Source organism: Amblyomma maculatum, chromosome 6, assembly GCF_055883805.1.
Source record: "Amblyomma maculatum isolate TAMU_Amacu chromosome 6, ASM5588380v1, whole genome shotgun sequence".
NCBI classification, from domain to species: domain Eukaryota; kingdom Metazoa; phylum Arthropoda; class Arachnida; order Ixodida; family Ixodidae; genus Amblyomma; species Amblyomma maculatum.
Genome location: NC_139349.1, coordinates 53,418,537 through 53,490,625, shown reverse-complemented (window position 1 = coordinate 53,490,625; position 72,089 = coordinate 53,418,537). Strand labels below are relative to the sequence as shown.

The following is a 72,089-nucleotide window of genomic DNA, read 5'->3' as shown; positions in this document are numbered from 1 at the left end:
GTATCTCATTTCTATTTCTCTGGAATTCTTCATCTTTCAGTTTATTTTACAACTGTGGCAAAAAGTCAGTGCAAGTTTCTATTACGCTTGGGAAGCCCCTGAGGAAAAAAAAAAGATAATGTGCGCTAGTACACGACGGTTAATAACGTTATATGCATTAAAGGAGGCTCATGGCTTACCAATATATTGTATTCGGACGTATGTTGACGGAGTTGTTAAGCAAGGCACACCTGAGAACTCACACGAAATATTTGAAAGGCTCCAAATTTCGTATGCGAACATTACAGGCGCACTAAATTAGCAAATTATTCAAAGCAGTGCAAAAGTAGATAAACATTTTGTTTTGAAAGCAAATGCATTGCACAGCCTTGCAGTGCTTTACATGCCAAGAATTTGTGGACAGCCCTTTTGCTAAGCTTGACGTCTGTTCATTTACTCTAGTTGCTTGGTTCTTCGATCTTCTTTACAATGATGCTTGTTCTGTGAGCACAGACGCGGCGGTGCACCACGAATCAAATTAACGCCAATGCTGACAAGGTACAGTGTTTTCGTATTGGGTTCGGAAGGCAATAATGTCTGCCTCTCGAATGGATGGCAAGCGAATAGCATTCTTTTTGATGCCCAAAAATCATAACCTCCCTTGTTTGCTTTTGCCCGAATATCTTTTCTTCGATCGTTGCCGTCCATCTTTGAATCTACTCTTTGCCTTTCTAATTTGATTTGTTATACTTTAGAATACACTTGATAGTGAGAAACCATTTAGTTTTGTTTACAGGTTGCTAGCTGTTTATTAAGCAGGATGTTTCAATTTTTTTGAATGACACCTACCGGCTAGCCTTTCAGTATATTTGTTTTTCTAACATCACTCAATTATCCTACGCGTGCCCTCGTGTTAGCCCTCGTCTGCAGTCATACTTGTAATATTTTTTTGCTTACTTACTTTTATTTTTAAGTCATTTTGCGAGTATTTCACGACCCATTAATTCATTTTGATTCGTTTACGCTTGAGGGCATAGCCATGCTTGTGAGGCGTTACATCGCATGTATTTGTTATGACGTCTATTCTTATAATTAACATGACAGAAATCAAAATGAGAAGAAGAGGCATTAATAATGAACCTTATTTACTTGCGGTTGCAGTCATTGACAGCTTTCCTGAGTTCATTGCTTCCTTACATAATTTGTTCGAAAATGCTTATACATTTTTGAAATTCTAACCATGAAAGGTTAAAAAAAGCCACCTTGGCAATGTCCCACGCATTTTCTAAACAGCAGTGCAAACTATGCCCCCCCCCCCCCCCCCCCACACACACACACACACACAACACACATTCTGCCATCCTCCGAGTATAACGGGTTTTCTCTTTCCTTACTTCGGGCGAAAAATCGACTGGGAGCGTTATTATTTTGTGCGTGCACTTGGATTAAAAATTGTTCTCATCTTGGCAAGCTTATATACAGGTGCTTATAGCTGGCTACATCTATGGTGCATCTGCTTTTGTACAAAAGCTCTTGAAATTATGGGGACGGCAAGGTAACGATCGAAGAGGAATGAGGGCCTCAGGCCGTGCTTTTTGGATTGCCTTGCAGCATACGGATATCCTGACAGCCACTGTTACATTCACACTGGCAGCTCATGTAGTACGAAGACTTTGCAACCGAGTGAGCAGCTAACTATCAGCTATCCTCACGTCTTCAGCCAGTGTGCATTGCTTTCTACGCAGTACAAATTGACGCCAGTGTTCTGCTTCGACTGAGGAATTGTGCCACGCAAGACGTTTATTTATATTTCTGCTATACACAAGACAAATACACAAAAAAGTGGGTTTCTTTTTGCGTTTGTTTTGTGCAGCGCCGAATTGAACGCAATAAATGTGCCAACTACTGTAGTACTAAGTTTTAATCGTGGCTGTTTTCATTCTGCTTTTAAAAGCCTGCGGCGTGACTGACTCTAGTGTGGCCAGCCGCATCCTCAGACGGTTACCAATAATGAGAGGCGAGCTCTCCTGGAACGTGGTCCTTTGGCAACTGCTGCCAGGAGGACGCATCGGCGAACAGTTCTGCAGCGGTACGCTTTTGGGTGACGAATGGGTGTTAACAACAGCAAACTGTGCTAACAGGTGAGGAATCTGAATTCCGACTACTCGACCACGGCAAATTTTGGTTAACTATCCAAGCTTTAAGCAGCGTATCTTATTTTCCCTTTCATTGTAAAACTACCAAGAAAGACATAAACGCCTAATATAAATCTGAGAAAAAGCACGCGCCAACCCAAAGGTCATTGCAGGTCAATGAAATTTAATTAGCAAAATGATGACCACTTAGAATATTTTTTTTTTTTCAATCGAGAAGCCGCTTAACTGCCTCTTTTCTGCAAACATACCCCGCGAGAGTGGGCAAGTGGTTAAGGCGCTCGACCACTGTGCCCAAGGATGCGGGATCGAATCCTGGCCTCGCCAGCCACTTTTCGGTGGAGGCGAAAAGCAAGGCGTCCGTGTGCTGCGCGATCTCAGTGCACGTTAAAGAACCCCAGGTGGGGGGTCAAAATTGTCGCAGTCGTCCACTACGGCGTCTCTCATAGCCTGAGTGGCTTTGAGACGTTAAACCCCACAAACCAAATCAAACCTTTTCTGCAAACAATTACAGACACCAAGTGTGCCATCCTGAAATTTGCTCGGGGCGGCGTTCCCCTCCCAAAGCGAAGCTTCTTAGCTCATATAAGCACTCACCCCGCCCAATACAGATCTTATGGGTTACGGCGTATACTCTCTCCCGGGGAACGAGGCGCCCACCAGCATGTGTGGAGGATTGGTCGACCGGGCGGCGGGCCTGTATCCTTCAGGGGTTGCAAGGGATCATATCGTATAAGACATTACCGCCAAAGCAAAAGATTGTTTCGTTCGGGACATAAATCCTTTTCTATACTTCAAGAAATCGCTTGGAAGCAACTTCAAACCAGACGAGCAACTCAGAGCTATCGCTCGAGGCCTGGAAGTCGCCGAAGGCCAATGTCTCTTGGCCACTGGAACGTGCCGGTCGATACCCCACACTTGGACTCTTTTCCTTATATACTGACCTCAAATGAAGGTTTTTATCCTCCTCCTATCTTTACCAGACGTCATCGTTCATTAGAGAGCTTGAGCATAGCGCAAGCACTGAGCCTGACCAGAAAACAGAACAAGCAGAACGCAGTCAGGTGAAAGGTATTTTGTTAAAGTGCTGTTCTGCAGGACCTCATTTGCGCTGTCCAGGGAAACTAGTCTGTCCATGTCAAAATTGTGCAAAGAATTTTGCCTTGAAGGCTCTTAGAAGGTAGCGACAACAGTTCTGGAAAGGAGATCAAGGAAAATTCCAACCATTCATTGCTACCAGTAAAAACAGATCATGAGTCTTTGTTCGTTTGCTGGCGTTTTTCCAGTAACAGAAGACAAGCGGTTTATCGGTTTCAAAAGTAGATTATATATTTTGGAGGGCACTTGAGGTCAGCCTCAGGTTTGGTTTGGGTTATAGGGGTTAACGCCCCACAGAACTCATAGTGCAGGACTTTGGAAATTTCGACCACCTGAAATTCCTTAACGTACACTGACATTGCGCAGTGCATGGGAGCCAAGTTTGTTGCCTTTATCGAAAAGCGAGTGCCGTGAGCAGGGTCCGATCCCGCGACCTTGGGTTCAGCAATGTAGCGCAGTAAACATAGCCACCACGGCGGGGCGCCTCCGCCACCGCATTAATGGCTCCCGTTTGTGACTCCCCTTGTGTAGCCTCCCTTGCGTAAAAGCCCTTTTTTACTCGCTTGATCGCTAGCCCATAAATTTGTGCCCTTGCTATACCACGCACACACATTAACATACAGCCGTAAGCCGCCACATTATATCAAATGCTACCCGAGGTCGATATAAAGCGGCTTGGCTGCCCCTGCCGACTCAGCCACGTGACGCGATCTGCTGACGTCATGCAACCCGCCGACCAATCATTGCCCTGCCATGTTGCCTGCCAAGTACCACGTGCCAGAGGCGTCCTAGTAATTTTTTGCTCCCAACGTTGATACCGCATAGTCTGGAAAACCGCTCCTTTGTCGTTGTCAGTTGAAAATATATTCATACTCCCGGTCAATTCCAACTCTGGGTGTGGTTAACGAAAAGGACTGCATGGTTTCCACTATTTTCCCGTGAACGGCGGCCAAGCGTTAGCTTTAGACCCGCGAGATCAGTGTCGATACGTCATATTTATTTGCCAAGTCGGTCAGTGGCAACCATGCCTCTATTCATGCCTTACACGACAACGTAAAGGCTCTCTGTCGCAGAAAAGCTGGCGTTGGTGTTGCGGTCGCAATGCGAAAATAAACTCATACAGGTACGTGCTTTCGTATAAAAAATGTGACGCAATCGTTCATAGTGAAGCATTCAGGGTGGTTCAGGGTGGTTCAGGGTATCCTCCATCTGCTAGCCGAGTTGGAAGATAGTTAGCCACAGGGATTTGAACGAGCAATATATGTACCTCCATTTGTAAGTTTTTAATACTAAATACATATAGGCTCTACCGACAAGTGAGACAGATACTGCCCCTTTCTTTCCCCAAAAGCAAGAATATAAAGATAATGACTCGTGGAATTAAAAGGTGGTTCTAAAGGCGCTACCACATCTACACTGAAGGCGGAGCTTTAGCGCCATTCTATTTTCTCGTTTTTCTTGCTTATAAAGTCTCAAACTTTACTCAGAGTGCTTTTATTTTTGTTTGGAACGGGGGTTATACCTTATTGACGGCGGCAAACTTATGCGTGTCCTCAGTTCTGGAAAGCATCTGCTATCGTCCGTGGATAACTTAGGACGCTAGGCGTGGTAGACACATTTCGGTCTCCTGCGTGTCGTCCGTGTTGGCGATGAACGTCACTGGCATTTTAAAACTCGGAAACACACACACACACACGCGCACAGACACAAAATGTGAACCTTAGACCGAATGTCTTAAGTGAGGTATGCCTTAATTAGGATAGTCTTCTGCATGCTTCGTGACTGTTACGAAATTTTCACATGTGCTAAAGCAGTGGTTTTAGGGTAGATGTTTTACAAGAGGGGAAAAAGAGAATAGAAAGGATGGACCCAAGAATTTCACAAACGTGAGAGTTTGTGAGGTGCTGAACGCAATGTTGCATCTTAAACGCAATGTTGCATCTTTTCTTTTTTCCTGTACCGTTACGCTCTTTGACCATCATGACTTAATCATCATCAGATGATCCAACGTGATCATCTCGTTGTTATTGCGAAAGCAATACTACTCGCACTTTCAAGCCTACGCGTGACCCGGCCGCAGTTACGTCTTAGACACGCGACGCTGTGACGTCACACCCCATGTGACACACGGGCTGGCAGGAGCTGCCAACTTGGGTCTCTCGTTTCACATGGGACGGTTATATCAGAACCAGCCTGCTAGGACCCTGGCATTCACGTTGCCCCTATAGGCCACTAAGGTACATTCATATGAGTTAGTTAAAGCGGGGCTTTATATGTGGGCTGAGGAAGAAGAAAAAGACAGGAAGAAGAACGCTCGGTCACCCGCAGCTAATGCTTTCGCTCAATTTTTGGTTCAGCAGCGTTGAACCCTTGTAATTTTTTTAGTTGGGTTGAACATTTGTAACATGGATTGATAACTAACACCAGATAAATTTAGTAGTTCAAAGCAGTCGCTTTATCCCGTTAATTTTCTTGCCTTCGCGTCATCACGAGTTTATCGCTTTACCTTTCCGTGGTATTTCAGAGTCTCCAGGCCGGGAGAAATCCTCATTAGTCCCCAGAGCTACCAACCGAGCCACATGGAGTCTGAAGAAAAATTACTCGGCGTAGACAGCGTAAGTTCCGCTGGATAAATTCTCTACCTACTTTCCTTCCGATAGAAGTAGGTCTTGTGGAGGCATATTCTGCGCCACCATTTCTGATAATCTCCTTGTTTGATACGCAATTTTTTTTTTTCAAGACAAATGTACAGAGTCTTCCACTTCTAGCTATAACACGGTCACTGCTTTCAAAGCAACATTGTGCCCGACGTAGGCATATATCCATGTAAAGCGATGCAAGCACAGAAAGACCTGGGCGTGTTGCTTCATATGGCCTGCCACTAAGCTCTATTGCGTGGCCGGGTTGGACGCAATCACGCTTTGAAAGAAGTGACCGTGTTATAGCTAGAAGTGGACGAGGCTGTACATTGTCGGTGTTTCTTTTAATTCAGGGAGCAAACAAGTTGGCCGCAGAGCAGACGAGCTCCGAATAAGTAGCAGGAGTACAATGGAGAAAAACAAGAAAAGTAACGGGCCTCTACAATAAACAGTTCTTTTTTCGACTTTCTTGACACCCCAGGTGGCCGTGACGCGACAGTATAACGCAGTTCAGTTGAAACTCCACTGTATTCCCCTCACAGTGCACAGGAAAGCCGTAAAGATGGAGATTATTTGTTACTGCATACAGCTCCCATGGCCAGAAATACAAGGAAAGCGCACTTTTCAACTTGAAGCTGTTTATGATTACAATTTTCCGCGTATCCTAAATTTCGGTTATAACGGTCATATCCGTAGATCTCCCCTTGTGATATACCAAGGTTTTTGCCGTCGTTAAAAAGCTCTCGTTCAAAACGTTCCTTAACTACTACTACTTAACTACTAGATGCCAGCAGTGAGCCACCTTTAGAAAAAAAAAAAGACATTGCTGTGCTTTGGAAGGGTGAACAATTCCGTTTAGTGTTTCCCAAACAGCATCTTAAAATGTTGCACAGCTGATTTACATTAAAAGTGGTGTTCACAAAAGCTGGGCTTGTGATAGAGAGAGCCGTAATAGGAGACGGAAGACTCAAAGTAAATAGCCGGCTAAATTTAATACGTCCCTGGTGAGGCAATCCAATCCACCCCTACTTTATGAATCAAAGTTTTACGAGAAAATAATTCAGGAACAATCATAAATCATTGTTCTTTTGTGCACTGCTTCATTGTTTTTTACAAATGACTAACATGTCCATTTAAAAATTCTGACAGTTCCCGAGAGCGCGATGAAAAAGTTATTTTCGGGACGCATAAGGAGACCCCAACGGAAATACTGCAACAAAACTGAGAATAGTTTTAAAGGAATAGAAACTGAGCGAGATACAGCAACAATCGAATATCAAACCCCATTTCTGCGTTCCTTTCTTTGTGCTGCAGGTGTCCTACCATTTTTTCTATGGAACGGCATTGGACATAGCGCTTTTGCACATCGAGCAGCACACGGATGGTGCCAGAATACAGTTTCCGGCAAACCCACTGTGCTTGCCTCCTCCGGATGTACATTTCGTCGGGGCGCTGTGCGTAATTACCGGGTGGGAAATATGGAGTAAGGATGCCGAATATTAGTTCATGTTCAATTTTTCTTTTTGTCATGCTGCGGTGCAAGAGCTCGAACGCGTTGAAAGCCTGAATGCGTAAATGCGTAGTTTTACTTTGTGACTAATGATTAAAGGGCAACTCCGGAGGTTTTTTGACATAATATTCTAATAAAAATTTTACCGTATATTCTCCTCTCCGTCCTGACGCATTCTACAAAATTTGGGCGCCGTACAATAATCCGCTCGCGCGCAACACGACTTTAAAATATGCTGTTTTCATGGCTTAAGTTGAGACTATTTCTGCCGGCAACACTGAGTTTCTGACGTCACAAACAGTATGCCGGTGTTACTGTCCACTTCCCGCATGATTATGAAATTGTGAGGCTTATATTGAATTACCTCGGACATTTTATGCAATGCTTCACGATTTCCATACGTTATTGTCATCATCCAATGCACGTACGGGTGTTTTTCTAATACTGAGTGTGACGTCACCATTTCGTCACCTGCGACGTCTTTTCTGGCTGTGAAAGCAGTTTCGGTTTCGATTTGCTGTTTTTCTTTTTAAAAAATACTTCTAACTGGAATTTCGAAAAACGGTTTTTTTGTGTTGGAGTCAGGACGTGCCGAGGAATGTAATTCAATGAAAAACAGAAAATGATGGAAAAACCACCGGAGTTGACCTTTAAGCATCTAGGTACATTCTTTATATGTCTATGAATTATTCGCAATCTTCAACCTATTATTGCACCCCCTAAAGCTTAAACTATAAGAAGTAGGTTTAGGAGCAAAGTAAAGGCACCATTTGAGGAGGCATATCTTACGCGCGACCGCAGAGCATCACATCTATATAGTTAGTGCTTCTTCTAAACACTATTCTGCGGCACTGATCTCTGCGACTCATTGCAAGATTGAAGGCACTTAGAAACTTGTAGCCAACAGAGCTACCTATTTCATCTAGCATAGCTACCCAAAACACGTCGTGTGTTACATAGATTTGTGGTTTTCTTTGCGGGGTAATATTCATTAGTTGATCTTTCCTTATAATCAAATATTCAAGTGGTGTCTTAGATGCATTGATTTAATCAATGTTTGCTCAGATGCAAATGTTGTTCGCAATTAATTCTACCTGGATTATCAGTAAATCATTATCCTTTCCTAATATTTCCTTTCAGTCCTTCATCGTTATATTCATTAACATCGCGCAGTGTGGACGACAAAGCTGCTAAAATTGTAACCGAAACGTAACATGTTAACATGTCACACTGTTCCTTCCCTTTGATGTTTGCAAATCTCTTGCATAAAATGCGGGTTGTAATACGTTTATTGGTTAATCTCGCCGTGCATCAGCGTCAGCAGAATCATACTTTAAAATTTGTAATGCTTCTTCACGTGATTAAGACGTTGCGCCTATGATGCTTGAAAACATCACACTCAATAGGTGAGTACTTCAGTGCCACCTGCGTGCGCTGCGTATATTAATTACGCAGAAAACACATCCACGCAATCAAGTGACTGAAAATTCAATGCGTAAAACATGCGCAGATAAGGGCCGTATTTAACAACTCTGATAACATGCCAGTTTTACGTTTTCATTCGCTGAAAATACGAAATCCTTCTTATGTTTCGACTCCACTTAATGTAATAGCATCAGCTATGGTACTCACATATGGAATAAGAAAAGGCTCAACTTGAATTAAGCGTAACGCGGCCATCTGTGGAAACGAAAATGATAAATGCAGAGTTAAAAGGCTAAATAATAAGAGAATATAAGCCAAGGAGCAGGGAGCAAATACTAGCTAAAGAATTCTTAGTCAGACACAAAAAGAAGAGCACCGCCGTCATGGTGCTGTGGTTAAGGCGCTTGACTACTGTGCCGAAGGATGCAAAATTGAATCCCGGCCACGGCGGTCGCTTTTCGATGGAGGCGAAAAGCAAGGCGCCCGTGTGCTGTGCGATGTCAGTGCACGTTAAAGAACCCCAGGTGGTCAAAATTTTCGGAGATGTGCACTACACGTCTACGTAGCCTTAGTTGCTTTGCGACGTTAAGCCACGAACCAAACCACACAAAAAGAAGAAATGGGCATACGCATGTCACGGGCTTGTGAAGGCAGGATAACAGCAGATTGGTTTTAAGGGTAACGGACAAGATCCAAGAGAAGGCGCAGCAGGCGACGGCAGAAAGTTAGGTCAGCAGATAAGACTAGGAATTTTGCGGCGACCAAACGGATGCAGTTGGCACAGCTAGGACCAGGTTAAGAGCGGAATGTAGACATTTGCCTTAGAGTAGGCGTAGACAGGATACTTCTGCTGGTGGTCTAACGAAAAGCAAACAGCACTACGCGATGAATTACTCTGGGACAGGGCTGGCAACCTGCACTTTACCCCAACTCCGAATCGAGTTCTGCTTTAAAAACATTTCCCGCCCACCTCCTCCTGCTTTCTGCGGACAAAACTTAAAAGCCCTTCTCCTGCTATCGTTGAAATCTGCGCCAGAGTGAAATGTTGAATATTTCGGCTGCGCGAAGTCTTGACTGAAAGTGAGATACGAAGCAAACTAATAGCAGGCGTTAGATTGCTGTATGTCTTGGCAGTATGCTAATATAGAAATAGATGTATGCGACGAGGCAAAATGTAAAGCTTGACAACCACGCGAGGTCATGAAAGTTGCAGCTCATGTCAAAAGTTCTTCAAAGACTTGGTCACGCTTATATTCTTGCTGTTTTAGGTGACGTCATCCAAACAAGGGCGTTGAGGCTTCTGCCCCAGAAAGTTTTGGCTCCAGAAGTGTGCGCACAGTTAATCGGAGAGCAAGCTGTCAGAGAAGGTGTCATTTGCGCTGGCCATCCGGCAAGTAAGCGGGCTGCCTGCATGGTGAGTATTGCATTACGCGCTCAGTGTATCTGCTATCAGAAACCCTGTAGACACTCCACAGCAGAGATCGGGTATGCAATGTTAAGTGGCAGGGTGACTCCGACCTTTTCAAAAAGACGTGCCGTTCGAGAGAGAGAGAAAGAGAGAGAGAGAGAGTACGCCACTATTCGGCTATTCAAAAAAAGCTGATGGTTTTTACTACCAACGAAATAATGCAATGCAGTACTAGAGAAACCGAGATACCGAGATACTTCAAACGATGTATTCAGCGTACTAGGCAAACATGTGAGGTGGATAGCCAACCATTATTCCTTTCGACAAGTAAGAAAAACTAGAAGTATAGTGCCAGGCCTTGGAGCCAAAGTTTTGCCTGGTTTGCTTTAACTTTGTGATAAAATGCCTTCCCCGGACCAGAATTACAATATTTAAAGAGTGCAAATTAAAATGGGAACATCTATCGATGATGACCAGGAAACATTATTGAGTCGATATGATTCTGGCCTGTAAAGCTCGTCAATGAGGAAGTCTTCGATTTAGTCATACCTTTCATGCTCTGCAATCTTGGTAAACGTTTTTTTTTTTTTTTTTTCACGTTTTTCCAGCACAAAAATGTCCGTCGCCATGACCTTTAATCGATTCATTGGACCTGGTTTATGGGGTCTAACGTCCCAAAGCGATTCAGGATACGAGAGATGCTCGATTCCTTGGACATATGCTTTGCACAGAAATCATCATTTTTCTGTGTAAAGCATTTATAAATTAAATAGGATTGCTGACGACGCATGTGGCTCGCACTTTATAGCGCTGGAATTAAGGCACTACCAGTGAAGTGACACAACAAGCAATTCTTCTTTGTGCCGAACGCTCAAATTAGGCCATTCTGTTCAATTAACTACCATTTTCTAAATTACTTTAGAGGAATTTCAGAAAGAAAGAACCGCTTGGTGGCTCAGTGGTTACGGCGCTCCAGTGCGGGTTCAAATGCTGGCCACTTTGCAATGTAGGCGAAAAGCATGGCGCCCGTGTACTGTGAGATGTCAGTGCATGTTAAAGAGCTCCATATATATAATCAAAATTTCCGAAGCCCCCCGTGCACTACGACGTTGCTCATAGCCTGTGACGTACGCTAGACCCTACAAACCAAACCAAACCCAAAAGAAAGGCTACAAGTAGGCGCAATTGCGACACGCCGCTAGTCGAAGAAATCATTTCGCTAGCTTACACTTGTGTGCAGGGTGACCTGGGAGGACCACTGCAGTGCACCTTCGATCACCAACAGTGGCTTCTGGCCGGTATTGTTTTCCACGATGAGTGCTACAGGACGAAGCAGCTTCCTCTTCTCGTGGCAGGTATCCAGAGTCTCATTCCATGGATACTCTCAGTCACAGGGGCTGAGCTCAGAGGACCGGTGGCTAGGAGCCTCAAGCTGGACGACAGCGCATCTGCGCGGCTCAATGCGACCAAACAAGCCTCTTAGAAGTGGAGGCGCAGTTTCATTTTTTGCCCTGTCATGCATATTGTTCTGAAAAAGCGCTGTACACGGACTAGGTTTGTTTACTGATAACATTCAAACTGTGCTTTAACTGGAACGTACAGTTGTGCAACACAAACTGCTTTGTTTGGACCTAGCTGATTAAATGTGTAGTCATTATCACCATTTTCGTTAAGCATAGAGTGCTGGCCGATAAAATTCCACATGTCGCTTTGAACAGTGAGAAGAAGAAAGTGAAGGTGACCTGTTCGCTACAATGAAGCGCATCGTGTAAGTGGAGTATTATAGCAAACCATGGCCTGGATCACGTTTTGTTATAATGCATAATGCTTAACTCACCCGAAGCGCTTCATTGGGGCGTTTCGAGAACAGGCACCTTAAGAGATCTGATATTGAGAGTGGGAAACTTCGCCCCGGAAAGCAAGCTCTACTTGTTTTTTTGTGCAGCACGGCTATCGACTAACGATTGAAATTATAGGCATGCGTATGATATGGTGACGAATATTTGGATCCCTGTTTCATTTACATTGTTCAATCCATATTCTTCCATCCCTATCGCAAGAAGTGTTTAGCCGCTGGAAGTAGTAACTTCAGAAAATAGTAACACATGTCGGGATAACTATGCACATCACTGCCACTATAAAGCATCACAATATTTTGCACCCAATGGCACACAGCTCCAGCATGAGTAGTCAAGAAGAGGACGTTGTCACTCTATGTCACCATAATGCGGTTGAACACTTTGAAATTTCGTCACAGGAAGTACCACAGTGTTTGTTCCATTGGCTGTCAGAGCGAACTATCAGCATTCCTGGAAGGCACTTCGAACTTGTGACTGGATACGAATGAAGCATGTAGAATTTCACTTTGTTAATCCCCATATGAAAGACGCAGAATATAAAACCATGTCACTCTTATTTACTGCATGATGCTGTTTCTCTCAATGAAAAAAAAAAATAAAGAATTTAAGAGAAGTGTGGTGGCTGAGTGTTAGTATGCCCTTTTACAGGGACGGCTTACTAGCCCTATTACGCCAAAGTGCATCTCTCTTCTTTGTGAACACTCTATGGCGTATTCAAGCAGACTGCCGGCACAGCAGAAGTAGAGCGGGGGTGGGTGGGGGTGGGGGGGGGGGGGGGTGAAAGCTCAGGAGAGGGGTGATTGTTGGTGAAAGGGTGCCTCGATGGATCCTAGATGGTAATAGATCTAAGTGCCTCGATGCGGAAAGGGCGCAGAGGGGGGGGGGGGGGGGGGGGGGGGGGAGGGCAAAGTGGCTTATGTAGGCGAACGAGTTGCTAGTGTAGGAGGGAGGCGGTTGTTGGCGAGTTCGCACAACTCATATGCCATGTCAGTCTTCTGCAGATCGTTATGCGTGCGCGATGGACAGTGAACCTTCCACAAGCAAACCTCTGGAGTCAGGCCTTGCAAATGCTTAAGACCAATGCATACTAGCCTTGTTTACATAAACACAACAGAACCGCAGAGGGTCGAGTTGGGGGATTTAGTTGAGATGAGTGGACTCGACTTTACCGGGTTTACATGAACCCGACCCGACGACCGTAGAACTGGCTCTGGACGGATGGATGGTTGGAATATGGGAGCGTCCCCTCTGAAACGGGGTGGTAGCAGTAGCTATCATGCTCATTTTTCTCCCTATATCTTAATTATTGATTTAGAATGGTTAACTAAACCATCATTCTATTTATTAAATTTTTGTTCCTACATTACTAACATTATGCCACTTCTCTGCTTTTAAGCCACCAATCTTCCAGTCGTTTTTTGCTAGTTTCCACCGCCGGTTTATTCACCCGGCCACTGTTATCTCTAAACCCCAGAGCTTCAGGAACAGTGATTGCGCCTGCATCAACTTCCGGATGGATACCATTACATTCGAGTATAATATGGTCAATTGTTTCACTGGAGTTTCCACATACAGCACATGCGTCATTTCCATTGTTAAATTTCTTTTTGTAGCTGCGTGTTCTAAGGCACCCTGATCTAGCTTCAAAAAGTAGGGCACTGCCTCTTGAGTTATCAAAGAAATCTTCCTTCCTGATCTGCATTTTCCACTTTCGGTATAATTCCACACTCTGTTTCTTTTCCATTGAATTTATCCAATTTTTACCTTCTGTGTTTTTCACCCGTTGCTTAATGCTCTTTATTTCTCCGTCCTTGTGACTAGCATACTTACTAGTTAGTTTCCTTGTTCTTTTCCTCCATTGTGAGTCAACGTTTTTTATGTACAGGTATTTAAATACTTTAGCTGCCCAGCAGCGACGAGCTGGACGAGCAGCGATTACGGCGGCATCTCGCGTCGAGGCGAAGAACTAGAAGACGGCATCAGATTACGGTTTTTCCTCCGCACACCTCTAGCGCTTTCCGTACTGTTCTCCTCTCCCACTGTGCCCCGACTCAACCTGAGAGCGTTTATATGCTCCCTGCAGCGGGATCGAGTCCAGTCAATCCACCCCTTGCGCCTATGTTGACTCGACTCCTCGACCCAACTTGACAGCGTTTACATGAACCCTGTAACCAATTTTCGACCCAATAACTCAACTCGATCGCCTCCTGTCAGGTCCATGTAAACGCCGCTCTTTGCGAGTCGCGAAGGGCGTGCGACCGGCTGTCTTAAGCGACCAGGGAGCCGCTAAGCTTTACCGTTGTTTCACACTTGCGAAGACGACCCGCAGGTCGCTTTCTCGAATTGGTCTCCTTCGAAACGGGATTTGTCCATCTTGACTGTTCACCAGTAACTACAGGCCGGGTGTAAAACTAACTTCCATTCCCTTCAACTGAGCCGCTGATCGGTTACCGGTTTGCGACCAGTGGTTGCAAGGATGGAAAACCGAGCAAAGCTAGATCGGCCTGCGACTGTCGCTTATCGACCAATGCGACTATCTGCGACAGCCATTTTCTGACCAAAAACGGTCGCACAATCGAGTCGCAAGTGTGAACGGGTCTTTACACTGCGAACAGGTACAGCGACGGCGTCGAGAAGCACAAGACCGCAAGAATGCAGCCAGAGGTGCGAAGAGAGCTGCGCTCGCTGATCACAAAGCGTGGTCTCTAATCGAACGGCGTGCTTGACGTGGTCAACAGGTGGGCGAGGGAATGCGCTAAAAGTGAGCCCGTGTCTTTATCGCTTTTTATTTCCAATGAAACCAGGGCAGCTTGCCGTACCTTTCCCCAATATTGTACATGTGAATGAAGAAGAAGAAATCAGCTACGATATCAGCACGGCGCTTCAGTCTGATGTTCGTCGGTGCTTTTAAGTTAATAGCGTTTCGGCCGAATCCACGAGCGCGTAAAACACCACGATGGCTTCGGAAGTCTCACGTGAGTGCGCACAATTCCTGTCAGCAGTGTAGGGGCTGTTTGTTCTATCCCTACTGGTATGGCATACTTGCCTGACAATGACAGAGACATGCTCGCCTAACAGCAGCACAGAAGTGGTCTCAGTGACTGAGGTTTTCATCCCGCAACAGAAGTGCGGCTGAAAACTCCATGCCTTTCGCGGAATGAACAAATGAAAGGCTAGGTATACATTCAATGTAATAATTAGCGTCTCACGAAAGGCATGGCGGACATCGCTGTATGCTCACGGCTAAAGTCACTCCCAACGCATATCAATCTTTCGTCTTAGTATGCGCGCTGTCCCCACTTTCCCCCGATCGTGTATGGTAGTTACACATAAAGTCTTTGTCAAAAGTGTAGACTCCAGGGGGTCTGCTTCAGAGCCACTTCGTGCAGCTTGCAATGCATTGCCAGTGCTCCGAATCCCTTGACGGTAAGAACATTGTCCTACCTTCTCTAATAAAAAGGGCGTCCACTAATGCTAAATCAGCGCCAGTACACGGCTCAGAAGCAGACCTCCCGGGCTCTACACTTTTGACAAAGGCTGTACATTCGGGACTTTCGAGATGCTGCAAAGAGAACATCGCCTGTGCTTACATTTCCGCAGTACACCAAATAACACGGGGTTAGCGTCATGAGTCCCAGTTGCACGGACAAGCCCTCAGTATTCCAAGCGTATTGCATGCAAGCGATATGAGCAAGCCTGCGCTTCACACAACGGCCTCTTTTTAATTTAGCCAGTTAAGATACTGCTAGTGTTCGCGCTGCTTGCAATTCTCCACTGACATCTGAAGCACATGTACAAGTATCAGGGATTGAGCACCTTCGGTATCCGACATAACGCCGTTAACACGCGTCTCATGTGCAGACTATACCCTTCATGTTATGGTGGCTTTATCCTTTACCAGCAAACAGAGCAAACGGAACGTTCATCATTAAAATTTTTAAATTCTACCTCACAGCCATGCAAAATGTATGTAGAATCTATTTGAGACTTATGCTGGCGGTTACGGCTTCAGCCTTTAGTTACGAAAACCAGCTCCACCGCAATAATCCACCAATGAGTAACCGGAAAGCTTGAAGCCTAAACGATTTGCGCTTTCGCCTGACTTTGTTTGGGGAAGGCCAGGCCAGTGCCCTGATTGCAGTTTTGCCTTCTCACGAAATATTTTACACATGGAGTCTAAACCCCCGCGTGCTCGACGTCAGTGCGAGCCATGTAGTCTCCGCTCAGCCGCCGTCACAAGTGAGCATTCAGAGATGACGCGCGCATTATGCTTCGACTGAGAACACAGCTCGACGCAAGGAAAGTCTGTAGGTTCATAGGGCGCACTGCACGACATTGCAGATAAAAAAAGAAACACATGCACCTCATGTTTGCATAGAAATAGGCAGAAGTAATTCTGCAGCTCGCATGGCTCTACCCATAGTACTTGCTACGCACGCAGGGGGCAGGTAGCACAATCGATTTTCTCGCACCGGACGCCAGTCACTCCATTTCAGACACCTGACTTATTTCAAGGGTACAAGGTTGAAAAAAGGGGTAGGCTACCGCATGTATGAAATCTTGTCAACCGTCGTACTTTTGATCCGGAGCCTAAGAGAAAATTTCATGACTTAAGCCGGACTGAAAAATACGATCTACCCGACGTATGCTTAAAGAAGAAAAAAAAAAAAAAAAAAAAAAAAGGTCCGGGACCGTCCGGCTTTTTCCGTCAACCGCAGATATACGAACATTAAAGCTGGTCAACGTTGTTAAGTGAGATGCTTAATAATTCATCACCGACGTTCAGAAAACTGCCAGGGCTTCTTTTATGCAACGTCGACGAGTAAATGTGCTACTTAAGCCTAAGAGTCACGTCGTTAAGTACAAAACTTAATCCTGTAGAGGAGAATGACCTGGTTCTCGAGCAGCAAGCACTAAGCGCCTAACTTAGCGTACCCACTTCTCAGACTGCAAATCTTGTGGTGCGTTGTTATAAACAACATTAGTGATTCCTAATGTTGGCATCATAAGATGGCAGCGGATGAAATGCTTGTGGCAGTTGATCTATGGACAAACGGGTGACAGACACGCTCTAGTGCTGTCGCAGCACGTGCCTCTGTCCTGTGAAATTTGGGGCATCAGCTATACAGACACTCCTTCTTCATCAATGTAGCACTGCTCGCTGCCACAGCCTACATGACACCTTATTATTATCTGTATTATTATGGTGCAACGCCTTTTAAAATATAATTTATGATTCCATTTTACTGTGGGCTTACTTTGAAACTTAATTAGTCACGGGAGATGGTTTTGATGCCGCTAGGAATAATGTGGCTCCAAAATGGGCACTGATGACAAGGTTACTAACACTGCTCCGATTGGCACAGATGATTTGAATTACGCTGGAGGACATAGATCACCTTCATTTAATGGGTAACTTTAAAAAATACCTAGCATTTCATTAGGCAGTGGTTCGCAATACAAAGAATCAGCCTTCCTGTGTACTATGCAATCGCTTCGCCGCGGCTCACGCCTGCACTGAGGCGAAAGCAAACATACCACAAGGCTCTTGGAAATGGGCAGGTGGCGCCACCGCGTGGTGACGCTCTGTACTATTACTCGAGCAACATCAAGATATTCCGTTTTAATACATATTTACAATAAACGCGTATAAACTTTATGAAATAAAACTGTTCCTTTCTTTACGTAAAATTTCCGGAATCGATAATACTGCCGCTATTGCGCACATGAATATTGAATTTATTAAGTTGGAAACAGCTTCCGTAATCGCTCAGTAAATCCCAGTAAATCTACGCATTGTTCATAATACTACGAAACATGACCCCCAATTGCAAACAGGCGAAATTGAATAAGAGCTCTTCAGCCTCATCTTCGCAGCATGCATCGATTTATTGTAACACCTATAAAATGGTTGTAAAAATCTCGGAAGGTAACTGAACTAATATTCCCGAGCGTAATTATTTGAGACATTTGGAGAAACCTAGCTCATTAACTAATAAGTTCAATTTATACTTCGGGCTACACAGAAATTCTAAGTGCTGATTTAAATACAGTTCTGCAGGTAAGTAAGTGTTGAATGTTGTTAGTGTCTCAATACGTAAAAATCAAAACACGTAGCAGCTAATGGAAAGCTTTTTCTGCTAATGCAGAGGAACCGGCTCCAGCGGAACTACCTGCAGAAAACGAGTGAGCGAATCAAGCGAGCAGAGTTTTCGCAACAATTCTTTGTTAATGTTGATAATTAGATCTGTATGAAGCTACGTTGGTGCAGCACCTGTGGCATCATTTCAGTATGTTGGCAGGACACGTAAATTGAGTTTATTTATATCAGGTAAACGTGTTCTGCAAAATAAACACAAGGCTCGGGAAATAAACTATCTATGGGAAGGATTTGAGCCCTGAAACATGTCGCGAAGTTCCAAGGCTAGGGTTTTGGTCCTTAATTGGCTTAGATCAAAACTAGACACACATAAGCACAGCGAGTAGTGAAAAAAGGACAAGGAAGAAGATTGGTATCTCGGGAGCACTTAAGGTAAAAGAACATTCAGTGAAGACAGTCGAAATCGCAGAGGCAGACGCTACTAATGCGAGAGGCAGTTTCGTGAATGAAGTGATTCGAAATTTTAAAAAATTGCTCTAGGAACAAAGTAGACGACTGAAATGGGTAAACTTGTAATTGATAAAAATCTGAAGTGGAAAGAACATGAAAAATAAGCGGCTCAAAGCAACCACATCACTGCAAAAGAATGAAAACGAGCAACATAATGTAAGATGGAGTCCAAAGCCAGACTCCGCCCGCGCCACTAACAGCAAAACTGCTGATTCCACCTTTTTAAAGAGCGACCAGACGTTTGTAGACAACTTGTCCGCCTGTCTCGTGGCGTCTACCTCTCGCCCCATACTGCTCTGCATTCCCACGTAAGATTTTGTTTGAGTATGACTGGAGATATAAAAGCCTGAAGAAAAAAAAGCAGAAATGTTGGCACAATACTTTTTTGCAACATTTTTTTTTTTTTCAGTAGAGGAACAAAAGCGAGAAATAGATTAAACATTTCCTGGTGCGATTTGAAGGCTATATCAAAGCTTGCTTTCAATTTTAGTGCAATATTTATTTGACAGCGTGACAGGACGAACCGCTAGAGAGCAACAGCCATCACCTGTTCTTATGTTTTTAGGCTTTTATGGGATTTAACGTTCCAGACTGACTAAGGCTATGAATGACGTCGTAGTGGAATGATACGACTTATTTCGACCGCATGGAGTTCTTTAAAGTGCCTCTCCGCGGTGACTCATAAGTTAGGGCGCTCGACTGGTGAGCCCAAGGACGCGAGATTAAATCCCATTCAGGGCAGCCGCTTTTCGGTGGAGGCGAAAAGCAAGACACCCGCATACTGGGCGACGTTAGTACGCGTTAAAGAACACCGCGTAGTAGCAATTTCTGGAGTCCTGCACTGCGGCGTCTCTAGTAGCCTAAGGTGCCTTGGGACGTTAACCCCTATAAACCAACCTTTAACGATCATTCACCCGGCAGATGATGACAATCCGCTTATCGGTATCGCTCAATAAGAAAATATATAGCGTTGCATCTTACCGATACTCACTTATATGGGGCTGAAAAACGTGGAGGTTAACGAAAAAGGTTCTAGTTAAGTTTAGGACAATGCAAAGAGCTATGGAACAGAAAATAATAGGTGTAACGTTAAGGGATAGGAAGCGTGCTGAGTGGGTCCGCGGAATAACTCGGGTTAACGGCATTGCAGTAGAAATGAATAAGAAGAAATTGGCATGGGCAGGACATGTAATGCGAAGAGAGGATAATCGATGGTAGCTAAGGGTAACGAATTGGATTCAAGGGGAAGGAAAACTTAGCAGCGGATTACATGAAATTAGATGGGGGCATGAGTTTAGGAAGTTTACAGGGGTCCATTGGATACAGCTAGCACATGACCGGGGTAATTGGAGGAATATGAGGCAGTCCTTCACCCTGCGGGGAGTGAAGTCTCGGCTGATGATACTGACCTAGCACACTAGATGGGCGTCTTCAGTCACGCCTTTATTGAAATGCGGCTGCAGTGCTCAGCATCGAGTTATGTTTCGAAGCCGCTCTCCACGCTGTCACCCGCCGTGCTCGTCCAGAGGGCGACGGTCTGTTCAGCTGCTGGCATTCGAAAGGGTTCTCCTCTCACCCGCCGTGCTCGGTTGCGCTGACCGGCGGTCTGTTGAGTTGTACCTGCTGGGCACCTTGGAGTACTACCCGGAGTCGAACCAGGTTTACAACATCTTTATTGTACTGGTCTCTCCTCTTCTGAAATTACCCCTAACAGCTTGTTAAATAGACTCCCTAAACAAAGCCCCTATCATTGCGCCAATAGGGACGCAGTAAACTCTCTGGGCGGGGCCAATAGGCTGCAGCACAGTTCCTCCTCGCTCCCGTCACCCTGTACGCACAACATCACGCGTGCACATTCCAGAGTTGAAATCCGCCGCCGTGGTCACGTACGTCCTTGCCGGACAGCCCGAGTCCCGTGGGAATGAGCTTCCTGGCCTCCGCGGGTCCTTTACACAAGAGCCCAGCGCTCGCACACACACAAACACACACCTCCACACACCGTGGATGATCTGTGGTTCGGAATAGTGCTGCTCGCCTTGCCGACGCGGGACATCCGGAGTCGTCTTGCAGGCGGGGTTGCGTCGGCGACTTGAAATCCGCGCCAGCCAGGCGATCCGCGATCCAGGGTCACGGGAAAATGAACGAAAAGTCACGCACCGCGCTCCGGCCCTCAAGTGCACGCCCCGCAGCTGCGCTCGCGACGAGCAGGCGCCAGTCCAGAAGCCGACGGTGTAGTATGTCGCGTTGATGAGCACAACACCTCCCCACCAAGTGTGCTGCATAAGTCTTTATAATGCAGCCACACACAACACACAAGCGAACAACGCGACGCGGCTGGCGTCAGGTTCAATACCCCCCGCCATCCGCTCCCACACGCAATGACAAAGCCCAAAATATTCCTAGGCCATTTACCTTTCCCTCGATGCGCTAAGCTCCATTTAGTTGACCGCCACCAGCCTTGACATAGCATCGGCGTTGGCATTTTGCGTGCCCCTTTTATGTTCGATCGTAAGATTGAACCTTTGGAGAGCGAGAGCCCAGCGAGTTAACTTGGCACTATGCGGGCTGGTAAGCGTAAGGCACTTAAGGGGGTTGTGGTCCGTTACCACACGCACCTGTGCACCAAATAGCCAAGCCTCGAGCTTACTCAGTGCCCATATGATCGCGTAGGCTTCCTTCTCGATTGTGGCCCACCGAGTCTGGGTCGGACTGAGCTTCTTGCTTAGAAATGCGATCGGGCGTTCGTTCCCCTCCTCGTCGCACTGTGCGAGACATGCTCCTACGGCGTAGTCGGAGGCATCGGTGGATAGTATAAACTCCTTACTAGGATCTGGTGCATACAGCGATGTCGCGCGCCCTAAACACTCTTTAATGCTCTCGAACGCATTCTGTGCCTCGCTGTCCCAAGGTAGCCGATGAGGGGTCCTCCTCTTCGTCAGGTTAGTCAACGGGAGAACAATACGCGAGTAGTCAGGGACATACTGTCTATAGTAGTTTGCCAACCCGAGAAAACTCCTCAGCTGCCGCTTCGTCTGTGGCGGGGGAATCTCCTGGATAGCGCTGACCTTTGCAGGATTCACGCTTTGCTTACCCGATCCTACTATGTGACCAAGAAACTCTACCTCCCCTCTTGCGAATCGGCATTTAGCTGCATTCACAGTGAATCCCGCAGCTGCTACGGAACTTAGAACATTGTCGATGTGCCTCAGATGATCCTCCCACGTCTCGGAAAATATGGCGAGATCATCAATGTAAGCGCAGGAATACTCTCTGGGTGGTGCTAATACCTCGTTAATGATTCGCTGGAACGTGGAGCTAGCGTTCCGAAGCCCGAAAGGCATCACTTTCCAAGCGTATTGCCCGACCGGCGTTACGAACGCCGTCAATGCTTGAGACTGCTCATCTAAAGGTATTTGCCAATATCCCCTCAGCATGTCAATGAGGGTGATGTAACGCGCCTTTGCCACCAGAAACAAAAGCTCCGAAGGTATACTCATGGGGAATGCGTCCGGTTCCGTAACGCTGTTGAGCCTGCGAAAGTCGCAGCAGAGCCTTATGCCGCCGTCCTTCTTAGATACACAAACTATGGGATGGGCATGGGCGCTCTCTACCGGAAAAATCAGACCCCACTCACACAGTTCGTTAATCTGCCTTTCCACTTCCTTCCGAAACACCATTGGTACCTTGTACGCATGTCCGGCTACCACTTCAGATCCTGCCTTCAGCCTTATTCTGTGCATGCCAGCGGTGCACTTGCCCGGTTTACTACCAAACACTTGTCCGTGCTTAGCGAGCGCCGTGGTCAGCTCCTCCCGTTGCGATTGGGTAAGGTGGCTCAAAGCTTCGCCCGACACGCTACTTCCTTCGTCAGACGGTGTTGGGAATGTGGGCACGTCGCCGAAGTCACTGTCCCCTTCGAAAACTGTGCCTACAACATTAACGCGTGCGTGGTAAGCTCGGAGTTTGTTGGCGTGCACAGCCCGACGTGTGCCGCCTTCCAACTCGATTAGGTAACTGTAGGGCCGCAACCTTTGTACAACTTTGACCGGTCCTATCCACCTTCCCATCAATTTGCCTTGGCCTTCCTTCTCCAGCCACAACACTTCGTCCCCTTCCGCGAACTGTTTATCCGTCGCGCGGAGATTGTAGCGATTCGCATACTTTCTCTGAGCATCGGTGCAATTACTTTCAGCTGTCGCATGTGCCTCAGCTAACCGTTTGCGCAGCTCCGAAAGATATTCCTCAGCTGGGATTGTTAGAGAGTCCGGGACGGACCAGTCCCCACTCCACGACTTCTGCAAGATGGAAAGAGGCCCCACTGGCACCCTCCCGTACATCAGCTCAAACGGAGAGCGGCCCGTCGTTTCGTTAGGTACCTCTCTGTATGCCCACAGCAGAAATGGAACAAATTTGTCCCAGTCCCTGCCGTGCTCCTCCACAATACGGAATAACATGGATTTGAAGGTACCGTTCCAGCGCTCTACCAGTCCATTGCTCTGCGGGTGGTCGGGCGTGGAGAACCTTGGGCATGTTCCAAGCCTGGACAGCATCTCTCTAGTTAACTGAGCCGTGAAATTTGTGCCTTGATCACAGCACACCGTTTCCGGTATACTCATGCGTGCAAATATCTGTAGCAACGCCTCGCACGTAGCCTTTGCTGTCAGCGCGCGCAAGCATACGACCTCTGGCCACCGAGTGTTAACATCAACAACGCACAACGCGTAACGGTGCCCTCGCGCAGACGGTGGTTCAATTGGCCCTATGCAATCAACGTTGATGACTTGAAACGGGCTGTCTGGTCTAGAGAGGGGTGTGATCGGCACACGATCGAGAGTGCGCGCAGGGGCCTTTACCTGGCATGAAGCGCACACAACACTCCTCGTTCGGACGGGTTGAACGACACTAGGGGAGCACCCTCCGTTGCCTTTAATGACACGTAAGCCAGCTCGGCGACTACCTCACTCCCAAACGCTCCTCTCAGCTTCAATGTTGACCCCGCGCCTTCATACTCGCGGCAAAGTGACTTACGAAGGACAGTTACATCGGCACCCGAATCAACCAAAGCTCTGAGCTGCTGACCCGTGCTCTCTATTGTGACAATACGTTTGTCGCCTGCCTCGTTCTGTCGCCTTTCACTCCCTGTCGCCATCTCCTCGCTAACTGGAATTTCCACTCGAGCAACAACCTGCCTTTCGCCTCTGCGACTGCTACTTCCATCTTTTGTTGAGGCCGTTTCTTTTCTCGGGCATTCTCTTGCAAAGTGACCTCTCTCGTGACATTTATAGCACTGTCGGCCGGGGCGCCTCTCAGCCGTGCTGCCTCCCAATTGAGATGACGTAGCGGTTCGCTTCTCGGCATGGTGGTTTGCCGTTGCTGACGCAGCTAGTCCTACCGCTGATCTACACCTCCGACTCTCTTCGAAGTTCTCTGCGAGCTCTACGAGGTCACTAGGTTTGAGAAAACCTTCTTTCTCACTCAAGGCAACGTGTGCTCTTGCATCGGCGCTTAAGCATTCCTTCATTCGGTCTGTCACCGCCAGCTGTTTGAACTCCTCAATGGTGCGCACTTTACAGCTGTCTAGGTAGTAGTCGAGATAATTCTCTAGTCGTACGGAGAACTGTTCCCAGGTTTCTCCTGCCTCTTTGCTGCTTGACGAGAATAATCTCTTGTATTCTGCGGCTGACAGTCGCAGTCCGCGAAGAATTTTGTCTTTCAAAGAAGCGAAGTTTTTCCTCTCGTCTGCTGATAACCGTACGAGGAGCCCTCGCGCCCTTTCGCTCAGCCTCGGTAAAACCAGTCCGGCCCACCACTCGGTCGGGACGTCGTACGAGCATAAGGTCGCCTCCACCTCCTCAAACCATCCAGGCACTAATTGCTCTTGATTCGGCATTGGTGCCAGGACGCCTTTCAATAGGCTCGCGTATTTTAGCCTTCTATCTTCATCTGTTCCAGCATTCGCCGCGACGGTGCTGCCGCTATCGCTAAGCTCCACGCTCTGTCCATAGCGCAATCGCTCTGTTTCTAGAATCAATTTTTGATTCTCTTTCTGGGCCTCTACAATTTTTAGTTGCAATTGCAGTAGTGCCAACTGCTCTGTCGTAGCCTCCAGTGTGGAGTTTACCTCAGCTTCGCCTGCCTTGCCGGCGGCTGCCAACTCTTCACTCTGATCCCCCTCTGCCATTTTTCCTCCTTCCTTAGCGCATTCGCTCCTCAAAACCCAGGGCTTTGACATAGCATGCGCCCGCAGATGCCAAAGGGGTACTCGCCTGACTGCCGCTGGTGTCCCTTGGGGTGGGTCCCCTTGCGCCGGATTCAAGAAGCTGGGAGCGTCTTCACGAATTGGCTTTCCAAGCGGTTGTCACGGTCAGGCGTCGTCGTTGACGAGGCTCGTGGTGTCGCCGTCGTCGTTCCCGTAGACTCCAGTTCAGCCACAGCAGATCCTGTCGACTGCGCCAGTTATGTTTCGAAGCCGCTCTCCACGCTGTCACCCGCCGTGCTCGTCCAGAGGGCGACGGTCTGTTCAGCTGCTGGCATTCGAAAGGGTTCTCCTCTCACCCGCCGTGCTCGGTTGCGCTGACCGGCGGTCTGTTGAGTTGTACCTGCTGGGCACCTTGGAGTACTACCCGGAGTCGAACCAGGTTTACAACATCTTTATTGTACTGGTCTCTCCTCTTCTGAAATTACCCCTAACAGCTTGTTAAATAGACTCCCTAAACAAAGCCCCTATCATTGCGCCAATAGGGACGCAGTAAACTCTCTGGGCGGGGCCAATAGGCTGCAGCACAGTTCCTCCTCGCTCCCGTCACCCTGTACGCACAACATCACGCGTGCACATTCCAGAGTTGAAATCCGCCGCCGTGGTCACGTACGTCCTTGCCGGACAGCCCGAGTCCCGTGGGAATGAGCTTCCTGGCCTCCGCGGGTCCTTTACACAAGAGCCCAGCGCTCGCACACACACAAACACACACCTCCACACACCGTGGATGATCTGTGGTTCGGAATAGTGCTGCTCGCCTTGCCGACGCGGGACATCCGGAGTCGTCTTGCAGGCGGGGTTGCGTCGGCGACTTGAAATCCGCGCCAGCCAGGCGATCCGCGATCCAGGGTCACGGGAAAATGAACGAAAAGTCACGCACCGCGCTCCGGCCCTCAAGTGCACGCCCCGCAGCTGCGCTCGCGACGAGCAGGCGCCAGTCCAGAAGCCGACGGTGTAGTATGTCGCGTTGATGAGCACAACAATCGAACATATAGTTCGTCCGGCCATTACTAGAACAAGGTGTCTGAGCAGCTTCCACGCGATGCACACGGCACAAAATTACAAAAGCGCCTGTTCATGTAAGGTGCCTTCTTCGAATGCAAGCCTTCTTTATGCGTGCTAATAGTTGCTGGATAGGACCCTTTCGGAAAGCCTGTACAATAAATATGTGCGAGATCGGCTCGCGAAGTCTTCTAAAGAACTTCAGGCGAAAGTTTGCAAAATCTTCCACTGATACGGCATTGTGGTCATGTTTAGTCTGCCAAGGCAAGCACAAGAGAGTGAGTACCCATAGTGCATGAGTGTTGGATAGCGTGGTAGATTATTAAGAAGAGTGAAATATTTCGCATTTGTTTTGATGTATGTGTAATGTAACACTGTTTTAAACAATGTTTTCTTTGCAATCTTCAGTATGTCACCAGAGCCTCGGAGATGACTATGGTAGCCACCACACGACAACACGAGAAGGCGGTTCAAAGCTTCACTAACAAAGAGAAGCAGGCGAACGCCGTGATAAACAGGTTACCTTGACGCGCGGGATGTATAAATCTGGCTACTCTAGGCGACAAAACAATCTCCCTTCTTACGAATTATTCTTCCTTTGTGCTGAAAGACTTTGCAGTCAAGAAACCCCACTCCCATGATTGATATTCTTCGCAGCAATACGAGCAACATGCTGAGATATTTGGCGGAAGCAACATGAGATGTAGAGCTTAGGGATGGTAGGGACGTGCGAATATTCGAAAGCACCGAATCGAATATCCTCATATTTGATTTTTTTTTAACGAATATAACAGTGCACGCTCTAAACTACTGTACATGAATCGAATACATTCTCAAGTTTCCGAATACGTTTTTAAAAATTGGCATGAATTTAGAATAAGCCAGCATTAATTTATTCGAGTAAGTGCTCCAGAACTACACAGACAGGGCATACTAATCTGCTTCACATATGAAGCAGATTGGTGGTCTCTTTCGTGATCCTTAGGAAATAACCATTTCCTCTGTTTACTATATGAAGGTGGCTATAATATAATTATTGCACTGACTTTGTTCTGCGACCCAATTATCAAATTGAGTTATAAGCTATAACACTGAACGTAATAAATCCCTACTGAATCTTCACTCTGTTTCGCTGTTTCGAGCGACTGCCAGGCTTTGATGAATATTCAAACAAGTAGCGAATATTCGTACAAGTAATCAATCGATTTGATTCTATCATTATTGAAACCATTTTGGATTCGGCTTTAGTAGCATACATTATTCGTATTTGGTTCGGCGGCATATCTACACTTTTCCTACTCGATTCTGTTTGAAAAAAGTAGTGTTCGTAAGCCCTTATGGTAGAGCGTCATCAGCGATGAAGCAAAATCGATCGCTCCTTTCATATTGCCCATTTGTGTGTTTCTCCGATCGCGCATTGTACTTCATGAAGTCAATCGTGTTTTGTTTGTTCCTTCCCTACGAGTAAACACGTTTCGCTCATCGGTTTTACGGGTCCCTGGGCTGCGGACACTTAATGGTGGTGAAACCGCCTGTCTGATGCTCACAGAAGTGATAATCTAAGAGCAGCACTGGTCGGCCTGTATGCCCAATTATTCAATGGTGACACACCTACTGCACGTAGCTCCACCTACCTCTTTCATCGCTTCTCTGTGTGGGTGCCCCGCTCCTGCACGTCATACTGCCCAATAGTCACATAACTCGCGTGGCACAAAAATATATATGGCTTAATGTGCTCAGCTCTGCATCATGGACACCGAATGTAACACCTACTATCGGTTCCTACAGTATTAATACTGGAACAAACAGGATGACCAACCAGCACAGTCTCTAGATTTTGGTGTGCAGTCACTATGAAAGACGGCGAGCTTAAACCCGACGGGGAACATTTTTCGAGGCGCACTTATTCTGAGAAGGGAAGAGGAGGCAGAATCTTGATAGTCGAAGCTGTAGGAAAGGGAAGTCTGTTTGTTGATTACGCTGCTTGCTTCTCATTTAAGGTAGGGTTATGTAGCATATACATTTACAACTATGCCTGTGTCATATATACGCCCTCGGTGGTTTGTGGTTTTTCAACGCTATGAAAAGAGTTCGATTATGCTGAAAACATGGAAATTATAAGAGGGATGAACCAAAAGCCCTCATCATATCCACAGTGGCTTTCTTCGCTGTCAAATGGAAAAGAAGTACGAACCACGTATATAGGAAATGATACGGTTCGCTTATCATTCGCGCACTGCGTGGTTGGCGTAGAGCCAAATGCTATGAGAGGATCAGTAACCAACTGGTTCTTATGAAATTCAAACGAACTTGGCTTAAAACAAATAGGGCGCTTCGTGGACCTTGCATAGCTGCTGTGTGGAAATGGTTTGTGGCGTTTAACGTCGCAAAGCGCCTCATGCTACCAGAGAAGCTGTGTCGAAAATACAGTTCGTGGAATGCGCGTGGGGAACATGTAAGAATACATAAGCCAAGACAGCCAGCCTTGAAGCACGTTACTGTAAGTCTAGCAAGCATAGCGAATTCCGAATGTTTCTGTGAGTACTGACGGCGGCTTTTGGTAGAAAGTTTACGACGGGAAGAGTGCTTCGTTGGAGCTGAGTAATATCATGCGTTTAGCATCATACCGTAATGAATATTCAGTTTTCGCATATTCAAACCCAGCCGAAAACATGCGATCCCCATCTCTGAAAGCCAGCGTAGACCAGCAAAGAAGCCTGTGCCGTAGCCTCGATTTGGAAGGGAAGGAAATTATATAGGGACCACTTAAATTTGCTCAACTGATCTCTTAAAGTGTTTAGTTTACTGTGATTATGAAACTGTAGGGAAAAATATGTCTTAGTAATTTCTACATCGATTCTCTATTTACGAAAAAAATCTGTGTTTATCTCAATTACCTTGCTTGAATAGTTTATTCCTTGGTGTATTTTATTCCAGTCTGGCGACGTGCTCAGCCCTCATCAGCTCAGTTCGGTCTCTGAGATATCAAGTCATACTCCTCGCTGTAACTTCTTGTTAGTCCAATCTGTTCATATTTATTAGTGTTATAACCATTTTCGGACTCCTCGAAACGCGCGGCTGGACAAGGTTGACGTCATCACGAGATTTCGCTCAACGCAATAGGCTGATTGAACTTCCTCGCTCAGTAATTCAACATAACAATTGCAAAGCATGATCGAGGACCTGGACGGGCAATCCAGAACTACCTCTGGAAGTTAACATGAAAAAGAAATAGTACCTAGAGATGTGGCGCAACGAATACAACCACGTGAATAGAAAACACACCATGATTTCTATTCACTTAAATTTTTATTCGCCTAATTTGCTTATTCACTTAATTAAATTTAGGACAACATAGAGGGTTACGTAAGAGTAAATGGTGGATGTAACGTCAAGAGACAGAAAGAGAGCAGAGTGGGTCACCGGGAAAGTGCGAGTTAATTGCATCCTAGTCGAAATCAAGAAAGGGAAATGTGTACCGGCAGGGCATTTAATGCGGAGGCAGAGTAACCGATGATTTACCGTGATAGCTGATTAAATTTCTAGACAGGGCAAGCATTGAAGGAGGCGACAGGGAGTATAAGGTGAGCGGATGGGATTATGAAGTTAGGAGTAAGTGCGACCACAGTTGGCACAAGGCTTTGGAAAGGCATTTGTCCTGCATTGAATAGTTCGATTAATGACAGTCATTTTGTGGACTCTAGAGACAATGTGCAATATTTAAAATAGCTTAATTCCACTCATATGCACCTGAAGTACTCGATTATCGCCAAACCCAATCAACGACGCACATGCGCATCAGCATATGCAAAAAGAAAAAGAAGCGACCACTAAACACCTTTGTGTGCGCCAGAATATATGCGAGTAAAGGACCGGAGCTCTTTCCACCAGCAATGACATCTTTATCCTTGACGTTATTCTAAACATGATTTTTGCACACCAGGCTGATGCCAACGTACAAAGCTACATGAAGGTTTCAACAGGAAAAAGAAACGCCATCAGCAGGGTCCTGACTCCAGAAGCTTGCCAGTTAAAGATGTTGTACGTTAAAAGTGGAGAGACTATGCAATATTACAAAACTGCATGGCAGCGTTTTCTGACGGTGCAGGCCCCCTATTATGTGCTTGCATATTTGCCCAAGCACTTTTTTAAGCGTGTCTTTTTATATAGAAAAAGAGTAGTCGCAGCAGTTCTCGTGGTCTCGTCAATGCTTGCGCACGACTCCTTTTTTTTTTTTTTTTTTTTTTTTTTTGTACGTATGCTACGGGTAGATTTTGCCCTGTGTAAGCGAATACGATAGGCTGTGCCATGGCGGCGTCTTCTGAAACCGTCGGCGTTAGGGCGTCTTTCAGTCTTCGCTGCACCGGATGTCGAAGTACGATGTAACGTCAACACCTTAACGACAGCTTCACGGCATACAATAACACATGGACATGAGCGCCATCTACCGTAACACTTCCTAAAAAAAGAAAAACAACAACAATATATATATATATATATATATATATATATATATATATATATATATATATATATATATATATATATATATATATATATATATATATATATATATATATCTTCAGCGAAGAGACTGAAAGACGCCCTAACGCCGACGGTTTCAGACGACGCCGCCATGGCACAGGCTATGGTATTCGCCATCTACGTAACACTTTCTAAAAAATGAAAAACAACAAAACAATATATATATATGAAGGAAAGAAGCCAACAGTCGGCGAGGCCAAGGAAAGCATTGGGGATTATGTTTTTTTTATGTATTATTTATTATTTTTACTTGAATATATATATATATATATATATATATATATATATATATATATATATATATATATATATATTTCTTTTTTTTTTTCGTTTGATTACGTGTCACTTCCTTTATCCCGTTCTTTATGGTCACAGATTGCAAAAGAAACAAGAAGAGTGTAAAAATGCTTTCTTCTTATGGCAGGCGCAGCTTATCCATATATCCATAGATATATCCAAAGATGAAGATAGAAAACTGAAATACGAAAATAAATTTGGGAAACTACAATCGTACACTGTTTATTTGTTCAAGAGTAGGAAGCGCTTTCGGCAATCATTTGTATAAGCCATACATCAAGCAGATTTTAAATGGCGCCGCAAGTATTAAAGGATTATGCATTGAGTTTTTCTCATCAATACGGGTAGTATTTACAAAAATTTCGTGTTGTGACCTTCGCCGCGTCACCGCTCAAGATTTTAAGTGCGATAAAATGCAAATGTTGTTGAAAATGCGCTTCTTTTTCTTCGAATATCTCATTGTCGTGCTGCTAAAGAAATCTTTCTTTGTTTTCAGGCCCGCGAAGCGGACGCCAGCGTATACAAAAGAAATCTTCACCGCGACTATCGGAGCATCACTAGTTCTTTTTCTCTGCCTCGGAGGGATAGTATTTTACCTCAAGTCAGGTTAGCATTATTTATTTATTTATTTATTTATTTATTTATTTATTTATTTATTTATTTATTGCTGTGATATAGTATAGGCAGAGACTGCCATAGTATAGTGGTTGAAGTTCAGTTCAGGCGTTCAGTCGTGTCCGACTCTTCGTGACCCTATGGACCATGACACGCCACGCTTTCCGGTCTCTCACTATCTTCTTAACATCACATAGCTTCATCTGCAATGCCTCGAGGATGCCATCTAACCATCGCGTTCGCTGCCTACCCCTTCTCCGGCGACCTTTCCCAACATCAAATCTTTCTCCAGCGACTCCTCTCTTCTCATCAGATGACCAAAGTAGCTGAGCTTTAACTTTAGAATTTGACCCTCCAATGAGCAGTCAGGGTTTATGGTCGACAATATCGACTGATTTGATCTTCTGGCAGTCCATGGAACTCTTAAGAGTCTTCGCCAGCACCACAATTCAAACGCGTCAATTCTTCGGCGGTCAGCCTTTTTCACAGTCCAACTCTCGAATAGTGGTTGAAAGCTACAAAATATGTTGCAGAGGGAGAAAAAATCTTTAGTTGTTGAGCGCACTAGAAGATAGTGCGGCTGAACCTGGCACCGAGTCGCATGACTTAGTCACTCATATCCGCATTTCAATGGTGGTTAAAAAAATAATCGCTACTTGAAACGCAATTATCTGGCTTCCCAAATATAGTAATTGTTGCACACGAAAATGCAAGATAACAAAATCAGCATGGTAGCTGTAACGCGCGAAAGCACGTAAGATCTTTAGTGCATCATCAATAGAACCTCCGTTTACCGATGTCTACGATGTGCGTCCGTCTGTTCGTCCGGCACTCTGAAGCCGTGAGGACTTTGACAGGAGGTGCTGACTTGGGGGCGCCACTTTTGAAATGGAAACCGAGTCTTCCGGGACCGACGATCCCGAGTCACATAAACCATTCCTGGCTCATGCATGCACGTTTCTAGGGTTTGGTCAAATGGGGATTTTTTTTTATTCACGGAGATTCCAAGATGAGAAAGACAAAGTTTAGAATTAAGTGGACACGGCTGAACTCTACCGAGAGTTTCCTTTGCACGTCTGGCGCGACCCCGTAATGGCGAAGGTCTTGTCCCCAAAACAATATCTACGTTGGTGGTCTTTCGGAAAATGTGGTACATTTTGGCTGCATGCTAGTGAGACCTCAAACCAAAACTTTAGTGAAAGCATTATTCAGTGAAATTAGGTGTGGGCACACATATTCATAAAATGGCCTAACCACGCTAACCCTGCAGTCCGTTTTGCATCTTAATTAGCGTATTAGTTTTCGACGCTACATCAAACATCGACTACGCGTCATTGTCCAGGGAACACCCATGCAAGAAATCCATTTCCCCAAATTGACATGGCATATAGATCACAGGATCTTGGCTATACTGTGTCCATAAAGAGTTCACGACATCGCTTAAAGTTTAATGAAACAGTGCAGCTCCGACTTTCAAATCAAGCATTTATTATCGATAAAGTTATGCAAAATCTGCTGATTAATTAAGACTACGCACGCGTGGCAGCTCATTACGGCGCACCAACTCTAAACCCGGTTTTGGAACGCGTAACTTTTTCTTGTAAGAGTGAGAAGAGGCTTACTTTGCTTTTAATTCACGAAACTTGAAATGGCTAGGCTTCCATTACATTACAAGAAGTTAGATTACTTAAGCAATGCGCGCGGTTCTTGGTTGGCTTAGGAGTTTTCGTGGTTTATTGTACCGGTTATCTGTGTATAGGGTCGTCCACTTCTAGCTAGAACACGGTCACTGCTTTTAAAGCAACATTGTATCTGACGCAGGCAGATATCGATGCAAAGTGATGCAAGCACACAGAGATACGGATGTGCTGCTTCACATGGACAGCCACTTTCAATTACTGCGTGGCCGGGTCGGATGCAATGACACCTTGAAAGCAGTGACCGTGTTCTAGCTAGAAGTGGACGAGGCTGTACATGCACTTGAAACATATTTCGGTATACGTGGCTCTTTCAAGTGTTTTATCCATTTGAAAGTGCGTACTTAAAGCATCAATATTTGCTGCATTTGGTCCTTTAGATATCATGATAACGGTTGTGGGCGTTTCCTCTGCCCGAGGCATGCGCACGACAAACACACAGTGGGCCGTATAGCAAACATCCTTTATCTCACGTTAAGCGAGGGCGTCGTCGAGGCTGTCCGGGGTCGTCGTCCGGGTGGCTGCGGGTCGTTTCCGTGGAGAGAGCCAGGACCAAAGCAGGAGCGACGAGCCAGGGACCAAGAAGAAGCGAGACGGCGGCGCGTGCCTTCTTTTATAGCCCCCTCGCGCGGGACCGGTTATCCCCGAACGAGCGGAGAGAGGGAAACAGGCACCGCGCAGGGAGCATTGGGATAGTGGCGCGGCCTTTGAATGCGCGGCGCGCCACTATCCCAATGCTCCCTGCGCGGTGACCCAGTTGTGGGCGTTTCCTCTGCCCGAGGCATGCGCACGACAAACACACAGTGGGCCGTACAGCAAACATCCTTTATCTCACGTTAAGCGAGGGCGTCGTCGAGGCTGTCCGGGGTCGTCGTCCGGGTGGCTGCGGGTCGTTTCCGTGGAGAGAGCCAGGACCAAAGCAGGAGCGACGAGCCAGGGACCAAGAAGAAGCGAGACGGCGGCGCGTGCCTTCTTTTATAGCCCCCTCGTGCGGGACCGGTTGTCCCCGAACGAGCGGGGAGAGGGAAACAGGCACCGCGCAGGGAGCATTGGGATAGTGGCGCGGCCTTTAGTGGCGCGGCCTTTGAATGCGCGGCGCGCCACGAGCCCTACACGGTTTACGGATATACGCAGCGTGCTCTCTAGATAGAAGTCGTTGATCGTCAGCTGCCCGTCGTCTGACTTCTTCCTTCTTTCAGTGCGTCTTTTCGGGTTGGTTATGTTAGAACACGAAATGCCGCCCACTCGTACAGTTTCCGACTCTTAAAAAACCGAAAGCTTGTACACCTTTGGGAAAATAGCACGCATATTACGGGATATTACACTGTACTGGACACTACGCCACCCGTAGAAAATAGAACAGGACATAATGGCGTTCCGGCCTCTGGTTTCAACTCCATTAGCGCTATAAAGTATCGTGCTTAGACTGCCCCACTACCATATGTTTGTGTCTGCGTAATTTTTGTGTTTTGAATTCGCCTCCATCCTGTCTGCAGGGTTTCCTCTCTACTATAGTAAATGAATGACTAGAAAGACGTACAATAAAAAAATTGTGTCACATATTAATATACATTCTACGGGTACACTTACAAGAGCTTTCATTGCCCAGTTGCTTCTGTTATTCTTGGTGCCCCAGTTTCGTATCTGAGCATTGGCAGCACGAAGATTAGCGTATCTTTTTCACGATCTTAGGTAAACACAGGTGCAGTATAGGGAGCATGAGATAAACGCAAAGCCCAATATTTGCTGCGATACGAAGCACACGAGTGGAATCTTCTCCCGTTGCGTTAAAGGCGACGTCCTCCTGAAAATTAGGTGTCGGCATTGTCGTCTTCGGCGCTGTAGAAGAGAAATCATGGGGCAAGTGGTGGAAGGCGTTGCCATCGCCTCGGCAGGATTGCCAAGTCGAGCTTCATACTTAACCAGCCAAAGGACGAGACACAGGAAAGAAGAGGACAGGACAAGGCTGGACTAGCAACTGAATAATGTTTATTGATCAGAAGAAAACAACGGAGACTCCTTCCGAAAAGCACGCGCGCAACCCAACCGGTGGACTGGCAGGAAATTGGGAAGAAGATGAAGAAGAAAATTCAAAGCCAAGGCCTAACTAACGACTTTTCTAATAGATCAATTTTATTACAATGAAGGCTAACCGACGCCTTAGCCACACACTTGTCCTCGGCTTTAGCAATGTAAAACGCTTCAACCAAATCTCTGCAGAGTTGATTACCATTGCTGTAAACTACACCCGTATTATTGAAATCAGTTGCTAGTCCAGCCTTGTCCTGTCCTCTTCTTCCCTGTGTCTCGTCCTTTGGCTGGTTAAGTATGAACCCTTACCAACTTGCCCAGTCGTCAACCATGTTGAAGTCGAGCTTCTCCTTCGAGATGACAAGGTGAGGAGGATCGAACCATCCGGCGCCTTTGGATCCTCAGCCAGACAAGCTATACCCTGCCCCGTGACACACACATAGCCTATATATATATATATCCACAGAGTGTAAGCTCCCTTGAACCTGTCCCGGCACAATGGTCTTCTGGGCAGCAAAGGCCTCAATTTTCTCCTCGCAGATCATTGCTTCAGCTGATTATGAACCAGCATGTATACGCAAACCTTTCTGGTAGCTAAACGGCCTAGTAGGGTTGAGGCTCGGCTATGGCTGGCTGTGACAGTGAAGCCAAAAAGCGAGCAAAGCCAGCTATGGATGCGGCTTCCTACAAACTAGTTTAGATACCCGATTCAGTTTAAAGCTAAGTGGCGGCCACCTTTCGTCATGAGTTAATGAACGTGGTTCTCAGTCTAAAAATACGCAACAAAAAAATGTGGGTTGTGCTTGGTGAAGTGCCCAGTATGACGTGAGAGACGCACGACTACGCCGCGGAAAATGTTCGTAAATTTGAAATGAGCAATAATTGAATTTCATTAAAATGAAGGGCGTTTTCGTACCGTTCAATGCAGCTTCGGGGAGGAATTTAATAAAGCTCGTACAACTGAATATTTCTTTTCAATGACGTTCGTTCTAGTGGTATTCTACCGTACACCTATATAAGCCACTAAGTCACGCTCGTAAGGCTTAGTCAAGCTAAATTTATAACTATGTCCGGCGGGCTTTCGCATTATGTGATAGCTTATGGCTTACGCCTACGTGCTATACATAACGTGTGAGATGACAGAAACAAGAACTAAGTTGAAAAGTACCTGCATGCGAACGATGATCCGCAAAGGTAGCCGCGGTATAGGAGCACGCCATGCATTGACACATCCAATCAGCACAAAAAAAAACGAAATCAATATAATTCGTTAATGAGAGAACAAAAGCGCCACGTTTGCCATATGAATACTAAAGCCAATGTTTTATCAATTGGGGGAAATTAAATGTCGTGTGTAGTTTTCTCATACAACTGTTCTCAATGCAGAGGACGAAGAGCCCACGTGGCGCACTTTTACGAGGCTTACAAGGCGGCCTTCCAAGCAAGACGGAACAACTCTGCCCATCCCTCCATCATATCCCCAGCCCAGCACAGCTCCTAAAGAGATAAGTGCGTAGCAACGTCGAACTGTGAAAAATAGGAATAAATGAGTAAGCTGGCTCTTGACGGCTAGGGATAAAGGAAGGTGCGAACAGCAATTGAGACAGAGAAGAGTACATGATAACCTTTGATTTCAGAAAACGTACTGCACGTGACTGACTCCGCTTCGCCACTGCTCCTCCTTCATTAAGCAAACTTGACTTTGTCTTTAATCTGCACTCAAGTAACAATTCCGCCCTTCCGAAATAGAAACTCTTTTTTTCCACTGCGTATCTCTGCATGCTAATGAATTGCGATACCTAAGCCTCGTAACAATATAAATAACATTTCGCATTACTCTGGCGTTTACTGCAGCCTCTGAAAGCTTGAGAACTATGTCGGGCGGTCAGGTATCAGTGAAGCCCGCCACTAATCGTTAAAAAAATAAATAAATATATAATGGTTTTGCGGCACAATCTTAGTGTTCGCAGACATCAGAGAAAAGGTGAATAATGTTAACTCTTAGGCTGGTTGACTAATTGCTAGTATTTTACTCATTAACTACTACAGTTAGGCGCATATGGATGTAAATAGAAGTATGTACTCGTCCATATACTGACAGCCATACCAGTTTACAAAATTACCCTATAGGCGCTCTGGCGCAACAAATCTCTCTCACGTCACTGTCATGATTCCACTGTCATTAAATGTCATTAAATGAAGCAAGAGTCACGAGCCTGTCCTCTCTGTGCCGAGTGCTTGCGCTGCTCGCTGTTTCAGTTCACATTAGGAGGCCATGTGACACGTCACTGAGTTACGGTGAAGGGCATTTCTTGGAGCGCCGGTTTTTCGCAAGCTTGCTTCTTTTGGGATAGCCAGAATTTTCTTTGCCAAGGCGCAAAAGGTAATCGCGCTTTATAAATTTGTAATTCTCATATGGCTGTTAATAGTTGCCGGTTAAAAATGTCTAACTACAGCAAGATGGCAACTGAAGCTATTCAAAAGTTAGATATTATAAGTTAGTCAACCAGCTTACTCGTAAACAATACTCATCTCTTTTGTGAGCTCCGCTAACGATCGCAATATCGTGCCCCAGAAGACATGTATACACTTAAAAAACTTATTTTCAAATAATGCTGGTGACCGGATTTCTCGAAATAAGTTTCGGCATTAAAATGCTTCCATCATAGTAAATTGCGCACTGCACACATTCTTTAACTTGAAGTGCTAGTGAAGATGGTTTTGCATAACTGCTTCAATTTATATTTTGAATTCACTTTATTCGTACAAACCTAACAGTCTGTGGTAGGTGTTAACATTTTACTGCAAACCAAAGTTACTAGCGGCTTTTGTGATGTGTCAACGAGTCACATAATGAGAAATATCGGTCATTTTCACTGAAGGTTCTTGTTATTCAAACTCCTGCTCCACCTTGAACGACCGACGGCCATAAACATAGCTGTGACATCATACACAACTTTTTGTTTTTCCTTTTTAAAAGTCTTTGCATCAGGCCTTTCTTCATACTGTTCTAAGATAAAAATAATCAGCCTTCTTTCAGCAGTCCCTGAAGATGCCGATATTTCACACACATCATTTCAGTGGCTACTCTGCCAAAGCGCTCTAAAACTTATATTTAAATGTGATTCCGCATCGAAGTTTCACACTTCTTGCTCCCTAATTACCACATCATCTTCTTAAGCCGATGAGGGCGACAGTGGTCCCCGCACTGGATCTGTGGTGTCGCGAATATTTACTTTCAAACGAAAAAAAAAATGAATAAGAGTTAAACCTCAGCGAGTTTGAGAAAGCCCAAGTTGTAACCGTTGAACTTCTGAATCATTCGCTTACTCTCAGGATTACTATACATGGACGATGTATCAATTTTCAGATATTACGCAGTCTACGCCTGCGGACCGTAATAATTCAAGTCTTCATGAGGAACTCCTGCAATCGGATCAGGATGTCGAGACTGGAGTCATGCAGCAGTGATCCGTATCACCGAGGCTCGCCGTTCTCCATCACGTCCTGGGAGTCAGTAATGGTTAATTCTCTGTAAGTGCTCAGGTATGCCACTTTTGACATAAATAAAATGCCTCTGCGTCTCTGCCCTATATACTACCCAATTATTGAGCCAAGCACTTTGGAATTTGGTCAAAATGACGTGATTGCAGTTCGGAGCCGCTTTAGGTCTTGCATAAAGCACCGTGTTTCATTATTTCTAAAGGTCTGATCATAGGGTGCTGTGAGGAAGGTAAAGTAAAAGCAGAGAAATTTACCTGCAGACGATTACTTTGGAACATTACGTTGTTACTGTATAGCAGGACGCCATAGCGTGGACGATTCAATTCGTCAGAAAATGGCTTATAGAACCCCTGGCCTCGCCCTTGACAAATGGCTCATTAAGGCTCGAATCAAGGAGTCGCGTGGTGTCAATAGAGTTCGTGTTCATTGGGGAGCGATCAATCGGTAACGTACGTAAGAAGAAGAACAAAAATAAACACTTTGTTTGGACGCTTCAGATAATGAAAACACTTCTTACGCCAAGCAAGGGTTTTTTTGTTTTGTTTTGTAAGTTTTAGCGTCCCAAAGCGACTCAGGCTATGAGAGACGCCGCCAAGCAAGGTGTGTAGTAGGAGGAAAGTTGTTGCATCGTCCTATATAGATAGCCGGATCCTGTAAAGAGCAGAACTGTTATATATTCTCCGGACTACGCTCACGCTCACGCACGCTCACGGTACTGCGCGTAGGTCCGTTGTCACCTTCTGTCACACGAAGGAAGCACCTACGCTCGCTGCAGTGTTAGCCGCCAGTGGTTGTAGTTCCCAAAATTGCATCGTTGGTAGTTCATCTACCTGTTACCAGTAATCAGTTACAGGACAACGTAACTGAATTACCCAGGGCTTTATGAAAAAGTAACCGCTTAATAATCCATTACTGTATAAATGACCACAATTAACCTGCTCCTTGTAACGCTTATTTCTTTATTCGCAGAACCATGCGGTATTTTAAAATGAAGAAAACCGAAGTGTCAAGAATTTCTAATGAGAATACAATGTGTCGTTTTACTTTGTGATCTCTATAGCAAAAAAACGTGCTTCTACGCTTTTGCTTGATCATTAACACGTTTTATCGGAGAAGCTGCCCTTGCTTTCGTGATTAGTAATTACGAGACTGTCGACATTCGTCCGGAGCGTTCTCTGTTGGCTCCTCGCTCTCGCGGATGTCACGTCACGTGATGCAACTTATCGGTCAGGTCATCCGACCCTACCGATCTGGTGGCGTCCATTCATGGTGTCTGGAGCAGCGCTGGTCACAATATGCGCTATGCCAATCCTATAAATCAGATCTTATACCACAATTACGCACTAAAAATTCCAGTGCAGAAAAAAAAAACATCATATAAAAAAGCAAAATCAATTTATTGTACACGCGACACAAATAACATTTTGTAAAAGGGTAATATTTTCAGCGTGGCGAGATATAAGGACAGGAGGGTAGGAGGATCAACGTACGAAGAAGGATGATATTTCGATAAGCAGGTTCCATAATCCATGTAGTAGGCTGGAACAGCCATCCGCCAAACAAAGATATCAGTCGCACTACTTATTTCCAAGCCCCCCTGGAAGAGTGTTGAACACATACGTGTACACTCAGTCCTCTAAGTCGCTAAGAACATAATATGTATATCCACTGCCAGCGAAAAGAGATGCTAACACAGCGGCCATGTCTTCCGTAACGTTCTGAAACTATTTCCTTTTTCAGTTTGTTCGCCATTTTTCATCCAGCTTCCATATGAACAAACTTGTACAGAACGAAAAGACAAACTTGTGAAGGAGTACGTTCGAGGAAGAGTAAAATACGATCTGAAGCCGTCGAGGACGGAATGTCGATGCGGGCAGTCTTAGCGGGCACAAAAATGAATAAAATTTCTTTCTTCACAAATGAGTGAGTATATACACTACATTATCGAAAGTCACAAAAAGGGCATTTTTAGAGTCAGTGGCACCATTATGGTTATAGTGACGTACTATCATCGCTAGGTTAACCCCCACGCCGTAGTTGCTGCCTGAGAGGGAGCAAGACAGGTCGTACACTGTTCCAAGTTAACAGCAGTAGAGAGCTTCCGCTACAGCCGATATCATTTTTTAAATGTACGAGTTCAGCATCAAATCAATTCGGTGAACGTTAAATGAAACAAGTAGCTTGGCAAAACATGTTGGGGTAGACGCTCCATAGCTCTCAACATTAAAGCATCATTGGAATGTACTACCAAGAAAATTAAAACCACCATTTGCAATTTTAAACATGGAGTGTAGTAGTGACTTGCCCGAAATTAAGCTCCGCACGCTTCACTGCTTATGGAATCCAATGGAAGCAGAAACAAAGTGTTTTGCAAAACAGCCACGGTTCGGGAGTAAATACGGCAATAGATGAGGTGCTCTGATTCTTGTGCGTAATTAATATTCCCCGTTTAAGAATACGAGTATGGAACAGCCACCGTGGAAGCGTTTGTGGAGGCTTCAGATATCTGCTTTAAGAGTAAGGGGAATGAAAAGGAGAGAGAAAAATGCAATAAAGCCAGAATTTAAAGGAACTTGGTTATGAAAATAAACGTTTGTGCGCTGTTTGCACACAGTACAGCGACGTATGTTAATGGAAAAAGATGGCGCGCCATTCGTGAAAGACTACAAGGGCGACCGTTCCAGCGGCCTTACTTTTTTGTTCGCGCACTGATCTCTCCCATTCGCGATCAATGGTATAACGAGCCTCGCATGGCTAGCAGAACGTTGGGCACGAGGAGGAGGGACAGAGAGGCAGCCGCACTGCCGCTTCCACCGCTCTCCCCGCCAACAAACATGGTCTGTACTTTCTCCATGCTGCCGCTGTTCTGCAGAGGCTGGATTCCCAGTTGACGGCAGATCACGTTGTAGTGGTCCACCATGCGCACGGGTCCGTTAAGGAAGCCCTGCTTGAGACCTGAGAAGGTAAAGACGGCGCTATAATCAGCTAGCGAACTTCTTGTAGCTATGTGTCCCCAGACCTGCGAACGAGCATGAGGCATCGGTGAAGCAGTAGAAGGGGGCTAGAAAGATGCTTCCCGCCTCGCCCTGAGAGAATTATCACACCTGCAGCATTTCTCTATGCAGCTTTTGGGTATAAGCAAGTGCGTAAGTACTGACGTTGCAAAATCATGCTAAATCAAATATGAACACGTCTTTTTGTGGGAGTGTGCCATGCCATCCTTGTTGGGCGACTCATAATAAGGGCCACTCAACATTTTGTCACTACAGTGAGTCATATAAAGTTAATTGGCGCGTAAGCAAGGATGTATCATGGCCTTTTGTGCTAAACGACTAAACGTTTTGACGCCTTTGGTTAGCTTAAAACATTGGTTTTCTTGAGAAACGTTAAAACCGGTTAAAACAGTGCTTATGCACCTTAAACAATGTTGGATGAAATAGGACGTATTCAAGCAAAATAGGTTACTATATTTTCCTCGGGCTTTGGAGTTTATGCATGGTATTAAAATGTGAATTACTGTGAGCTCACATATTTTGCATACATGTTTTTGTTCTTTTGGCAGCAAGAAGTTGCGACATATGGGCGGGCGTGCGTGTGCGTGCATGTGCGTGCTGTCCCATGTACAGGCATGGAATTTTTTCAATAAAACGTTCCTGACGCTGACATGAGTTCTATTCTACTAATATGAGCTTTGTGTACAAAGGACAGTTTCCTAGTTACAGGGCGCCACTTTTCAATAAATTTCTGTAAATTGATTGGTTTCACCATATCTGATATGTATTAGCTAACGCGTACTATTTTATTATTGTATATCTAATATGACCAAGCGGGTGCATGATCCGCTTGAGCAATCTGGGCACGCAGTAGGCTCCCGCTGCTTTGATATGATCACTACACAGTACACTCCGTTGCACTACATGTCTGAAATGTATTTAAAGCTATGCATTTATTTCGAGGAATATTTTTATGGAGCTCTGGACAGAATTACAGAGAATTACTGAGCGTTGGTATGGACCGCTATAGAGAACGTGCTATCCACTGCAGAGAACCGCAAGTCTTCGCGGCGGAACAGAGGACAAGTTTCAAAAATTATGTTGGACCTGGTCGTGAAATTTGGGGAAATATTGCTACGGTACAAACCTGGACCTGTGGCAAGGAAGATGGCACGCATATCTTCCAGCTTCATAGGGTCGTAGCCATGGTTTCCGTGATTTATTTTGCTTGACTTGGGTATCTGCTTATCTGTGTTTTCAAGCTGCAGATAAGAGAGCAATGGACGAGATATATTTTCAAGGACCGTCTGGTTTCTCCGCACGTGTGTATGCGAAACCACTCAATGCAGTCAAGCACTCACAATGAACATCCTGTATCCCGACACACCTTCCGTTCAGATTCATTTTATCGTCCATAGAGAAGCACGGCGCTATCACTTGACCGCTACAACACAGCCCTAACGCGATGTGGAACCATGAGCTGATTTACCGCGTTACCTGCAGCATTGTACTTCAAGCTCACGTTATCTACTGATAAAAAAACTAAGAAGACAGAACTGCGCCCGATTGTATGAGGGGAAGAAAAACGCTTGGCGTGTGCTTCAGAAGTTTCAATAGGTGCAACGCTGAGTGTTTCCTTTACTGCTCTGTGGACCCGACCTAGTCAGATTATGGGTTTGTTCAGACGCTCTCTGTGGAGTTCACTGCTTGCACGCCCTTTGAACAGAAGGCTGACTTTTGAGGCCCTAGCGTCACAGACGCATGCCGCTGCGACTAGGATGATGTCGTAAAGGGGAGAGAAGGACAAAAAATTCCGTCACTGACGGGCGAACTCAAGCTCTCGAAAAAGTAATACATCTGTATCCCTTGACACTCAGTCTTGTTCGTAAGCACATTTTAACCTCACAGGAGTGCGCACGTCAGCGATACAATACTGGCAGCGGCGTTTAGCGAAGCCTGTAGTGGTGCGCAGACATTGCATCCTGGAGAACGCCGGTTTTTACATTCTCGCGGCGAGCGATTTTTAAGAGGCTCGTAACGACACGACATGAACGTTAAGGTATCGTGGCTTCTTCCTGCTTGCTTGAATGCCCAAGTGCACTATCTAGATGGCTTAGACAAATGACAGCATGCGGAAGAATACCTCATATTGTTTACGGCACCACTGGCTTTCGTCACATTCAAATCATATATACGGCGCTCAACGGTACAGAAAGGCAGTACTGACACATTAAACCACCGCCTAGCCATGGGTGTCGACAACGTGTGGTTTGAAAGTTTATTTTTTTAGTTTTCGCAATACTTCAGGAACATAAGGCAGAGAATATGTCAGGACATTTGGGACATTGATGCGAAAGGAAATTTCTGTATTTTTATCCTCGCAAGCCTACAACTGGCGCACGATAAGCACCGCAATGAACAACACGTGTTTAATTTCGACCCGAAAAGTTTCTTCGGAATCGCACAAAACTACAATAGATTACAAACTGTAGAAATTGCTATATTTGGACAGCTAATATGTAATATTCTGTGGGCTGTACTGTTAAGCACCTGAATAGCTCTGGCGAAAAAAAGAAAATCAACTTGGTATGAAATCGTCAGCTAGATAGTCTAGCACTGTTTGCAAGGAAAGAAAACAATACTGAAGGCAGGCAACATATTTTTGCTTAGTTTGTCTTGTTGCCTTTGAGGACGTAGAGCTCACTTTTTTGATCTGGTAGCCCGGATCAGCAGTCAGAACTATTGGTTGGGTTAGGTAAGTATTCTTGAGGTGGTAAAGCTCCGGAAGTTCCTCTTTCTTGAATATGTTTAATCCTTTTTTATTCAGATTTTTCAGATTGTTGTATACCTGTGTAGAAAAAAAGCATTGTTAAAGCTTGGCTGCAATTCAAGGTCTGCAGTGTAAATTGCATAAACTGTTTTGTACTGTAAATAGTAAAAACCATCGGGAAGAATCACAAATAAGTGCATTAGCAAGGTTACTTTACAACAAAATTTTAAAGAGCTTTTTGCAGCACAGGATTGAATACCTTCACAAAAAATGCTCCATATTAATTTTTGTGGTATATTGACGACCCTCTCCACTCTTGCTGAATAATTTCTTCCAATGAAAACATAAAAAATGCAGATTCATTCAACAGACACTTCCAATCAATGTTTACACCAGACAGTTGCCATCTTGATGAAATCAGGCTTCACACTAATTAGCCATGACAAACTAAAACATTCCCGTTATATCTGAGACTGGACTATTAATAAAATTAGATAAGAGGTAAAGAAACCGGGCAGACGGAATCAGTAGCTGTTTTTTGAGACGGTACGCTGACCCGATATGTAAGTTTCTTTTCCTCACATTTTCAAAGTCATGTAGGCCTCCTGCGGCTGGAATGAAACATTTTCTAAAATAATCCCCGTGCACAGATAAGGTACCTTATACGTGCCGTGTAACTTTCGTCCTATTTGCTTACCTGCTCTTATTGTAAATTACCTGAAACATTTTAAAATGTATTATACGTTTGCAGAAGAATATAACCGAATCAGTTAGAAACAGCACAGCTTCCGATCCGGGCATTTTTGCACAGGTACTGGGCTGATTTAAACCGTTAATCACTTGACGCTTGGCATTAAGAACTAACTGCAAATAATATATTGTTACATTTTCTAAATCCTTCGATCTGGTGTCCCACACTAATTATTTAATTTGCTATCTAAGCTAAAGAATACAGTTTGAGAATGAGGCTATTTTTCGTTGGATTAGTGATTATCTCATAGATAGTTACCAATTCGTACAGCTTGGTGGCTGCACTTCGGGCAATGTCCCCGTTTTCTTTCTTTTTTTTTTTTTCTGTGTCCTTCGGGGCTCAATGCTTGTTTCGCTTTTATTTCTCCCATTACTACCATTATTTATTCCAACAGTTCATGACACACCTGTCACAAACACGCTTTTACAGTTACTAAACTTTCGTGCAAATTTATGCTTATTATTCCTTATTTCCACTCGCAGTGCACGATTGCAACGTGCTGGACCCCGAAATAACATGAGAGAGCTCACCTGAAAAGTTTACCGAGCTGATGAAAAAATTCTTACTCCAGTCTAGAGCGCAGTGTATCTATCTTTTGATAAGTATTTGCTAGTACCTACATCTCTTTAGTTTTGAGTATTGCTGAGGTACTGCGCATGCTCTCGCCTTGTTACGCATCTGTGTTGATACTTGAAAATGTGTACTGTATCATTATTCTTTGTAACTACCACTAGCCTCCAATCGTGATTTGAGCCATCGATTCTGCCCCCTCATGCCATCACATATATTCTTAGCCTCTAGTAAACATATATTCTTTTACGTTTCTGCAATGCAAGGTGCCAAATGCGAAGATACATCACCGCATGACGTTCGCCGTGCATTTAATGTGCGCGCCTTAAAGCCCAACTTTCAGCAGAAATAACGTCGTACGACCTCAAGCAATTCCTCGATTCAACGCTTCTGCTTCAACAAGGTTGTTCCTTCTGCTCGCACACCCTGGAACCTCAAAATTACGTCATTAATTCTCATATCAAAAATGGGTTCAGCAGTATCTAGGTTTACGCGAGGTAGCTTTAATATACACGAAGCTTACGCACAAAGTGAACTCGCCTACATCCAATCACCTGCACTCCACAACCGGTCGCCCAAAGTTGGACAATGTTGTAGGCGGAAGAAAAGAAAAGGAAAAGAGCCCATACCTTCTCAATCTTGTCTGCGTGAGGCCGGAGCATGGCGAACGAGCCGCCATCAAGCATAGTTTGAATGTCATTAGCGTCGACGTGTGGCTCGATGTCTATCAGTTCAAACTTGTTTGGACTGGTGTCGGTCATACCGTGGTCAGACACCACCACCACGCTTATCTGCAAGAGAGCGCGGACGCCTTTTAATCCATGGCATTACCGACAAGTTAATCCTGCGGGATACATCGATAAGGCGCGCGGACATCTATACTATATATAAACTGATTACAAATAGAAGAATCGTTTGCTGGAACGCTACATCTTTACAACTTCGTATAAGCTGTTAGGGTTTCGACCTATTTTTCATTGCTCCGTCTATGGTGAGTTTAAAAGAAACTAACAGCGTGCACACGCAAAAATAGCAGACACCTTGCGGAATTACATGCACACAAATTACTTCATCAAAAAATATTACAGCTTTCCATGCTTATGCCGTTCCAAAGACGAAAAATCAAAGACATAGATATCATTTTCAGCTTGGATCGCCTAACAACAAGGCTGCTCTAGTGAAATTTCATTTTCTATGCGAAAAAGTTTTGAAAATTCATTTGCTTTTTTCTTTGAGTAAAGAAAGGATTTGTAGAAATTAGCGAAGATGAGGGAACAAGCACGCATTTGAATAACCGCTACGAATTAAGCCTGTCATCTACGTGGCAAAAATATCAACACTACATCGTTTTCATCTCTTCCATGTATTGAGAATGTCTTGCGTAGTACCTTTAGAAGATAACAGGATTGACAAGTGCGTCAGGCGTGCTCAAAAGTTTGCATTGACATAAATCGTGCTATACTGTCCAAGGGTCTACGTTTCTTTTGGGCTTTCCTGACTGCCTACAGGTGTGGACCATATAGGGTTCTTTCTTACTTCATACCCAGTGTAGGATACGAATTATGCACCAGATTAAAAAAAAATATAGAAAAAAACATTGTCCAGGTGAAAACCGATACCTATTAACTAGATAGGAGGTGAGAACTGTATGCAGGTAATTGCGGTACTCGCTCTACAGGTGACAATAGAGCACGATTTCACTGAAAATTTCTCAGAGCGTAAACTCATTTCTAGATTTTAAAAAAGCCGGAGCGAATTGGGCTCGCACATATGTCTTACCTTGTCTCGCATGTTCTGCTTCCTAGCTTCGTCGAATAAGTGCTTAATGACAGCATCGGCGCTCTTGAGGGCATTTCTTCGCTCCATAGAGTCCGGACCACTACGGTGGCCTAGCAGCGAAAGTGTAATTAAATTGTATTTTTGTGCAATGGGACTTAGACATTCAGTTTTACCACTTCATTTTTATTGTCACTTAAGAAATGCGGAAAATGGTGTGTTCATAAGGACAGGAAAAAACAATACCATGTCAGTGACTATGGGATGAGAGAACATCGGGAAGCACAATAACGTGAGATATGCAGCAAAATGAAAAATACTAAAAATATTTCTTGCAACAATATATAACGAAACAATAGAAGTGAAAATGCATTGCACAAAAAAAAAAAAGACTTCAAATTTATTGTCTTGTCCCATCGTTCAAGCTAATGCGTGATATGCACTACATGATTTTATGTTTATGGCACATTTTACAGCTACTCGTTCTGACGACTTTATGAAAACGTTTGTTTAGCTTTAATATAATCATTTTCACAGTCACTCAGAAAACGTTTACAACGCTGTTAAACTATGAAACTTCTATGCTGTTCTCAATCAACAGAACTTTTTGTAGTCAATGTTTTGGCATTGAATAATTTTGAAAATGAGCGATATCCGGCAGTAAAAGCGCCAGGCACCTTCCACGAGCAGATGCTTTGGTTTTATGGCGCAAATTATCTACACATAGAACTATAAAGTGCACTATGAAGATTTAAAAAATGCCAGCAGCTAATGCCGCTATTACTAATGAGCATGCCGTGCAGCTCATTTCTCTTTGGAGCTGCGATACTACAGCCTAGGTTTTGGGAATGGCAGAAAAAAAAAACCCTAAAGAGATGTTCCATATCTTGCAAAGTAAAAAAAAAAAAAAAATCTTTGTTTTATATTAATTATAAAAAGCTGTCATTGCTCCCCTGTTCGAAAATACGAAGTAATAAAATTAAATCTCCCATGCTCCTACCGAAATTAAGCAAGAATTACGTGAGCCTAGCGTAAGCATGAGCAATAGAGCCAGGCTAAAATAAATAACATTATTCTGCCCTCGGACGTTACTCGAACTCTAAAGCACACCTTCGCCAAGTACGTACCAATCACAGCCTACAGATGCTGTAGTGCAGTGTTCTGCATGTGTTCAATAAATCCAAACTAACATAAAGTGATCTGCGCCTGTTAACTAAACATGCGCCGTATGCAGATATCAGTTAAGAATTTCTTTGTTTCTTTTATTTCTTCCCTCACTGTACGATGGCAAGCCTTGAATATCGTTTGGTGTTTTTCTTGCAGACTTTAAAGGAAGTAGGGCTAAACGCGGCATAAAACCAGATTTAATTCGACTCTCCTCAGCCCTTTTCGTGGACGAGTTTATGTACACACGTGTGGCATAGTAAACTAAGCCGAAACTGAAATGCGAGGATCACGGATTCTTTGTTGCTAAACAGTCATCAACACTTCGTCTGTTTATTGCTTTGTATTTACACTTTGTGAGCGCAATTTGATATAGTCGGTTTTTCCTTATTCAGATGCATATGCATATCTGGAATTTTCATCACAGAAGCGTCATAATTAAACCAACTTACCTTCGGCATCAGGTGCTTCGTAGTAAACGAGTGCGAAGTTCAGTTCGTCTTGTTTAAATTTTTGCACTATTTCAGTTATTTTGCCTTTGGTCTCGTTTTCAACAGTATCCCTCCGTTCCCAGTAACTCTCGTAAGGAATGCAGACAGTGGGCCTCTTGTCTTTTATCTTCACCTATCAAGAACGATCAGAAGCACACGGTTAAGTCTAAACAAGTATAATCATAAGCCACTAGTATTTCAACACTCGCGCCTTGTATTCAAGGAGAGAATTGGAGGAAGCACAAGGAGCACTGATGTCCACAAACACAATAACGTTTAAAAGACGAATGTTTCGCAGCTCTAAGAATGTTCCATTATTTTTAATTAATAATGCGAATTGAAATAGTGACCTGAGACGGGAACACTTTATCGGAAAACAGTGACGGAAAATACAGGTTTACAGTAAACGGTTATTTCTACAGAAAACAGATATCAACGTGAGAAGAACGGTGCCTGATGTGCCATTGAAATAGAGGCCCCAAAAAACAATCTAAGCTTCGGTTTGGTTTTCGTTTATAGTGATATGACTTTCTAAAGCTACTTAGGCTACGAGGTACGCTGTAGTAATTAACTCCGGATAAAATCAACCACCTATATAGTTTGTTACCATGCACTAACATCTCACAGCACACGTATGACCTGCTCCTCCATTGAAACGCAGCCGCCTCGGCCGGGGTCGAACCCGCGTCTTTGGGATTAGCTCTTGGGCTTCCTAATTACTCGGGCGGAGCACTGAAACGTACGGCGACCGAGCGAAATTGAAGTGTTCTCCTAGATCATCGTACGAACACGGACAAAAAGACGGTGTGCTGTCACCTTGCATTGTCGTTTGTCTCTGCCATGTGTTTCTTTGCGATTTTCATCCGGACAGCGTCATTACTTTGGGCTGATTTATTTGTACGCGTCCATGTTTTGTTGTTGTAACGAGAATTTTCACGCAAATATGGGCACAAATTCAAAAATGTTCAATGTAAAATGCAACGCTTCAAAGGGCTTTAGGGACAGCTCCTTCCAGTTGTTGCTGTCGCCTGAAATCGACTTTGCTGCTTTTTCTGCGTCAATCCAGGCTCGTCCGGCAGCACAAACGCAATTATCAGCGCGGAAACTCTATTCAAATGTTTTCTCGGCAGTCAATTCGAACTGGCGTCGTCTTTGCCGAAAAGGGCAGAATTAGGGTAATTTCGAAATGAACGGCGGAGTGGCGTAGCCTCCGGGATCCGGGTAGTGCGATAGGCGGCGAAATCTGGATTCCATTCCTTCTTTTTTTTTTTTAGCTTACAGGAACTGCTTTTGGAGACAGCGGTACATTTGTGATTGGAGCACTGCGATTTTAATATATTTATATGGGCTGTGGAGGACGCATGGCGGCTTCGGGGGGGGGGGGGGGGGGGGTCGTATGGGGGATGCCATAGTGGACAGCTCCGGAATAAATTTGACCGCCTAGGGTTTTCTGAGTTCTAACTTAAGTTCACGTCGCAGAGCACACAGCCATTTGTGCATTTCTCGTTCATAGAAATGCGGCACGCACGGTCGAGGTTCGACCCGGCGACCTTGGGACCAGCCGCCGAAAGCCAAGGCTCCCCGATCCTCCGTGGAAAATGCCGTTTTGAGAATTGCATACTAAAGGGCAGCGAAATACTGGTATATACTTTTGAACAGACTCTTTGCTCTTCAAGCTAATTCAGTTCACGACTAGCTAACTATTATTTACTAATCAACTATGACGAATAAAAAATACGGCATATTAGACTAGGTGATTCAAGCACTCTAAATTGGTCACACAGAGCTAGGACTCTACGTGAATTTTACGGCTTGGTGGTAAAGGCGCGAAGTAAACTGTCGCTGCAAGCATCGTGCAGACCGTGCCGAGAACTGTCCGCAGATAGGAGCCGGCGATCGCAATCGTGGGCGGAGAAGACCCAGAGAGCGGACTCTCACCTGGCATCCGTCCCACCAGTACATGCCGGTGCGGAGGCCATTCTTCTCGGCAGTGATCCACACGGGCTCCGCGTGGTTCCACCAGTGCTCGTGCGAAGCGTTTGGGTGGGGCGCCATTTGGAAGTAGTCGTCATACTTCTCGTCGTACATGTAGTTTTGCACAAAGCCATGTCGCTCCCCGTACAGGCCTGTACAGAAACGCAGAGAGCATGCAGAGGTTGCATGAAAGAAAAACAAAAAAAAACTGTGGACAGGAAAATTGCTCGTCTTTTGTAGCTACTATTACGTATACACAGCCAGTGAAAATGAGTATGGAGGTGGCAAAATTAAATTATTTTAAAAGCGATGCTTTTTATAAGACAGGGTTTGAGTTTCTCAAGTACAATAGATAGTAGCATGAAGCTATTCAGGCGATGCGTGATTGTGTAGTGACGTTTGCATTATTCTTTTTATTGGTTCTCTAAGTAAAGGCTGTAGGAGAGGTCAGTCAGGAATGCGAAGAAGATACGAACGTCAGAGCGAACAGATATCGTTCAAAAACACAATGAAAGCTTACGGGAAACGAGTTGTGTGAGGTGCGCGTTTATTACATTAGAGATACGGGAATGCGGCAGCCCCTGTCGTTTGCGACTGAGACTTCCGCGAGCTCGAGACAAAGCGAGAAGGCCAGAGTGGGCACTGCGTCTCAAGTGGAAAGATACACAGAAGCGGCGTGAGTGAAGAGCTAGAGACGACGTGTCTTTCCCCGTAAATGTTTTGTGCAAATATGATTTCACGGATGCATCCACATTCGCACGCTTGCTGCTAGATCTAGCATGATATTTTGAGAGTGAGACTTACGGACTTACAACAACCTAAAGCAAGAGAACACTGCAGAAAAGCCACAGTTAAAGCTTATGAAGTGTTAAAAAATTACACGATTGGATTTCTTTCTTACTAGCATTTAGTTTTTTCTACATTAAGCAAAAAAAAAAGAGGAAAAAAACGAAAAAAAAAAAAAACTAAGTGTTCACTTGTTGTGATAGTGCCGCTCCAAGAACCAGTCTCTGTATAATCGCCAGTAGTAAAGTGAAACATTAAAAACCACAGTAATAGCTATTTATAAACAGAAGTCAAGAGAAGCGAATGTGACAGTCTAAGGTTCGACAATACTCGAAATTTTTTAACACTGAATCGATTACCTAAAGAAGAAAAATATAGGGTCACTGACAAAGTCAATGTTTAATTAGACGTTCTGACGTTTCGGAAGCCCTACGGCTTCCTTGCTCACAATGAGGAAACCAGACAAAAAGCATGCGTTTATATCTTCTTCAAAATGTGTCGTAATGATCTTCCATAATCACATGGCAGATTTTCTTGCATCCAATTTAGTGTGCCGGGAGTGGTCTGAATCATCAAATACACTAGATAAAAGCATCTCGAAGAGATCCGTTCTCTGGCAAGCACACGTGCCCCGTCCAATTGATGACGTGTCCAGTTTCTTGCACGTGGTCGGTCAGAGCGTTAGTAGAAATGTGTCCTTTCGCCCCGTCAGTTTTGTGCTTCTGTATCCGTTTCCACCAGTCTTCGGATTCTCCAGTATAACTGCGGTCGCAATATGCATACGGAATCTTGTGCACGACCCCAGGAAACCTGTAACAAGGAAGCGGGTCTTTCACATGGACGAGCTCGTGTCTAAGCTTGCTCGTTGAAACGTGGGCAACTTGCACGCCGTGCTTTCGAAATAGCCAATCAAGTGCTTCATAGATCTGTGTGATGTAAGGGATATTTGGAGCTTTGGCTTAGAGGCAATGGAAACATCAGAAGGTGGCGGTCGCTGTAGGAGATTCTTTTTGGTGTTTGCCCCACAACGCTTCTTGGATAACCATTTCTCGTAAATATTTTTCAACAGCCCTTAGCTCTTCGTTCAGGGATTGCTCGTTAGAGCACGTGTTTATTGCTCTTTCTATTAAGGAGCAGACGACAGATTGCTTGTGTGCCATAGGGTGGACAGAATAGAAGTCAAGATAATGGCCTGAGTGCGTAGGCTCTCTGTACACGGTGAAATCGAGTAGGTTTTCGCGTCATACGAGTGTCGAGAGACGAGATACAGTCATTCACCTCCTCTTCTGCAGTGCTGGAATACATTTTATTTACACGTTGTTGACCCTAGAATACTGTTCCAGTTCATTAACCCTTTTTGGAACTTTTCATTTTCCTCTGCCAGCAATTAGTTCTCATTAATGACGTCGGCGTGCCTGACTTTCATTTGATTCCATTTCATCTGTAAATTGAACATTGCTCAGAAAGGAAGCACTGTCGTCACCTTCAGAAGCTTTCAATTGTGAAAAACGTTTGTAGTGATCTCGGCCACCACTTAGCAACTCCAGTTCCTGAACTTTCTTTGCGAGCTCTGCATTCTCCAGAATTTCAAACAATAGTCGACAACAAAGAACAAAAGGTAAAAGGGCAGCTGGCAGCATTCACGGCAAGACTAAAGAGGCAAGAACAAAAAATTCAAAATATTGTTTTCGCACACCTGGCTAACGCCAACGTGGAAAGCTGCATGGAGGTCTTAATGGGAGAACAAAAAAAAAAAAAAAAAACGTAATTTTCAGGGTGCTGACTGAGCATTCAAGTCAGCGTTTAACAACGTACGTGTACTGCCAGCCCATTTGGTCCTATGTCAGCAAATACGACCAGCTGTGTGCACTGGCGGAGTCTTTTAGTCCTCGCTACACTGAATGTCGCAGTGAGGTGCAACGTCGACAATATAGAGACGGCTTCGTGACACATTTTAAACGCAAACCGTAAATGAGCGTCATCTACGCCGCACCTGTGTACGCCGCAACGGGCATGGATATAATATGTAATGCAAAAGTAAGCCAACCGATGGTCGCTAAGGGCAACAGACTGGATTCCAGGGGTTGAAAAGCGTAGCGGGGGCCGGCAGCAAGTGAGGTGGACGGAAGAAAATAGAAAGCCTAAGGGGATCACGTGGATGAAGGTGCCACATGACCGGGCTAATTAGTCGGAAGGATAATGGGTGAGGCGTTTGCTCTGCAGTGGGTGTAATCAGAATGATGATGCTGGCGACGATCTTTGAGGTGCAGCCAAGACTTAGAAAGCATACATGGTTGAATCCCCCGCTGTATAAATGAAATCCGCAATACCTCTGCGTAAGGAGTCTGCAAAGGTATTGACAATAAAGATTTAATGGCAGCAATGTGGTTTCCTATCGTGGAAGGACGCAAGAGCGCGAATACACAAGATTTTTTATCTTCAAAGTAGGCTCAAAGACAACTTTCCAACCATTTCAACCCAGAAAAGGCCGAACATCAGGACAGAAGAAACCTTGCGCCCATCAGAAACCACCGGGCAGCTGGAAGCGCTAAGACCGAACACCGCACCACCCGCATGCAAGGTGGATGCTAAATAATAGCAAAAAGAGAACAGCGAAATCACAGCCTGGCAAAACAACTACTGGTGTGGTTATAATTATTGTTTTTCGTCGTTGAGCATAATGATCTGGTCTCCCGAAGAAGTCATAAGAGCGAGGCATACGCGCCGAGACAGCTATTTCGTGTTCCTTATTTTCCCTACTACCTCTGCATTTTCTGCCCTCCCATTAGCGGATGACAAAGGCAACTCATGACAAAAATGACATGTTGAGGGTTACCGAAGCGGGGTCTATGTAATTTATGGTACCCGAGCTCTGGATGACGTTGAACATTTCGTTATACTTTTCTTTCCTTTCAGCGCTTTGTGTTGAATAAGGAATATGCAGTTCAGATACTGCGGGGGTTTCAAAGATGGCGTTTCTTTTCAAATTGCGCACGGGTATTTTAACTAGAAGAGACTGTTGCCTGATAAAGCACTCGCAAAGGTCAACCAACTCGATGCTTAGGTTCAGTCATATAATTAGGCATTTGGATGAAAATAATTTCACACTATCAGCCACTCTTCAGGGCAATCCCGCAGGGATTACCATGTCCGTTGCTATGAGGCTTATCGCGGCTTTTTGGAGATTCCTAAATATGGCGGTATAATGAGCGTCTTCTAGCGAGAGCTCTTGCGAGTATGAAAGTGACCGCTATAGCTACAATTTCAGACTTTTTATGTTGCTTGCGCCTCATTATGGCAATAACCTTGTCATGACAGGTGTGGCTAGTATGTCTACTATTCCTACGCTGCATTTGTCCGCAGTGATAGCGGCGCTAGCAAAGTGATTTTCAAAAAGTCTGTTGATAAGTCTTTGATGTTAAGAGTGCTTAAGCGGTCGCCTTTCTATGCGTTTCCTAGGGCTAATTCATCAAACACCACGCCTTTCTCTGGGTTAACGTTCTTAGGTAAGGGAAATTCACAGATCGCGCCGGGTGTTCTTGGATAGGCTTTGGTGTCGCTATGGTTTTTACCCTGCAACTGAGTACCTAGGTACGTTGAAATCTGCCTTGCTTGTTTATATTTCAGCAAGTGTCGTAGCTGACATATACTTAGAACTTGAATCACATGCGTACGCAATGACGATGGGGTCTGTCTGAGCATATCCTTCTCTCTTCTGATATTCATACAGTAGATTTGCTATTTTTCTATTATTTTTTTTTTCAGCATCGGTGAGGTTTACACGCGCCAAGGCCGAACAAGAGGTGGTGCAGAAGTTTAAATTCACTAAGCAAAATAACTAAATAGAAAAATGGTAGCGTGTGATTGGAATCAACGGCTGAGGCTCTTCTTGTCTCTAAATGAAATATTTGGTGGGCTAAGCAAACCAGCAACACTAAACAAATCAGGTGTAATGAGTGGTATGCTATTCTATGGCATGGTATGGCGCGATATCTTTTGGCATAGTATATGAGGTTCAACGTCCCCAAGCGACGTGGACTATGGGGACGCCTTAGCAGAGGGCTGACATCGTTCAGTACACAGCCGCCTTGGCATTTCTTCACCATCGAAACCCGGCCGTCACTGCCGGTTCGAACCCAGGAGCTCGGGATCCCCAGTCGATCATCCTAACCGCTAGGTCATCGCGGCGGGAAAGCACGAATAAGCAATTATAGGTTATTCATAGTCAATCAGGTTTCTACACTTCAAGCTTACTAGAACAGTTGTTTATAAGCTGTCAGATATTGTGTTAATAATTCAAACAGCGCGAACAAGAAGGCACAGGACAAGATAAAAGGAAGCCACAGTACAAGTGCTTGTACTGTGGCTTCCTTTTATCTTGTCCTCTGTATTCTTGTTCGCGCTGTTTAAATTAATAATGGATGTTTGCCAATTCGTCCAACAAAGTATATTGGTAAGATATTGTGTTGTGTGCCAAAATAGAGATATAGAATTGGCACATCCAAGCAGCACTTGGTCCCACTTCCCTATCTCTCATTCACTCTCCCATCTACCAAAAATTATATAAAAATCGAAGGTACCTTCTCGATAGCCTGAACTGTACATTTAACATGTGCTGCTTATGGCTCAGACCCACTCAAGAAATCATTTGGAGTCGGGTAGCGTTTTGCTTAACGCTGGAATTTTCTGCTGCGGAATACTACGTCGTTTTCCCCTCAAACTGCTGAATTCGTTTCAGCAGTCATTACTTTTATGTTTTCCCTTTCGCATTTTATTTGCGGTTCATTTGACGCAGACAGTACCGCCACTAGCCTTTGCAATTATTCGGTATTCCCTGTTTAGAGCCGCGGGAAAGCACTTTATTTCGTTACATACGCCGGAGGCGACCAGATTCCTCTGCAAAATTTTGAACCTTGAGCAACATCATACGGTGTTCGATATTTTTTTATACTTGTTTTTGCTGCTCGTCGCGAACGTTCTTTGCCACGATTGAATTGAGTCCAGCCGAAAGCCTTTCGACGATTACAATGCGAGCGGGTCGCTGTCGGCGTCACCGAGTTAACATTACACTACGCGGGCACGAGGTCGCAAAATAAAGCATTTTTGGAAGCCTTTGCTTGCCACACTGCCGTTCCCATCGCGTCGCTAGCACTGCAATGATGAAAGCGCAGCCATTACGACATGACACTTGCAAAATTGTCAGCAGAGCCTCTAGTGCTGAATAACGGCAGAAATTGATTTGAACCGTTCTCATCGCCTATAGACGCGTGTCAGCAATTTTGTTAGTAGAACTAGTAGAGCGCCGTTAACGGTAACTTTGCCGTCAGAACTAATTCCCAGCAATTGCGAACAAAAACTACTAGCCCTCTCCTTTTTTGTACCCAGGTTGAACTGCGGCCGTTGAGAAGAACGCAAGTTGAAATGCGTAAGACAACAGCGCAAGTTGAGCAACGAAACCTGGCGCAATGCGAACAGCTCAGAGAGAACAGCACAGTGAAATATTTGGAGTCGGTTAAGCTCTGCCTTTATCGGTTTGACGCAACAGCTTTAATAGAGGGATGTAGCAGACGAGACGTACTAGCACAGACGTCTACCGGTTTACCAGACGCCCCCCCCCCCCCCCCCCCCCCCTTACCTTATGCGCTCGCAGTGTCCAACCTTGGGAACTTTGAGCAACCTTGCGATGACAATTTTCGTAGAATGCATGCAAGCTTCATCTATCAACCACCAGCCATGTTTAAAAAAAAATAATGTATTGCTTGCGTCCATTTAGTACAGCTCACTCAGTGGGAGAACAGTTTTACATGGTTAGAAACGGAAAGTACCCCGGAAAAGTGTTTGTGTTTTTGTGCTAGTTGTGTGCGGCGAACACTGTACGCATGGAAGGCTACGTCTGCGCGTCGGTTGCATTCTCGAATGCAACGCATGCGCCGACACGTTTCCCGGTTCACCGGCAGCGCCATCAGTGATGCCCGCAAACAGGTTTCGCTCAGACTCGCACGCGCGCTTCTCGGCGACGCGGCCGCCGTGGCATTTTAATTAAACATAAGGGACAAAACGAAGCGGGAAAAACAAAACCGCAACGACTGTTGCGGCGAACGGGTGCAACCCGCGCAAAACATGCCGCCGCGAGAACTCCCAAGCAGGAAAAAAACAAAAAAACCTGAGTCAGGAATACATCTCCTTTTTACTCTCACACCGAGTGGTGGCTTAAGGCGGGGGTCCCACGGTGGCCATCTTGGAATTAGTTCAAATTCTGCCACCAGGCTACGCCACTGATTCAGGACTGAGAAAGTGCCTATCGGCCTTGCCCCCAGTTGGCCGAGGGGCCCAACCATTGCTTTGTAGAGAAGCTTTCTTTTGTTGGAGGGTGGGTTTTCAAAGCCCCATTCTTCTCCCAGCCGTGCGCAGGGGGAAGCGTTCACCTGTTCTTAGCTTGACTACTGCGGATAGCAGGACTGCGGGGTGCTAGCTTGCCTTACCACGGCTGAACTTGAGCGGCGACGCGGACCGCCGCCGCTCGATTCGGCCATGACCGAATGTGCGTAACGTAAATGAAAAGTACCACCTCGTTTTGTTGTTCACTGTTCTGGATAGAGTGGAAGCTTGAGCGAGTTGATGATATATAGTCGATATATGTTCAGGATAGCTCAAGTGTATACCAAAAATGGAAAGGTGCGATATGATGGAAGATATTTATGTGGCCTTTGTATACTATACTTTGACTCACAAAAGATTTGCAACACTGCTAAAGGCAGGGGCTCCCTGGCCCATTCAAATGCGCACTGTAATAGGTAATTGTGCTCCGACGCACGCCTCGAATCGGCAAGGGCGACAGTGGGAGCACAATTGCCTATTATAGGTGGTGTGGATAGTGGTTATTCAAACAAAAGGAAGGAAAAGAGTGCTGCCGGCCCCTTCAACTGCTATCTAAAATCTGAAGCGCCCAAGCTGCAGCCGGCGGGACAGCAAAATGATGGGGAGAGGAAAGCGAGGGGAAGTGCAGAGGGGAGCTATAACAAGAAATTACAGGGGGAGCTTTGTACATTAGTTACAAAGTACAAAAACAAAAAGGGAAACGCGTTTGCCTCGCTCGCGCGCAAGTGTCCAAGTGCTCTTGGTCCATGGCGCCCAGGCCTTTCACAGTACTAAAAATATTTTGTGAGACGAAGTATACATCTTTGGTGGTTTCGTCATGAACTCTGGCAGAAATCTACACCTGTATTGTCTTTCCTTTGATACCCATCTTTTGAGCTGTTATCGCTTTTGAAGTTATGGCATTTATAGTAGGATATTCTTGCGAGCTCTCTGGTGCAGAGCTACTTTTATCAAACGTTATTGCACATAATAAAATTGCAATAAAGTCGGTTTCAATCAACAGTAATCATTTTCTTTTTTCTTTTTTTTTTAGTTCGGGCTTTTCTAACCATAGAAACTGACGTTGGTAACCTAATGAGCTGAGAAAAGGGCGATGGCCAATTTCATTTTACCTTAGAGAGGACAGTCGGCATTGCGAAATAGGTGTGAAATACCTACCAAAAGGGTAAGCACCACGCAGCTGCCGCAATGCATTCAGGCTAAATTTTAGGGGAAATGAATTGGAGAGGGGAGGGTAGCAGACAGTTATGAGGCAACGTCGCCAGTAGAAGCGGGTTAGTTTCGCAAGCGCGTTAGACCGCTCCTTCTCGACCCTTCCCCTTTGAATCTCCTCTGTACTCTTCATTGGTTAGATGTACGTCTTTGCTGCATTGCGAATCCAGTGTACTTTCTATATATTTATTTACTTATTTATTTATTCACTACCAGCATCACCTGCTTTCATAACAAGAATAGAACGGCAATCACTCGTGCTAACCACGGTAAAATGCATAACTTGCTGCCACTGAGGCATTCTTTGGAGTGAAAGGATTCGTTTCTGTGGTTGTATGTGCAACAAAAGAATAATGCAAGACGCCCTTCGGTTACTTACTGCCCCTAGAATTTGTCCGGGGTGGAGGCATTTCCATTGAAACACACGAGGCTATATAGTGTTGACGGTAAGCTAACCGCCCCTCCCCCTCCCCCATTTTTGTTTTTATTTAGAATAGCAGCTTGGGCGTGTTGCTTATGCATCTTGAGGTGACAGCGCGGAACGTGGACGGGAGCACAAGGTCAGAAGACGACACAACGAATAGATTGATGTTTTAGATTGAGCTCCTTGTGCTATATACAGCAACATGAGCAGGTGGGCTGAAGGCGAATGCACCAGCGCTGGTAGTAAGCGTACATTGGTAATGGTACTCCAGCTACAATAACTACCGCGAGCTCTAGTTTCAAGTCAGTCTGCGCTCTTGTTGCGACATTTTTAGCTATAAGGTGCGTTGAGAAAGCGGACTGCCATACTAGCAGCACTCGAGAGCGTGAGTGCAACATATTTCTGAAATATATTCAAAATATATGTAATGCCTCCCTGAGGGGTAATGTAAATAAAATAAATAAATAAACATATTCTGAGCAATAAGACGACCAGAAAAGTGCGACATCACGAGCAGTTATCTAAATATGCGCCGCTTTGCAACTAGCACATGTGTTTCTTGACAATGATTTCATAATTTGAAATTTGCCAGCCCCGGAATTCTTTTGACATGTCTGGGGATCGTACAATAAGATGTCCTTTTTGGTTCGTCTGCGGTTCCAATAAAGAAGGGGGGGGGGGGGGGGGGGGGGATCGCCCCATTTAGACAAGTACTGGCGAACCTACACCGTTTGCAAACATTGTCCCCACGAATGTGTGAAGGGTTTGTTTCATCATTGATGGAAAAAAGAAAAACAGCCCGAGGAAACAGTACGGAAAATCGAAGAACTGACAAGCTTGGCTGTCAATCCTCACATTCCTTCTGTAGGTAAACCCTCGTAACTGCCATAAATAAAGCGGGTACTCCAAAGCACTTTCCATGCGCCGCGACGTCAACGCCGCCGTCACGGCAGGCGTCGCAAAAGGGGAATGCACCTGCATGTTCGTGGTGCTGGCTCGCTCACCCTCTCGCGCGGACTGAGAAAATTTGAAAACCGTGAAGAAAACTATTCTGTGAAGAAAAGAAGCAGGGGGAGCTAAGTGGACTTCTGGACGAGAAGAACGGAGTAGGGGACAGCCGCGCGGTCCCAACCCCTCGCTAGTTTTCGACGCGTGTAGCACGCGCCAGATATCTGGCAGGGACAGATCACAGCATCAGAGCTCGCGATGCACGCATGCGCAGACCGGCTTTGGCTGACGCGTGCGACGACGTTAGCGCGGCAGTGCATGACGCATGTGTGTTTGGAGTCGGGGCTTATGTATTCCAGTAGTTCCCTTCACCCCACGCCACTTCTACCCCCAACATGACGCAATTTTGGATGTACTTTGGCGAAGTGGTATGCCTTTATACTTTCTTCAATAGCCACACTGAGAGAAAAAACTTGACGAATGCTAAGCAGCACAGGCATCGGAATGTATTCATTTTCATGTTATACAAAACATTTTCCCAGTGCATGCCCAGATTATTTTGGTCAATTTTGGTCAATCTAGTCTGAATTTACTAGCTTTTGTAGGCTTACAAAAAGCGGCTATGAGCTTTAGGCACACTGTCTCTCTGCAATGCTGTTTCTTGGGCTAGTTGGTGGAGTTTGCTCATTTTGACAAAGCGCAAAAAAGAGGCAGGGATGGTCGAGAGACATGGGACAAAGCGCTTTGCCTGTCCCTCGTGCCTGTATATTTTTAGCCCTTGCCCAAAATGACCAGTCCCTGTCCTTCTCTCTTCCTCTATCATGAGATAAATCATGGTGGCAATTCGTTGACCTCACCCCAATGTTTTGTTGTTTCACTATGCCATGCAGCGTTTCAGCAGGATTGGAGTTGAACAATGGCAGAGCTGGTTCAGGGCCCCTTGTTGCACCTAACCCTTATCCTCCTTTTTTTGTCCACACAAGAACTCCTTAGAATGACTTTCCAATCAGTCGGCTGAAGTATGCTCGCGAACGCTCAAGATGCAAGTTGATAGACCCTTGAAGCAATTTCTCTAAACCAAGAAAATGGCAGACGCCGCGAATATTTATGCAGTTTCTTCTGCGGCGATGCTGTTTCAAGTCATTTTGTTTTTTGGACATTATGTTTCCATTCCCTCCCATTTATTTCCGATTTTATCATTGCAAAGGAGTGGAAATTTGTTTTCCTATCACTAAAAAAAAAAAAAAAAAAAAAAGTCGTCTGCAAGGCGTGGTCGCCATTTGTTATCTGTGCACAGCAAAAATGGGTGATGTTCGCTACACGTGGGAACGAAGCTATAGCGATAACTCGGCGCGGTCAACTGTGGGTTTCACCGCAAGGTCTCGACATACAGCTGTCTACATCGAATTGACGTGGTATTGTTATCAAAAATCATTTCGAAACGGATTGAACAGGTTCAGCCCAGTTCGTGAATGCACCTTCGTGCAAGACTCAGGCTCCTATCTCCTGAGGGAAGCAACAACTGCTGCCTTGGTAGATATTGCCGCGTGTCTTCTGCGTGTTTGCTTGGAATTGCTTTCGCACTGCTAGCTGTGCTACTATGCTTATATTTCTGAATCTTTTTGAGTAAGACCACGTGGCTCCTTGATGCTAAGCAGTAAGGATTACAACTAGCGTTAGTCTTTCGTTTTATTTTCTTTTACTGCTTTGCATGTTTGTTATCGGAAATGCTTTCAGTAAATAAAGAAAAATGCCGCTGGTGACCTCGACGTCAAAACTGCGCGCCGAATCAGACTGTCATGTGATTTCCGCTCCACACATCGTCGCATATTTCATTTCGGTGGTGTCAATCGATATTCAGCCATTCGGAGGCAAAAATTCTGAGCCTCCTCTACTTACTTTACTAAAACTAACTGACGTGTTCGAAGGTGTGAAGAAAACGATGTCCTATGTCAAAACCAAACGCGACGTTTATTTACTTTTTTTTTCCGGTACAAAACCGGAATGAGGTGCAAGAAACACCCAAAAAGCTTGGAATTTCACTGCGATGACTAATCGGGGATGACCATGTGCGCTTGTAAAGGGAGGCTGTCATTGTGCTAATAAATACGTTCGATTTTTTTCATTGCGGCAGTCTAAAAACAGTGGCGATGTGCGTGTGCCGCGATGGATATCAGTACTCTGTTCTGCACGACCGCCCGATACAGACACGCGCTTCATTCCGTCAACCCACCACATGCACTAAATGTCCGCGAAAGCGTTTACGGTGCATTGAATAATAATAATAATAATAATAATAATAATAATAATAATAATAATAATAATAATAATAATAATAATAATAATAATAATAATAATAATAATAATAATAATAATAATAATAATAATAATAATGATGATGATGATGATGATGATGATGATGATGATGATGGTGATGATGATGATGATGATAATAATAATAATAATAAAACAGACCCCTGGCCTTGAAACATGAATCCACGGCTTCGAGGCTTACTATTTTGAGCATAGCGTAGACGCACAGAGAAGTAGAGAGTGCCGGCTGTGCACGCGCATTAGCCCTACTTGGCCCCACTAATGCCACTGCGTGTGCGCCGAAGGAATCCGGTAATTCGGTTTACATGTAGGCAAGCACTTTTCTCTTGTCACAGTGAAATGCGCCCAGCTGCCCTCTCGGCGTCACTTTGTTTGCAGTCGAAACTTCTCTCTTTCCACGCAGCGTAGTGTGGTGAACTGTCCCACCTTGCGAAGATGTCCATACACGCTTCGTAAGTGACCAAATACAATTAGACAGACGTACAACGGCTGTTACGTTTCATTACGGTGATTATCGGTGATGACGTCTGGTTTTTGATTATCTATGAGCACATATTTGTAATGTTTATAAGTATGAAAAGCACTGAACCAAAACAGTGTACATTCTCATTTCAGCTAACGCTCGACATTCGGTTCAGCAGCGTCGAATTCCTTCGTTTCTTTTTTTTTTCATCTGTACTCCGTATGCGACGTCGTCCTTTTGCAGTTGTATTTCTTGTAGCGGCTGCGAAGCTACATTCAAAACGGTGCTTTCCGAGAGGACAGCTGCACCTAAGCACACGTGTGCCACTGAAAGCTCTAGGGAACAGAGCACGCACCAACGGAGATGTGAAGGAGACAACCAGTCGATACCGCCGGCCGAAACTATTTATTTTGGTCTACTGTCCTATTCCTTTTTCGACCAATATTTGAGAGTCGCATGACGCACATAGCATCTAAACGGTGGATCATACGCGTGGTATGCCAGCTGGCGTATCGTGATGTCATGTGCGAGCATTTTGCCAGCACACCATGCAGCATAACGTGGCGATATCCGTAGCACTCGCTGTCAAACACATAATGTCTACATTTTGCGAGAAATACCACTGGACCAACTGCGCGCACGGATGAAGAACCTAGTCCAAGCAACCTGCAATCTGTCAAGGCATGTCTTAATTTTGATAAATTTGCACTTTTGTCGCCAGCCGAAAAGCAAGCCCGATACATGTAAATTTACCGGAAGATTCTGCGCATTCTGTTTGGATTTTGCTACCCGTGTCACTTGCTATCCGAGCCTGAAGCGCCTGGCGAAATACGAATGCGTGAGGGAAAAGTACAGGGCCAGAAGCATATTCAGAAAAGCACAAAATAGCGCAAAGCCCCTCAGCGATTGGGCGTGAAGGTTAGCGGCTTAGCACTGCAGGCGAGCGTCCACTGTTCGCACACAATGCAGGGGTGCAAAGGGTGATGCGGTGACCATTGTGCAGGCTCTTCGTGCGAGCGAATAGCCCCCGCATAAACCACAGTGTATGCGCGCAAAACATGTGCACGCACGTAGTGTGCGTGTCATGTCTTGTCACCTAAAAAAAGCTTTCACTCCGTGGTCCTTCCCTAATGAACTGTTTGTGTTTCCACTTTGAGTAGATGCGTCTCCTTGTGCTAGGAACCAGCGGTGTCTCGCACCACGTTCTCAATCGAGTGGTGCCTCCAGGTATCCATTCATTCCTTTCACTCCACTGACACTCCCTGCTTTCCTCTATATCATGAATTGTAGCCTCTGCATCAGGTGAGAGAGTTGTCGAAATTCTTCCTCTATGGGATGTTTGAAACCGGATCTGCTGCAGAAAGAAGTTGTTTCGACAGGCAATGAATTTTTGAAAAGTGTGACACTCGCCTCACAAACAGCAATGCAAATAGCAACAAGCAAGACACTTCACAGCACAAAAGTAGTATAGGTGGGTTGCTGAAACCTAGAAGTCAGCAGAGCAAAACCCCTTCACCATGGCAGCCAAACCTGTTTCGAGGGCAGAAGTTGGGTGCAGCGCAGAATACTTCTATGTCCAGCCTGATGTCATGCGCGAACGTGTTGAGCAGAATTCCTTCACTATTGAGAGCCTGGAGGAGGTAGGGGCAGGGGAGGTGTTATGAATGGCACTCACAAACGGAGGGGTTCTTAATCCCATAATTGCGACAAGAAGAAGAGGGGTGCAGGAAATGTACGTGGCCATTATTACCACAATAGACGTCTCCTGCACTGCACCTGTTTTGTGCCCCCAAAACAGGTTTGGCCGCCATGGTGAAGGGGTTTTTGCACTGCAGAGAAGCTGACTTCTAGGTTTCTTGACTAGCTTCAGTACTTTGAAGGAGTGTAGTCACGCGCGCCTCTCCTGGCAATTGAATGAACTCACACTTTTGCTGCTTTTACCTAGATGGCGCTAGCAGTGAAAAACCTTTAATGACCGAATACAGGTGCAAATACTAATTATCACCATGGTTTGTGCTTCTTATTTTAACTTTATTTTACAGTAATACAATATTAAAAAAAAGCCAACTCAAACAAGGCTCACGTTGTTGAGTATGACGGCCTTCTCCATTGAATGTCGTGTACGAAAAATTGATTATATTTGAAGGCTCAGTATAATCGTGCTAATTGTATAAAGCGCAATTTGCGATCAGGGTTCACAAATAACGACTATTCTGGTTTCGCCATGCATGATTCCTAGGCTGTAGAATGAGCGGTTTTTCTGGTCAAGCTATGCGATGTGAGGCAGTATTACGGAAATCTTCAAATTGGAAAGGTAATTAAAAACGAACTAGGGAAAAAATTTCGATGAAACTTCGTACACTCAACTATTATAATGTGCGCCCGAAGTGGTAAAAATTTTACTGCTGTGCACGTTGATAAAGCGCAGATATTCGTGCCCAAAATAGCCAAACTTTACCATGTTTAAAAGGCTGCCGATCAAAGACTGATTAAATTAAAACTAATTACGCTTCAGGTTTCATAATATAAGTACCCATTCTATGTGTAGGCCAAAGGAAACTGTTCTAAGTGCAGCAGTTTCTTCAGCGAACTAATCCGAAGTAGGGTATATCAACGACGCTAGCGAATTTGTCATCTGCAAAACCACCTCTCATGCAGTTGATAACGTTGACACACTAAAGCAGCGCACATCATTTGACAGAGAGTATATTAAGCTTTCGAATGATGCCTACATTGTGATGTTCGAAAAAGAACAACGCGCAGAATGCTCACGCAAACATTGCCTAAAATGGCACATTCGCGCTGCCGGAGTGGGACCCCCGCCTTAAGCGCTTCATACCCATCTGCGTAACCAAGTATGCAGCGGAACGAGAGTGTGTAGTGTGCAAGGAAAGGAAATCGCCGGTGCAGTATGTCGTAATAGAAAATTACAGTATCATCTACTGCACGAACAAACACGGGCTAAGGTATGCCTGAACCTGAGGTCCCATGTGGGATGTGGAGAGACCGTGCTGTTGAAAATGTGCTATGCGCGCGCGTTTCACACAGGTCGGCGTTGGGCCTATCACTCATCCGCCTCTTCAGTTCAAAAAACAAGCCTGCTGGTTTCCCGGCCAGCCATACCCTCTATAGGAAAGAAGTTGAAAAAGGAATATAAACAGGAAGCTATTGCGATAAATGGAATTCGCACTAAGGTAGAGGAAATGTATCATGACAGCACCACGAGGGTAGACTACTGAAATATAGACGTGCAGTACTGCTATACCTCAGCACTGCGAGCTGAAACGGTGGAGACTTCATGCCGGAAACCGGTACAAAAGCATATGATTCGTTTGGTTCATGGGTTTTAACGTCTCAAAGCGCTTTAGGCTATGAGAGACGCCATAATGGAAGGCGCCGGAAATTTAGACCACCTAGGGTTTTTTAACATACCCTGACATCGAACTGCACAGGGACGCCTTGCTTTTCGCCTCCATCAAAACGCTGCCACCGCGGCCGGGATTCGATCCCTCAACCTTGGGCACAGCTGTCGAGTGCCCTAACCACAGCACCACCACGGCGGGGCTAAAAAAGGCCGTTCTTGATGTAAGCTGGTTTGTTCATATTAAAGGCGCAACTACAACCTAACAGAAAAACATGCACGAGGAACACAACACGACAAGAGGCTGGTTATGTCGTGTTCTCTTCCTTATGCGTGTTTTTCTGTTCAAAAGGGCACCTGAAAAGCAGCCCCCCCCCCAAAAAAAAAAAAAAAAAAAAATCAAGAAGGCTATAGGCGTCTTAACATCACTTTCCTCTCCCGGACCCTCCCTCCTTACAGAGGTCTGGATTCGTCCAAAGGAAACGTTACTAAGCCCACAAGCACAAGCAGACATAGCAGCTAATAAAGCGAATCATAAAGGAAAGTTGTGAGGATTACGCCGAGATATTGTTGCAAATTATAGAATTTCTCCTCGCACATGTCGGAAAGACGGTAACGTCAGAGAACGTTATGTGCGTCACAATCAAGCTGGTCAAAACCATCACGTGGAAATCAGAAACGAACCGATTCGCGATACGCAACGTTGCGAAAGCCAGTACAGTAAGGAAAGCTTAACGGGGGTGCTCAATATATAAGGCGGTCAGAGGAGGTTTAGTGCCTTACGGTCGAATGGATGGGGATAGCGATATACGATAAAGTATTACATGCACTGAGTATACGATATTCAATCAAGCAAAAGGTTGCCTCGAAAAGGGAGCAGAATAGCGGTGCATATGGCAGATACAATAAGAAGGTAAGACATTAAGTGCCGACTAGCTAAACGGCTCAAGCGCGTTTTGCACAAGACAGTAAGAAAGGTTTTATTCTAATGCCAAGACAGTGTGAAGTGGAAATAACTTCATTTTGGCTATTGCGGAGAGCAGTTAGTGCGTTCTGAGACTATATGTGATGGCGCACATTTGCAGTTAGTCTCTGAGTAGTAATTTTGAGGACTAATGACGTGCGGAAATTATTCCTCTATAAAAGTTGGTGTCCCACTCTTATTAGCATTTTCATCATCACAGTGCACGGATAAAGCACGACGAAGTATGTCGCAGGGACCCGTCTCGACACGGGAGCAAAGAGGAATGATCAAGACTGGGAGAAACCACCACCCGCGCAATCACACTGTCTGTGCTACGAGGAAAGTGGGAAGAGTGAAGCGATGTGCTAGTGTGAGTTTACCGCTTAAAATGAGAGCGAACGAAACGCAGACCAAATGAGATGAGAGCACCACGACGCTTTTTTCTCACTCTTTCATCCATTGTCTACATTCGATGTGACTATCGTGACGAGCCAACTAATCTGCCAATGTGTAGTGATTAATTTGAGAATCATGAAACGGATGGTTTGAAGCGCCGGATAATGTCTAAAATCGTCTATGCTTTAGCCATGCTGCATATAAATAGTAAAACTCTGTCAAAAGTAAATATAGATTTCTTCAACCTCCCTCATCCTTTACGTTCCCTTAATTCTATTCAAGGTAGGGTAATGTTGTACACACATTTAACAATGATACATATACTTTGTAGCTGTTCAAAACACAGCCAGATCGAGAAGCATTTGTCGGCATGTTACAATTACTCGTTCAATCCGATGACAGCGAAGGTCACATGAGGCGCTACAGGCACGGATCGCATGCACGGGGTGATCTCACAAAGGCACTTTTCGCTGCAAAACATTGAAACTTTTCCAGCTCGAACTTAATTCGTCAAAAGAAGAAGAACAAGGCATTGCATTTTGCAGCCCCCTGGATGCCGAACTTGCTGCTGAATGACCGTGCGAAACTCAAAAGCACATCTTGGGAGCTAAAGATGTGAAGAGGGATTAAGGTACGAAAATTTCTTCTAGCTTTTGATGGCAAATGCTATGCTAGCTGCAGTGCACCTCATAAACGAAAATGCAATGGGCAAGTGTCGTGTTAAAAGGGCGATTTATATTTAAAAGAACTAGTTTGAACAATTAAGGTGGCGTCTATCTCACCCTGCGTCGAAAAAGATACAGCTTATTTCGCAACTATCAATTACGAGCCGAAAGCAGATGCGAGCAGCCCCTTCTCTTCCGTTATTTCTCTCGCTTTCAGACACTTTCTCTCATATCGATTCAGGGGGGCAGCCACATTCTTAAAATTTCGCGCATGTACCTTGCTAAAGAGAAAATGAATTCAGCATGAATAGAGATGAGACTTAAATACCGCCAAAAATACTGGAAATACTGCCTGACCATTCAATAACCCGCCTTGCAATACGTAAGTGAGCTCTGTGCTTGTGCAAATACTACTACATTAAAGCAACTCATTTAAGTACGCTATTGCGTATTTGAAAAGGTACAGTTAGTGATAGTCCTAAAACGTATACGCGGTGTGGGGCTGCAGCTAACGGTATATTTTACCAGGTTTTCCCTGTGATTCAAATACTTGGTCGCAGTCATGCAATTTTGTATAATAGTCGCATTATTTAAATTCGGCTTAGAAATATGGGCGTTATTGCAGTCCTTGTAAAAGGTGAGTAAAAATGGCTATTAGCCCTGAAAAAGCGCCATCGCTCATGCATCGTGAGTATCCGAGAAGTTGAAATTTATGGTTGGCTTGGCACTGCTATGAACCTCTCCACAGCGCAACATGCATATATAGTGTCATGCATTTCACACGCTCACGGGATCAGTTCGACGTAAAAGGTCCTTAATCCGATTACTAGAAGGTGCCTGCGACCCACGTCTTTCGGTGAGACGTCAGTGAAAATTTAGACGATAAGTTTTTTACTATAATAGCTCAAGGATGCTCTTCGAGGTGGATAACGTCGCTATTGCCGTAGTAGCCAGAAATGGGCGACTACAGTTTGAAACACAGTCTGCATGGTGTCCATGCTTCCATGCGACGGAATGCTCGCGGTGTTTCGACCCCGTGCCATTAACAGATTAAGGAATCGTTGCCATAACAAGTCCGTAGAACTTCTTGCCTGCTGTGAAATTGTGCTCCTTGTCTACATTAACTCTTTTGTGAATTGAAAGTAAACTAAAGCTAGCTTAAGCGAGTTCTTGTTTGAAACCTCGTCGAAGTGGGCGCGATGGAGTGTTTTTTTGTGACTTTTCCGTTGAAGTGCAAGAAACATCTTAATTTGAGCGTTTCACTACTGCGAAGCACTTCGTAACGTTGAGACCACATTTTAACACAGCGGAAGTTGAACGAACTAAGACTTCCGCAATCAAACAAGTGCTCAAATGGCTGTAGAGCGGCTCGTCTGGGTTTCCGGTTGAAGGCTTGAATCGTACATAGCGGCATGCAATATCATATCGCTGGGGTACGTCACTGTTTTTTTTTGTTTTTTTTTTTCCTGCAACTCGACTAATTTGTACAATATCTTACTATCAAAACAAACACACATCTGAATAACTGCTTCTTGATTAGTCGCTCTCCACAAAGTATTAATCTCACTGACATAATTGCACACCAGGCAGCGGCTGTGAGGCAAGAGATATGAAGGTGCGACTGATCCCGTAAGTCAACTTACCCGTAACGATGGTGTACCAGTTCGGATACGAATTAGCCGGCATGATGGGGACCACGTACTCAGCCTTTACGCCCGTCTTGGTCAGTTCTCCGAAGCCCGGCAGGTCCGGCTCGGAGAGGTAGTCCCAGCGGACGCCATCCACCAGCAGGAGCACGACATGCGGTTTCGCCGAGGGCACGGACGCGGCCAGGGAACCGCAGAAACCAAACGCGGCCAGGAGAAGCGCCAGGCATGGCATGCATTTAGCGCAACCGCGCGCCGGCAGCCTTAATCGCGGTATACTCATTATACAGCTTTGTTGGTCTGAGTCTGCTAGCGTCCTGAGCTGACGACTACGACACCGCGCTCGGCTGAATCTACTGCAGGTAGGTCTGGGTACTTAAGAACACGGCACCCTGGGCTTAGCGGAGGCGCGGCCCGCCCCTTGAATGCGGCGCGCGAGTATCTATCCTGTTGAGCCGAGTGAGGTGCTCTCTGGCGTCAAGGAAAGAGCGGGGATGGCAGAGGGCAATGGCGAATGCTTTGCTCCTCGCCTTTTGGCACGGGCAGTTACCCTCACGCTCGCGTTACTAGCGCAGCGCCGTGCGTGTTGAGCAGCGCAAACCACAGTTGCAACCACACCGACCACACGGCGACGGCGGCTGTAGCAGCGGCACGCAACATAGCCGTCTTCATTCGTCCTCGCGTGATTGCGGCGAACGCTATCTGTGCTGCCGCGACAGCAGGTTCTGGAATAAAGCACCTCGCGTACGCGCGTCACCCGGTCGAGCCCCTGTGCTCTGCTGCCGCAGCTGCCTCGTGCGCCTGTCTCGCGAGGCTCACAGCAAAAGCGGTTTCCGTCTGCTGCCGACGACGACGCTTTAGGGGGCGAATTGCGGCCGCGTGTTTGTTTCGGCGACGGCATTACCGACATTTCCCTTCGATTTCCGCAAGCCTTGAGCGGCGCGCTTTCGGTAGTCTGCTGAATGCTCCCGAGATGGAGACTCTGTTCAATGCACGATAAAATGGGCTATGAAAAGTCTCGTGCAACCGAGCTGAAAGGCCACGTTGAAGCGGAGCATGGAAGGAAAAGAGCGCTGGAGGAAAGAGAAAAACCACTGGAGCAATGAATGCGATACCGAAACCACAAAAGTCGGAACAATGGACAAACAGTGGCGATTACTATACTTACGCGCTCATGTGCGTCTCGTCGTGGGTGTTTATCTAGGTTTATCGCGCCGTTTCTATAGTTACGATGTAACAGGTATCTCGACACACCTCTCCAGCGAACATGTTCCACATCGGCATGCGGGGTCAGAGCGAAGGAAACTTTTGTTTCTTATATACACATACGCGATTCATGTCTGCAGCTTTCTTTGTGCAGCGCATGAAACCAAAATACATTACAGGCCGGTGATA

At 45.2% G+C, this 72,089-nt stretch overlaps 2 protein-coding genes across 2 annotated transcripts in view; one reads left to right on the top strand and one right to left on the bottom strand.

Moving 5' to 3' along the window:
• The window catches only part of LOC146185751 (chymotrypsinogen B2-like), an 11,894-nt gene extending 179 nt beyond the window's left edge, over positions 1–11,715 (top strand). The window contains exons 3-8 of the mRNA XM_084607908.1: positions 1,591–1,662; positions 1,934–2,120; positions 5,755–5,845; positions 7,184–7,352; positions 10,073–10,218; positions 11,453–11,715. Of these exons, the coding sequence (XP_084464034.1) occupies positions 1,591–1,662; positions 1,934–2,120; positions 5,755–5,845; positions 7,184–7,352; positions 10,073–10,218; positions 11,453–11,695 (908 nt within the window). The 3' untranslated portion in view covers positions 11,696–11,715. The remainder of the gene's footprint in view (positions 1–1,590; positions 1,663–1,933; positions 2,121–5,754; positions 5,846–7,183; positions 7,353–10,072; positions 10,219–11,452) is intronic.
• Positions 11,716–40,006: 28,291 nt separating this feature from the next.
• LOC146185750 (glycerophosphocholine cholinephosphodiesterase ENPP6-like) lies at positions 40,007–71,480 on the bottom strand. Its single transcript, XM_084606676.1, has 8 exons — positions 70,692–71,480; positions 51,082–51,269; positions 49,105–49,276; positions 47,492–47,601; positions 46,342–46,503; positions 44,326–44,469; positions 42,769–42,883; positions 40,007–41,583 (listed from the first exon to the last, which is right to left on the bottom strand). The coding sequence occupies exons 1-8, from the start codon at positions 70,975–70,977 to the stop codon at positions 41,357–41,359; spliced, it is 1,404 nt and encodes a 467-aa protein (XP_084462802.1). The 5' UTR covers positions 70,978–71,480; the 3' UTR covers positions 40,007–41,356.
• Positions 71,481–72,089: the final 609 nt, after the last annotated feature.

What these genes read in the sequence shown, in the direction of transcription:
- LOC146185750 (XM_084606676.1), bottom strand. Translation starts at nt 70,977, where the DNA reads ATGAGTATACCGCGATTAAGGCTGCCGGCGCGCGGTTGCGCTAAATGC. An exon ending in CTGGTACACCATCGTTACGG is followed by an intron (nt 51,270 to 70,691) that starts GTAAGTTGACTT and finishes GTTTCTGTACAG; the next exon opens with GCCTGTACGGGGAGCGACAT. An exon ending in CGAAGCACCTGATGCCGAAG is followed by an intron (nt 47,602 to 49,104) that starts GTAAGTTGGTTT and finishes TTTCGCTGCTAG; the next exon opens with GCCACCGTAGTGGTCCGGAC.